This window comes from Aquarana catesbeiana, linkage group LG13 (assembly GCF_042186555.1).
Source record: "Aquarana catesbeiana isolate 2022-GZ linkage group LG13, ASM4218655v1, whole genome shotgun sequence".
Taxonomy (NCBI): Eukaryota; Metazoa; Chordata; class Amphibia; order Anura; family Ranidae; genus Aquarana; species Aquarana catesbeiana.
Genome location: NC_133336.1, coordinates 219,054,190 through 219,126,278, shown reverse-complemented (window position 1 = coordinate 219,126,278; position 72,089 = coordinate 219,054,190). Strand labels below are relative to the sequence as shown.

At 47.3% G+C, this 72,089-nt stretch overlaps 2 protein-coding genes across 2 annotated transcripts; both read right to left on the bottom strand.

Annotated features, from left to right (window-relative positions):
- Positions 1-14,732: 14,732 nt before the first annotated feature.
- Positions 14,733-56,934, bottom strand: ARHGAP30 (Rho GTPase activating protein 30). The gene is made up of 12 exons (XM_073608876.1): positions 56,582-56,934; positions 43,509-43,611; positions 43,284-43,428; positions 42,075-42,157; positions 41,469-41,576; positions 41,101-41,228; positions 40,742-40,892; positions 29,699-29,799; positions 27,611-27,688; positions 26,867-27,382; positions 17,916-18,247; positions 14,733-17,412 (listed from the first exon to the last, which is right to left on the bottom strand). Exons 1-12 carry the CDS (start codon positions 56,685-56,687, stop codon positions 15,142-15,144), a joined length of 4,122 nt encoding a protein of 1,373 aa, XP_073464977.1. The 5' UTR covers positions 56,688-56,934; the 3' UTR covers positions 14,733-15,141.
- Positions 56,935-57,144: 210 nt separating this feature from the next.
- Positions 57,145-63,012, bottom strand: LOC141116671 (uncharacterized). The gene is made up of 2 exons (XM_073609063.1): positions 62,381-63,012; positions 57,145-57,295 (listed from the first exon to the last, which is right to left on the bottom strand). Exons 1-2 carry the CDS (start codon positions 63,010-63,012, stop codon positions 57,145-57,147), a joined length of 783 nt encoding a protein of 260 aa, XP_073465164.1.
- Positions 63,013-72,089: the final 9,077 nt, after the last annotated feature.

Genomic DNA, 72,089 nt, shown 5'->3' with positions numbered 1-72,089 from the left:
CTCTATATATAGTATACACATATAGGGTACACAGGGGGTACAAGGTGTATGTATCACCCCTCTATACGATGGATGGGGGTCCTCTCATGTACAGACAAGGATCGGACAGACAGGTGTCTCTATATATAGTATACACATATAGGGTACACAGGGGGTACAAGGTGTATATATCACCCCTCTATACGGTAGATGGGGGGTCCTCTCATGTAAAGACAAGGATCGGACAGACAGGTGTCTCTATATATAGTATACACATATAGGGTACACAGGAGGTACAAGGTGTATATATCACCCCTCTATACGATGGATGGGGGGTCCTCTCATGTACAGACAAGGATCGGACAGACAGGTGTCTCTATATATAGTATACACATATAGGGTACACAGGGGGTACAAGGTGTATGTATCACCCCTCTATACGATGGATGGGGGGTCCTCTCATGTACAGACAAGGATCGGACAGACAGGTGTCTCTATATATAGTATACACATATAGGGTACACAGGGGGTACAAGGTGTATGTATCACCCCTCTATACGGTAGATGGGGGGTCCTCTCATGTACAGACAAGGATCGGACAGACAGGTGTCTCTATATATAGTATACACATATAGGGTACACAGGGGGTACAAGGTGTATATATCACCCCTCTATACTGTAGATGGGGGGTCCTCTCATGTACAGACAAGGATCGGACAGACAGGTGTCTCTATATATAGTATACACATATAGGGTACACAGGGGGTACAAGGTGTATATATCACCCCTCTATACGATGGATGGGGGGTCCTCTCATGTACAGACAAGGCTCGGACAGACAGGTGTCTCTATATATAGTATACACATATAGGGTACACAGGGGGTACAAGGTGTATATATCACCCCTCTATACGATGGATGGGGGGTCCTCTCATGTACAGACAAGGATCGGACAGACAGGTGTCTCTATATATAGTATACACATATAGGGTACAAGGGGGTACAAGGTGTATATATCACCCCTCTATACGATGGATGGGGGGTCCTCTCATGTACAGACAAGGCTCGGACAGACAGGTGTCTCTATATATAGTATACACATATAGGGTACACAGGGGGTACAAGGTGTATATATCACCCCTCTATACTGTAGATGGGGGGTCCTCTCATGTACAGACAAGGATCGGACAGACAGGTGTCTCTATATATAGTATACACATATAGGGTACACAGGGGGTACAAGGTGTATATATCACCCCTCTATACGGTAGATGGGGGTCCTCTCATGTACAGACAAGGATCGGACAGACAGGTGTCTCTATATATAGTATACACATATAGGGTACACAGGGGGTACAAGGTGTATGTATCACCCCTCTATACGATGGATGGGGGGTCCTCTCATGTACAGACAAGGATCGGACAGACAGGTGTCTCTATATATAGTATACACATATAGGGTACACAGGGGGTACAAGGTGTATATATCACCCCTCTATACGGTAGATGGGGGGTCCTCTCATGTACAGACAAGGATCGGACAGACAGGTGTCTCTATATATAGTATACACATATAGGGTACACAGGGGGTACAAGGTGTATATATCACCCCTCTATACGATGGATGGGGGGTCCTCTCATGTACAGACAAGGATCGGACAGACAGGTGTCTCTATATATAGTATACACATATAGGGTACACAGGGGGTACAAGGTGTATGTATCACCCCTCTATACTGTAGATGGGGGGTCCTCTCATGTACAGACAAGGATCGGACAGACAGGTGTCTCTATATATAGTATACACATATAGGGTACACAGGGGGTACAAGGTGTATATATCACCCCTCTATACGATGGATGGGGGGTCCTCTCATGTACAGACAAGGATCGGACAGACAGGTGTCTCTATATATAGTATACACATATAGGGTACACAGGGGGTACAAGGTGTATGTATCACCCCTCTATACGATGGATGGGGGGTCCTCTCATGTACAGACAAGGATCGGACAGACAGGTGTCTCTATATATAGTATACACATATAGGGTACACAGGGGGTACAAGGTGTATATATCACCCCTCTATACGATGGATGGGGGGTCCTCTCATGTACAGACAAGGCTCGGACAGACAGGTGTCTCTATATATAGTATACACATATAGGGTACACAGGGGGTACAAGGTGTATGTATCACCCCTCTATACTGTAGATGGGGGGTCCTCTCATGTACAGACAAGGATCGGACAGACAGGTGTCTCTATATATAGTATACACATATAGGGTACACAGGGGGTACAAGGTGTATGTATCACCCCTCTATACGATGGATGGGGGGTCCTCTCATGTACAGACAAGGATCGGACAGACAGGTGTCTCTATATATAGTATACACATATAGGGTACACAGGAGGTACAAGGTGTATGTATCACCCCTCTATACTGTAGATGGGGGGTCCTCTCATGTACAGACAAGGATCGGACAGACAGGTGTCTCTATATATAGCATACACATATAGGGTACACAGGGGGTACAAGGTGTATGTATCACCCCTCTATACGATGGATGGGGGGGTCCTCTTATGTACAGACAAGGATCGGACAGACAGGTGTCTCTATATATAGTATACACATATAGGGTACACAGGGGGTACAAGGTGTATATATCACCCCTCTATACGGTAGATGGGGGGTCCTCTCATGTACAGACAAGGATCGGACAGACAGGTGTCTCTATATATAGTATACACATATAGGGTACACAGGGGGTACAAGGTGTATGTATCACCCCTCTATACGATGGATGGGGGGTCCTCTCATGTACAGACAAGGCTCGGACAGAGAGTGTCTCTATATATAGTATACACATATAGGGTACACAGGGGGTACAAGGTGTATATATCACCCCTCTATACAGTGGATGGGGGGTCCTCTCATGTACAGACAAGGATCGGACAGACAGGTGTCTCTATATATAGTATACACATATAGGGTACACAGGGGGTACAAGGTGTATATATCACCCCTCTATACGATGGATGGGGGGTCCTCTCATGTACAGACAAGGATCGGACAGACAGGTGTCTCTATATATAGTATACACATATAGGGTACACAGGAGGTACAAGGTGTATGTATCACCCCTCTATACGATGGATGGGGGGTCCTCTCATGTACAGACAAGGATCGGACAGACAGGTGTCTCTATATATAGTATACACATATAGGGTACACAGGGGGTACAAGGTGTATATATCACCCCTCTATACGATGGATGGGGGGTCCTCTCATGTACAGACAAGGATCGGACAGACAGGTGTCTCTATATATAGTATACACATATAGGGTACACAGGGGGTACAAGGTGTATGTATCACCCCTCTATACTGTAGATGGGGGGTCCTCTCATGTACAGACAAGGATCGGACAGAGAGTGTCTCTATATATAGTATACACATATAGGGTACACAGGGGGTACAAGGTGTATGTATCACCCCTCTATACAGTGGATGGGGGGTCCTCTCATGTACAGACAAGGATCGGACAGAGAGTGTCTCTATATATAGTATACACATATAGGGTACACAGGGGGTACAAGGTGTATATATCACCCCTCTATACTGTAGATGGGGGGTCCTCTCATGTACAGACAAGGATCGGACAGACAGGTGTCTCTATATATAGTATACACATATAGGGTACACAGGGGGTACAAGGTGTATATATCACCCCTCTATACGGTAGATGGGGGGTCCTCTCATGTACAGACAAGGATCGGACAGACAGGTGTCTCTATATATAGTATACACATATAGGGTACACAGGGGGTACAAGGTGTATGTATCACCCCTCTATACGGTAGATGGGGGGTCCTCTCATGTACAGACAAGGATCGGACAGAGAGTGTCTCTATATATAGTATACACATATAGGGTACACAGGGGGTACAAGGTGTATGTATCACCCCTCTATACGATGGATGGGGGTCCTCTCATGTACAGACAAGGATCGGACAGACAGGTGTCTCTATATATAGTATACACATATAGGGTACACAGGGGGTACAAGGTGTATATATCACCCCTCTATACGGTAGATGGGGGGTCCTCTCATGTACAGACAAGGATCGGACAGACAGGTGTCTCTATATATAGTATACACATATAGGGTACACAGGAGGTACAAGGTGTATATATCACCCCTCTATACGATGGATGGGGGGTCCTCTCATGTACAGACAAGGATCGGACAGACAGGTGTCTCTATATATAGTATACACATATAGGGTACACAGGGGGTACAAGGTGTATGTATCACCCCTCTATACGATGGATGGGGGGTCCTCTCATGTACAGACAAGGATCGGACAGACAGGTGTCTCTATATATAGTATACACATATAGGGTACACAGGGGGTACAAGGTGTATGTATCACCCCTCTATACTGTAGATGGGGGGTCCTCTCATGTACAGACAAGGATCGGACAGACAGGTGTCTCTATATATAGTATACACATATAGGGTACACAGGGGGTACAAGGTGTATATATCACCCCTCTATACGATGGATGGGGGGTCCTCTCATGTACAGACAAGGATCGGACAGACAGGTGTCTCTATATATAGTATACACATATAGGGTACACAGGGGGTACAAGGTGTATGTATCACCCCTCTATACGATGGATGGGGGGTCCTCTCATGTACAGACAAGGATCGGACAGACAGGTGTCTCTATATATAGTATACACATATAGGGTACACAGGGGGTACAAGGTGTATGTATCACCCCTCTATACGATGGATGGGGGGTCCTCTCATGTACAGACAAGGATCGGACAGACAGGTGTCTCTATATATAGTATACACATATAGGGTACACAGGGGGTACAAGGTGTATGTATCACCCCTCTATACGATGGATGGGGGGTCCTCTTATGTACAGACAAGGATCGGACAGACAGGTGTCTCTATATATAGTATACACATATAGGGTACACAGGGGGTACAAGGTGTATATATCACCCCTCTATACAGTGGATGGGGGGTCCTCTCATGTACAGACAAGGATCGGACAGACAGGTGTCTCTATATATAGTATACACATATAGGGTACACAGGGGGTACAAGGTGTATATATCACCCCTCTATACGGTAGATGGGGGTCCTCTCATGTACAGACAAGGATCGGACAGACAGGTGTCTCTATATATAGTATACACATATAGGGTACACAGGGGGTACAAGGTGTATGTATCACCCCTCTATACGATGGATGGGGGGTCCTCTCATGTACAGACAAGGCTCGGACAGACAGGTGTCTCTATATATAGTATACACATATAGGGTACACAGGGGGTACAAGGTGTATATATCACCCCTCTATACGATGGATGGGGGGTCCTCTCATGTACAGACAAGGATCGGACAGACAGGTGTCTCTATATATAGTATACACATATAGGGTACACAGGGGGTACAAGGTGTATATATCACCCCTCTATACAGTGGATGGGGGGGTCCTCTCATGTACAGACAAGGATCGGACAGACAGGTGTCTCTATATATAGTATACACATATAGGGTACACAGGGGGTACATGGTGTATATATCACCCCTCTATACTGTAGATGGGGGGTCCTCTCATGTACAGACAAGGATCGGACAGACAGGTGTCTCTATATATTATACACATATAGGGTACACAGGGGGTACAAGGTGTATATATCACCCCTCTATACTGTAGATGGGGGGTCCTCTCATGTACAGACAAGGCTCGGACAGACAGGTGTCTCTATATATAGTATACACATATAGGGTACACAGGGGGTACAAGGTGTATGTATCACCCCTCTATACGGTAGATGGGGGTCCTCTCATGTACAGACAAGGATCGGACAGACAGGTGTCTCTATATATAGTATACACATATAGGGTACACAGGGGGTACAAGGTGTATATATCACCCCTCTATACAGTGGATGGGGGGTCCTCTCATGTACAGACAAGGATCGGACAGACAGGTGTCTCTATATATAGTATACACATATAGGGTACACAGGGGGTACAAGGTGTATATATCACCCCTCTATACGGTAGATGGGGGTCCTCTCATGTACAGACAAGGATCGGACAGACAGGTGTCTCTATATATAGTATACACATATAGGGTACACAGGGGGTACAAGGTGTATATATCACCCCTCTATACGGTAGATGGGGGTCCTCTCATGTACAGACAAGGATCGGACAGACAGGTGTCTCTATATATAGTATACACATATAGGGTACACAGGGGGTACAAGGTGTATATATCACCCCTCTATACTGTAGATGGGGGGTCCTCTCATGTACAGACAAGGATCGGACAGACAGGTGTCTCTATATATAGTATACACATATAGGGTACACAGGGGGTACAAGGTGTATATATCACCCCTCTATACGATGGATGGGGGGTCCTCTCATGTACAGACAAGGCTCGGACAGACAGGTGTCTCTATATATAGTATACACATATAGGGTACACAGGGGGTACAAGGTGTATGTATCACCCCTCTATACGATGGATGGGGGGTCCTCTCATGTACAGACAAGGCTCGGACAGACAGGTGTCTCTATATATAGTATACACATATAGGGTACACAGGGGGTACAAGGTGTATATATCACCCCTCTATACGATGGATGGGGTGTCCTCTCATGTACAGACAAGGATCGGACAGACAGGTGTCTCTATATATAGTATACACATATAGGGTACACAGGGGGTACAAGGTGTATGTATCACCCCTCTATACGATGGATGGGGGGTCCTCTCATGTACAGACAAGGATCGGACAGACAGGTGTCTCTATATATAGTATACACATATAGGGTACACAGGGGGTACAAGGTGTATATATCACCCCTCTATACAGTGGATGGGGGGGTCCTCTCATGTACAGACAAGGATCGGACAGACAGGTGTCTCTATATATAGTATACACATATAGAGTACACAGGGGGTACAAGGTGTATATATCACCCCTCTATACGATGGATGGGGTGTCCTCTCATGTACAGACAAGGATCGGACAGACAGGTGTCTCTATATATAGTATACACATATAGGGTACACAGGGGGTACAAGGTGTATATATCACCCCTCTATACGGTAGATGGGGGTCCTCTCATGTACAGACAAGGATCGGACAGAGAGTGTCTCTATATATAGCATACACATATAGGGTACACAGGGGGTACAAGGTGTATATATCACCCCTCTATACGATGGATGGGGGTCCTCTCATGTACAGACAAGGATCGGACAGACAGGTGTCTCTATATATAGTATACACATATAGGGTACACAGGGGGTACAAGGTGTATATATCACCCCTCTATACGGTAGATGGGGGGTCCTCTCATGTACAGACAAGGCTCGGACAGACAGGTGTCTCTATATATAGTATACACATATAGGGTACACAGGGGGTACAAGGTGTATATATCACCCCTCTATACGATGGATGGGGGGTCCTCTCATGTACAGACAAGGATCGGACAGACAGGTGTCTCTATATATAGTATACACATATAGGGTACACAGGGGGTACAAGGTGTATGTATCACCCCTCTATACTGTAGATGGGGGGTCCTCTCATGTACAGACAAGGATCGGACAGACAGGTGTCTCTATATATAGTATACACATATAAGGTACACAGGGGGTACAAGGTGTATGTATCACCCCTCTATACGATGGATGGGGGGTCCTCTCATGTACAGACAAGGCTCGGACAGACAGGTGTCTCTATATATAGTATACACATATAGGGTACACAGGGGGTACAAGGTGTATATATCACCCCTCTATACGATGGATGGGGGGTCCTCTCATGTACAGACAAGGATCGGACAGACAGGTGTCTCTATATATAGTATACACATATAGGGTACACAGGGGGTACAAGGTGTATATATCACCCCTCTATACGATGGATGGGGGTCCTCTCATGTACAGACAAGGATCGGACAGACAGGTGTCTCTATATATAGTATACACATATAGGGTACACAGGGGGTACAAGGTGTATGTATCACCCCTCTATACGATGGATGGGGGGTCCTCTCATGTACAGACAAGGATCGGACAGACAGGTGTCTCTATATATAGTATACACATATAGGGTACACAGGGGGTACAAGGTGTATGTATCACCCCTCTATACGGTAGATGGGGGGTCCTCTCATGTACAGACAAGGCTCGGACAGACAGGTGTCTCTATATATAGTATACACATATAGGGTACACAGGGGGTACAAGGTGTATGTATCACCCCTCTATACTGTAGATGGGGGGTCCTCTCATGTACAGACAAGGATCGGACAGACAGGTGTCTCTATATATAGTATACACATATAGGGTACACAGGGGGTACAAGGTGTATATATCACCCCTCTATACGGTAGATGGGGGGTCCTCTCATGTACAGACAAGGATCGGACAGACAGGTGTCTCTATATATAGTATACACATATAGGGTACACAGGGGGTACAAGGTGTATATATCACCCCTCTATACGGTAGATGGGGGGTCCTCTCATGTACAGACAAGGCTCGGACAGACAGGTGTCTCTATATATAGTATACACATATAGGGTACACAGGGGGTACAAGGTGTATATATCACCCCTCTATACGATGGATGGGGGGTCCTCTCATGTACAGACAAGGCTCGGACAGACAGGTGTCTCTATATATAGTATACACATATAGGGTACACAGGGGGTACAAGGTGTATATATCACCCCTCTATACGGTAGATGGGGGGTCCTCTCATGTACAGACAAGGATCGGACAGACAGGTGTCTCTATATATAGTATACACATATAGGGTACACAGGAGGTACAAGGTGTATATATCACCCCTCTATACGATGGATGGGGGGTCCTCTCATGTACAGACAAGGATCGGACAGACAGGTGTCTCTATATATAGTATACACATATAGGGTACACAGGGGGTACAAGGTGTATGTATCACCCCTCTATACGATGGATGGGGGGTCCTCTCATGTACAGACAAGGATCGGACAGACAGGTGTCTCTATATATAGTATACACATATAGGGTACACAGGGGGTACAAGGTGTATATATCACCCCTCTATACGGTAGATGGGGGGTCCTCTCATGTACAGACAAGGATCGGACAGACAGGTGTCTCTATATATAGTATACACATATAGGGTACACAGGGGGTACAAGGTGTATATATCACCCCTCTATACGATGGATGGGGGGTCCTCTCATGTACAGACAAGGATCGGACAGACAGGTGTCTCTATATATAGTATACACATATAGGGTACACAGGGGGTAGAAGGTGTATGTATCACCCCTCTATACGATGGATGGGGTGTCCTCTCATGTACAGACAAGGCTCGGACAGACAGGTGTCTCTATATATAGTATACACATATAGGGTACACAGGGGGTACAAGGTGTATATATCACCCCTCTATACGGTAGATGGGGGGTCCTCTCATGTACAGACAAGGATCGGACAGACAGGTGTCTCTATATATAGTATACACATATAGGGTACACAGGGGGTACAAGGTGTATATATCACCCCTCTATACGATGGATGGGGGGTCCTCTCATGTACAGACAAGGATCGGACAGACAGGTGTCTCTATATATAGTATACACATATAGGGTACACAGGGGGTACAAGGTGTATATATCACCCCTCTATACAGTAGATGGGGGGTCCTCTCATGTACAGACAAGGATCGGACAGACAGGTGTCTCTATATATAGTATACACATATAGGGTACACAGGGGGTACAAGGTGTATATATCACCCCTCTATACGGTAGATGGGGGGTCCTCTCATGTACAGACAAGGATCGGACAGACAGGTGTCTCTATATATAGTATACACATATAGGGTACACAGGAGGTACAAGGTGTATATATCACCCCTCTATACTGTAGATGGGGGGTCCTCTCATGTACAGACAAGGCTCGGACAGACAGGTGTCTCTATATATAGTATACACATATAGGGTACACAGGGGGTACAAGGTGTATATATCACCCCTCTATACTGTAGATGGGGGGTCCTCTCATGTACAGACAAGGATCGGACAGACAGGTGTCTCTATATATAGTATACACATATAGGGTACACAGGAGGTACAAGGTGTATATATCACCCCTCTATACGATGGATGGGGGGTCCTCTCATGTACAGACAAGGATCGGACAGACAGGTGTCTCTATATATAGTATACACATATAGGGTACACAGGGGGTACAAGGTGTATGTATCACCCCTCTATACGGTAGATGGGGGGTCCTCTCATGTACAGACAAGGCTCGGACAGACAGGTGTCTCTATATATAGTATACACATATAGGGTACACAGGGGGTACAAGGTGTATATATCACCCCTCTATACAGTAGATGGGGGGTCCTCTCATGTACAGACAAGGATCGGACAGACAGGTGTCTCTATATATAGTATACACATATAGGGTACACAGGGGGTACAAGGTGTATATATCACCCCTCTATACTGTAGATGGGGGGTCCTCTCATGTACAGACAAGGCTCGGACAGACAGGTGTCTCTATATATAGTATACACATATAGGGTACACAGGGGGTACAAGGTGTATGTATCACCCCTCTATACGATGGATGGGGGGTCCTCTCATGTACAGACAAGGATCGGACAGACAGGTGTCTCTATATATAGTATACACATATAGGGTACACAGGGGGTACAAGGTGTATATATCACCCCTCTATACAGTGGATGGGGGGGTCCTCTCATGTACAGACAAGGATCGGACAGACAGGTGTCTCTATATATAGTATACACATATAGGGTACACAGGGGGTACAAGGTGTATATATCACCCCTCTATACGGTAGATGGGGGTCCTCTCATGTACAGACAAGGATCGGACAGACAGGTGTCTCTATATATAGTATACACATATAGGGTACACAGGGGGTACAAGGTGTATATATCACCCCTCTATACAGTGGATGGGGGGGTCCTCTCATGTACAGACAAGGATCGGACAGACAGGTGTCTCTATATATAGTATACACATATAGGGTACACAGGGGGTACAAGGTGTATATATCACCCCTCTATACAGTGGATGGGGGGGTCCTCTCATGTACAGACAAGGCTCGGACAGACAGGTGTCTCTATATATAGTATACACATATAGGGTACACAGGGGGTACAAGGTGTATATATCACCCCTCTATACGATGGATGGGGGGTCCTCTCATGTACAGACAAGGATCGGACAGACAGGTGTCTCTATATATAGTATACACATATAGGGTACACAGGGGGTACAAGGTGTATATATCACCCCTCTATACGATGGATGGGGGGTCCTCTCATGTACAGACAAGGATCGGACAGACAGGTGTCTCTATATATAGTATACACATATAGGGTACACAGGGGGTACAAGGTGTATATATCACCCCTCTATACGATGGATGGGGGGTCCTCTCATGTACAGACAAGGATCGGACAGACAGGTGTCTCTATATATAGTATACACATATAGGGTACACAGGAGGTACAAGGTGTATATATCACCCCTCTATACGATGGATGGGGTGTCCTCTCATGTACAGACAAGGATCGGACAGACAGGTGTCTCTATATATAGTATACACATATAGGGTACACAGGGGGTACAAGGTGTATATATCACCCCTCTATACTGTAGATGGGGGGTCCTCTCATGTACAGACAAGGATCGGACAGACAGGTGTCTCTATATATAGTATACACATATAGGGTACAAGGGGGTACAAGGTGTATATATCACCCCTCTATACGATGGATGGGGGGTCCTCTCATGTACAGACAAGGCTCGGACAGACAGGTGTCTCTATATATAGTATACACATATAGGGTACACAGGGGGTACAAGGTGTATATATCACCCCTCTATACTGTAGATGGGGGGTCCTCTCATGTACAGACAAGGCTCGGACAGACAGGTGTCTCTATATATAGTATACACATATAGGGTACACAGGGGGTACAAGGTGTATATATCACCCCTCTATACGATGGATGGGGGGTCCTCTCATGTACAGACAAGGATCGGACAGACAGGTGTCTCTATATATAGTATACACATATAGGGTACACAGGGGGTACAAGGTGTATATATCACCCCTCTATACGATGGATGGGGGGTCCTCTCATGTACAGACAAGGCTAGGACAGACAGGTGTCTCTATATATAGTATACACATATAGGGTACACAGGGGGTACAAGGTGTATGTATCACCCCTCTATACAGTGGATGGGGGGTCCTCTCATGTACAGACAAGGATCGGACAGACAGGTGTCTCTATATATAGTATACACATATAGGGTACACAGGGGGTACAAGGTGTATATATCACCCCTCTATACGATGGATGGGGGGTCCTCTCATGTACAGACAAGGATCGGACAGACAGGTGTCTCTATATATAGTATACACATATAGGGTACACAGGGGGTACAAGGTGTATATATCACCCCTCTATACTGTAGATGGGGGGTCCTCTCATGTACAGACAAGGCTCGGACAGACAGGTGTCTCTATATATAGTATACACATATAGGGTACACAGGGGGTACAAGGTGTATGTATCACCCCTCTATACAGTGGATGGGGGGTCCTCTCATGTACAGACAAGGATCGGACAGACAGGTGTCTCTATATATAGTATACACATATAGGGTACACAGGGGGTACAAGGTGTATGTATCACCCCTCTATACGATGGATGGGGGGTCCTCTCATGTACAGACAAGGATCGGACAGACAGGTGTCTCTATATATAGTATACACATATAGGGTACACAGGGGGTACAAGGTGTATGTATCACCCCTCTATACGATGGATGGGGGGTCCTCTCATGTACAGACAAGGCTCGGACAGACAGGTGTCTCTATATATAGTATACACATATAGGGTACACAGGGGGTACAAGGTGTATGTATCACCCCTCTATACGGTAGATGGGGGGTCCTCTCATGTACAGACAAGGATCGGACAGACAGGTGTCTCTATATATAGTATACACATATAGGGTACACAGGGGGTACAAGGTGTATGTATCACCCCTCTATACAGTGGATGGGGGGTCCTCTCATGTACAGACAAGGATCGGACAGACAGGTGTCTCTATATATAGTATACACATATAGGGTACACAGGAGGTACAAGGTGTATGTATCACCCCTCTATACGATGGATGGGGGGTCCTCTCATGTACAGACAAGGATCGGACAGACAGGTGTCTCTATATATAGTATACACATATAGGGTACACAGGAGGTACAAGGTGTATGTATCACCCCTCTATACGATGGATGGGGGGTCCTCTTATGTACAGACAAGGATCGGACAGACAGGTGTCTCTATATATAGTATACACATATAGGGTACACAGGGGGTACAAGGTGTATATATCACCCCTCTATACGATGGATGGGGGGTCCTCTCATGTACAGACAAGGATCGGACAGACAGGTGTCTCTATATATAGTATACACATATAGGGTACACAGGGGGTACAAGGTGTATGTATCACCCCTCTATACGGTAGATGGGGGGTCCTCTCATGTACAGACAAGGATCGGACAGACAGGTGTCTCTATATATAGTATACACATATAGGGTACACAGGGGGTACAAGGTGTATATATCACCCCTCTATACTGTAGATGGGGGGTCCTCTCATGTACAGACAAGGCTCGGACAGACAGGTGTCTCTATATATAGTATACACATATAGGGTACACAGGAGGTACAAGGTGTATGTATCACCCCTCTATACGATGGATGGGGGGTCCTCTCATGTACAGACAAGGATCGGACAGACAGGTGTCTCTATATATAGTATACACATATAGGGTACACAGGGGGTACAAGGTGTATATATCACCCCTCTATACGATGGATGGGGGGGTCCTCTCATGTACAGACAAGGATCGGACAGACAGGTGTCTCTATATATAGTATACACATATAGGGTACACAGGGGGTACAAGGTGTATGTATCACCCCTCTATACGATGGATGGGGGGTCCTCTCATGTACAGACAAGGATCGGACAGACAGGTGTCTCTATATATAGTATACACATATAGGGTACACAGGGGGTACAAGGTGTATATATCACCCCTCTATACTGTAGATGGGGGGTCCTCTCATGTACAGACAAGGATCGGACAGACAGGTGTCTCTATATATAGTATACACATATAGGGTACACAGGGGGTACAAGGTGTATATATCACCCCTCTATACAGTGGATGGGGGGTCCTCTCATGTACAGACAAGGATCGGACAGACAGGTGTCTCTATATATAGTATACACATATAGGGTACACAGGGGGTACAAGGTGTATATATCACCCCTCTATACAGTGGATGGGGGGTCCTCTCATGTACAGACAAGGATCGGACAGACAGGTGTCTCTATATATAGTATACACATATAGGGTACACAGGGGGTACAAGGTGTATATATCACCCCTCTATACGATGGATGGGGGGTCCTCTCATGTACAGACAAGGCTCGGACAGACAGGTGTCTCTATATATAGTATACACATATAGGGTACACAGGGGGTACAAGGTGTATATATCACCCCTCTATACTGTAGATGGGGGGTCCTCTCATGTACAGACAAGGATCGGACAGACAGGTGTCTCACACGTTTATTATTGTACAGATCGGTAGATTTACATACATTGACATTCCATTACTTTCTGACCTGATAATGGATAGTTGGCGTTCTGTGTTCAGGCTCCGCCCACTTCCAGATTGTTCTATAAGCCGTGCTCATCCATACATGTGTTCTGCATGGTATTCCATATTATAAAGGTGACGTTCCTTTACAGAATGTACATTTATGGTTAAGTTATAGAATGATGGAAGTTATATACAGTCCAGGGTCATAAAATATAAGGAAAAATTATTAAGGAACATCCAGGCTCGGTCACCATTTGCACAACACGACCCTCATATTACACGACCCTCATATTACACGACCCTCATATTCCTCAATGAATTGCAGTAAATGGCTCATTGGATGGGAGCAGTCACATGATATTCAGAGCAGGGACCGGCGTTGGTGACAAGCTGCATGTATGTGGACATCGTCGGTGGACTGTTGGCCTATCCTTGGCATGCTAAGGCGGTTCCTCTGGGGAAATTCCTTGGTGTAGACTTCCTGCTGGAACTGAGATTGGGCTCCATGTATGGACAGAGTGTTCAGATCTTCCTGTATAAAGTTATTTCCTCTATATTCGGCCTCGGCAGAAGACATACAGCTAAGTGGCCTGTGTGTCCTGCTGCTGGCTGCCTTTATAGTAAATTTGGGAAAGTTGGGTGAGTTTTCCATCTTAGAGTCCATGACATCAAAAGAATCTCCAATGCAATATGTTTGCATGCGCCTAACTGGGTTTTGGGACTGCTGACGATCTTTGGCTAGAGCCATTGCCGTATCAAAAGACACACTGGTGGCGTTCCTCCAGCTGGCTCTCCTTTTTGGGGTGCAGTCAATTCCTGATTCTGCAGGCTCTAAGCCAACAGCTTTGTCTGACTTCGGTGTATCTCTGGTTGTGGATATAAAGGAACTAGCATGCAATTTACTCTTAAGAGCTGGGGGCAGCTTGGCAAACTGGGGTTTTGGTGGTACCACTGGCACAGATTTGACATGCTGAACTTTATTTGGGCTGAAAGCCAGTTTCATGGTGACACTTCCATCTGGGTTCATGCTGGAAGCTCCTGAGCTTTCTGATCTGGCTGGAGACTTGGTGGAGTTTGATGGTTGCTGCTCTTTGAAAGAAGAGATTTGGCTGTTTAGTAGTTGGGGTTCACTTGATCTATAGTGGGGAGTACCTGAACCCGGATTATCTATCTGGAGGGTCATAGTTACTGTATCAGACAAACCATCTTTTTGTATCATCTCATGGGGTGAGTCAAGGTCACATAGTGAGCTTTCACTGTCCTGCAATTGGTTTCCAATAGTGGATCTATCTTCTTCCCAAGAACTTGCTTCATTTTCCTGATGTTGATCTTCAGCTGTGTCAGGAGATACTATTTCCGGCAAACAAATATTTTCAGTCATGTTTATTGTATTATCAGCTGTTGGCTGAGGATTATCATGTACGGGGGTGTCTGATGGGCAGCATGGAGGTTCTTCTTTATTCTCAGTAGTCTTTGGAGTCATATTATCCTCTACAATATTCAAATCTTCATCACATTCTAAGCCAAGCCGTACTGTCTCGGAGTGGGATTCCATGTCTTTTTCCAGCAAAATGTCATCTTTGTCATGATGTTTAGGAGAGTCCAAGTTCTTCAATGTAAGCTGATGTGCCAGAGGGACATTACCACCATGATATTGAGGATCCTGTACCAGAGGGACATCACTGTCATGATATTGAGGATCCTGTACTAGAGGGACATCACTGTCATGATATTGGGGATCCTGTATTAGAGGGACATCTCCGTCATGATATTGAGGATCTCGTACATCTGCCAGATCCAGGTTAATTACGGTTGGTTGGTTCATCAGTAGCACTTCCTGGTTGTATAGATCAAGCTCCTGCTGTTCTGGGCAATCCAAGTCTTTATCTTTAAACTCAACCACCGGTGGAATGTCCTTGCTGTAATATTCAGGGAGAAGTAAATCTGGAGAACATAAATCTAATAACATTGCTTCTAACTCCAGCATATCATCCTTTTTGCCAATGGCACCATCTTGTAGTTTGAGAAGGACGGAGATTTCCTCCTGGCCCTTCTCCTCCACACTGTCTTTGTCCTCCAGATTGGGGCCTGGAGTTACATCTCCAGAATTGGAGCTCTCCTCTGTCTCTTTGCCTGGATTGTCTTCATGAACACAAGTTATATCATCTCTCTCTGTACAGTAGCCGGGTTCTTCAATAGAACTGATGACCTCTGATGTGGTTCCATCTATTTCATTACATTGTGGACTGCACTGATTCTCCTTACCTCTCTGGGTATTGTTTGATCCATCAACCATGTCTGGCTGACTAATAGGCTTTTGAAAATCACACAGAGCTTCTTCCTGTCCATCTGTGGTTGTGTCAGGAGGTCCATGAGACGTCTTCTCCTCCATCCTTTCCTTCTCCTTGGGCCTCTTGTTTTTTTTTTCCTCCAGCTCATAAAGATCATTCGATTTCTCAGATAAGGGGCTCAGGTCATCGTAAGCACTTAGATAAACATCTTCCAAGCTGTCATGCCAGGTCCTCAGTGGGTCCTCATTGTCCAAGCAGCCTGCCGGAGTGAAGTACATCTGATCCGACTCATCTTCTGTACAGGGATCATCCTGGGGTGGCTCCACAGAAAACTCCTCCATCTGAATGATAAGAAAGGATATATATTAGATTTAGCCCATCCTCCAGGGAATAGAAGGCGTGGTCACATAACATGAATTATTAATTGTCTTCTTAGCCCCTATGGTCTAACTAGAGTGACAGTGATCTATGCGACCACAGGTTAGGTGTATGGCAGGGGGATGGTGAGATTGTGTTCCAGTGGGGAAAGGTGGTGGAAATGAGGGTGGGCCCTATAAAGGACATGTCATGTCACAAGTCAAGGTCTTTGTGATAAATGATCCATAAATATAGATAATAATATGGATAGACGCACAGTGTAGAGAGACTATGGCAACATGGACCCTAACCCAAATGTCATTATTATTTATTCTGTATACAACTGTTCCTTGTCTGCCTCTGAGAGGCAGAGAGATACGCTATGAGGGAAATATTCCTAGATGTAAGCTAGGACACTTCTCGGAGTCCAGGACTTATGGTCTGAACTGCAGAGCTAGCACTTCTTCTGGCTATGGACAACACTTGCCTGAATGTTGTGTTGAAGATCATATTGCAGCATTTCGCTGTCCGCAGAGTATTCTACTATTGGTTCTGTGGGGTTCTCCTCTGCAGAGTATTCCTCTGTTCTCTCTGTGGGTTTCTCCTCCGCAGAGTATTCCTCTGTTCTCTCTGTGGGTTTCTCCTCTGCAGAGTATTCCTCTGTTCTCTCTATGGGTTTCTCCTCCGCAGCTTTACAGACAGATCTTGTCTCATCAAGACTTGTGTCTTGGCTGTCCAGGAAAGAGAAGGTGTCTTGGACCTCCAGTGAGATTCGATGTGTCTCAGTTTTCTGCTCACTCTCTTCTTTAATTGTGGATTCTGCATAGGAAACAATGAAAATGACATCATCATTTTCCTTTCTAAAACTTCTTCCCTATCCCTAAACCTATCGTTATCATACCCCTAACCTTATCCCTCCCCTTACCTTAACCCTCAAACCTAACCTTATCCCTCGCCTTATCTTCCTAACCCTCAAACCCGACCTTATCCCTCGCCTTATCTTCTTAACCCTCAAACCTAACCTTATCCCTCGCCTTATCTTCTTAACCCTCAAACCTAACCTTATCCCTCGCCTTATCTTCTTAACCCTCAAACCTAACCTTATCCCTCGCCTTATCTTCTTAACCCTCAAACCTAACCTTATCCCTCGCCTTATCTTCCTAACCCTCAAACCCGACCTTATCCCTCAAACCTAACTTTATCCCTCCCCTTACCTTAACCCTCAAACCTAACCTTATTCCTCGCCTTATCTTCCTAACCCTCAAACCCGACCTTATCCCTCGCCTTATCTTCTTAACCCTCAAACCTAACCTTATCCCTCCCCTTACCTTAACCCTCAAACCTAACCTTATCCCTCGCCTTATCTTCTTAACCCTCAAACCTAACCTTATCCCTCGCCTTATCTTCTTAACCCTCAAACCTAACCTTATCCCTCGCCTTATCTTCCTAACCCTCAAACCCGACCTTATCCCTCAAACCTAACTTTATCCCTCCCCTTACCTTAACCCTCAAACCTAACCTTATCCCTCGCCTTATCTTCCTAACCCTCAAACCCGACCTTATCCCTCGCCTTATCTTCTTAACCCTCAAACCTAACCTTATCCCTCCCCTTACCTTAACCCTCAAACCTAACCTTATCCCTCGCCTTATCTTCCTAACCCTCAAACCCGACCTTATCCCTCGCCTTATCTTCCTAACCCTCAAACCCGACCTTATCCCTCAAACCTAACCTTATCCCTCTCCTTACTTTTACCCTCCCCTTATCTTAACCCTCAAACTTAACCTTATCCTTCCACTTACCTTGACCCTTAAGCCTAACGAAATTATTCCCCTTACCTTTACCCTCAAACCTAACCTTATCCCTCCCCTTACCTTAACCCTAAAACCTAGGCTTATCCCTTCCCTTACCTTAACCCCCAAGCCTAACCTGCTCCTTTCCTGCTCCTTATCTCCTCTCCTTACCTTGACCCCTAGACCTAACCTTATCCCTCGCCTTACCTTTACCCTCAAACCTAGGCTTATATCTTCCCTTACCTTAATCCCCAAACCTAACCTTATCCTTCCCCTTACCTTGACCCTTAAAACTAACTTTATTCCTCCCATTACCTTAACTCTCAAACCTAAGCTTATCCCTCCCCTTACCCTAACCCTCAAACCTAACCTTATTTCTCCTCTTACCTTAACCCTCAAACTTAAGCCTATCCCTCCCCTTATCTTAACCCACAAACCTAGGCTTTTATCTTCCCTTACCTTAATCCCCAAAGCTAACCTTATCCTTCCCCTTACCTTGACCCTTAAAACTAACTTTATTCCTCCCATTACCTTAACTCTCAAACCTAAGCTTATCCCTCCCCTTACCCTAATTCTCAGACCTAACCTTATCCCTCCTCTTACCTTAACCCTCAAACCTAACCTGCTCCTTTCCCTTACCTTAACCATCAAACCTAAATTTAACCCCTAAACTCCTCTCTTATCCCTCCCCTTAGGTTATGAGAGATGATATATTATTCCATGAAGTGACATTTATTCTTGGATTCAATAAGAAATAATCCTTTAACAAGAAACTACCTGTAGTCACTTCCCGTGACCATCAATATATTGTATATAAAGCCCCCACCCCTCCGGAATATGATTTATGGGGGTCACTGCTCTGTACGGCTCCTTCCTCTGCTTCAGCTGCCATTTTCGGTTAAAGAAGTCTAATAGATATCGGTATTATTTTTTTAGATTTGGAAAAAGGAAGTCAACGTTGACCATTCCGCCATCTTTTGTATATAGATTTTTTGTGAAAATGTTACCTAAAGGAATGCACTGTTTAATATATAAATGAAATTATATAAATGAATATTTTGTGTTATTTAAATAAAGCTTGTTCTTGGTTATAATGAGTCATTGAATTTGTACACAGGGGCAGCCATTTGTACTCATGACATACTCTGGTTCTGCTTTACTCTTTGCAGCACTACTCATAGGTTCACTGCCCCTTCTCTCAATGCAACCCACTGAAAACAATACACTTCCTGTATAACTGATATATCCTATCCTCGTTTTTGCCCCCCATCCTTGCTGAAGCACCCAAGGCGGACATCTCTTCTGCCTACCCCTCAGCCTAGCCCTGACTCTGGAGTCTTGTTGGACACAATAACATAGCTATGAGTCTGTATTAATAAGTAGGGATGAGCCGAACACCCCCCGGTTCGGTTCGCACCAGAACCCGCGAACGGACCGAAAGTTCGCACGAACGTTAGAACCCCATTGACGTCTATGGGACTCGAACGTTCGAAATCAAAAGTGCTCATTTTAAAGGCTAATTTGCATGGTATTGTCCTAAAAAGGGTTTGGGGACCCGGGTCCTACCCCAGGGGACATGTATCAATGCAAAAAAAACTTTTAAAAACGGCCGTTTTTTCGGGAGCAGTGATTTTATTGATGCTTAAAGTAAAAAAAAAAAGTGAAATATTCCTTTAAATATTGTACCTGGGGGGTGTCTATAGTATGCCTGTAAAGTGACGCGTGTTTCCCATGTTTAGAACAGTCCCTGCACCAAATGTCATTTTTAAAGGAAAAAATCTCATTTAAAACTGCTTGCGGGTTTAATGTCATGTCGGGTCATGGCAATATGGATGAAAATCAGTGAGACAAACGGCATGGGTACCCCCCAGTCCATTACCAGGCCCTTTGGGTCTTGTATGGATATTAAGGGGAACCCCGCACCCAAATTAAAATAAGGAAAGGTGTGGGGCCCCCAGGCCCTATATACTCTGAACAGCAGTATACAGGCGGTGCAAACAAGACAGGGACTGTAGGTTTGTTGTTAAGTAGAATCTGTTTGTAATTTTGAACATTTTTAACGTGTTTAGCTCCAGCCAAAAAATCTTTTCTAAGCTTTTTGGAAAACATAGGGAAGGGTTATCACCCCTGTGACATTTGTTTTGCTGTCTTTCCTCCTCTTCAGAAGATTTCACCTCACTTTTTTGTCCCAATGAAAAATGTTTTTTGAAAATTTGGGTTTTTTTGTGGAACAAGGATTGGAAAGCATCAGTGGAAAGGAGAAATTGTTTTCCCATATTAACTCTTACAGGAGAGAATTTCCCTTCCTAGGGGTAGATTTCATCTCACTTCCTGTTGTCTCCTTCCGTTTGCAAGTAGGAGTCGTTTGTAAGTTAGTTGTTTGAAAGTAGGGTCCTGCCCTATATACTCAGCAGAAATTTGGGCTTTAGGTGTTGCTGTGGCCACAACACTGTAAGCCCTCACAGGGCCCTGCTGTGAAATATTAGATCAAGAATTGTAATTACATGCCCCTGTTGAACAGGAGCTGAAAAATTAGGCCTTAGGCACTGGTGCTGGTGCCACAACACTGCAACCCCTCACAGACACTCTAGTTGGAACGCAGGAACGAGCCCTGCTGCAAATTATTGCTTCAAAAATTGTAATTACACGCCCCTGTTAGACAGGGGCAGAAAAATTAGGCCTTAGGCACTGGTGCTGGTGCCACAACACTGCAACCCCTCACAGACACTCTAGTTGGAACGCAGGAACGAGCCCTGCTGCAAAGTATTGCATCAAAAATTGTAATTACACGCCCCTGTTAGACAGGGGCAGAAAAATTGGGCCTTAGGCACTGGTGCTGGTGCCACAACACTGCAACCCCTCACAGACACTCTAGTTGGAATGCAGGAACGAGCCCTGCTGCAAAGTATTACATCAAAAATTGTAATTACACGCCCTTGTTAAACAGGGGCTGAAAAATTGTGCCTTAGGCACTGGTGGTGACGCCCAGAACCAAAAATGCTCTTACAAGCTATCAGCGTGATGATTGAGGAGGAAGAGGATAATTACTCAGGGATAGTCACTCAGCATCAGCATAGGCAGTCTTTGAAGGGATCTGAGATTTCAAAAAAAATTATTCGGTTACATCAGCATCAGGTGCTTGGTAGCTGGTGGTGATCCAAGACTCATTCATTTTTATGAAGGTCAGCCGATCGACCGAGTCGGTGGACAGACGCACCCTGTGATCGGTTACCACGCCTCCAGCAGCACTGAATGTGCGTTCCGAAAGAACGCTGGATGCAGAACAGGCCATAGCTCAATTGCATACTGTGCAAGCTCTGGCCAGTGATCCATCCTCAAGACCCAGTAACCCAGAGGATTTTCGGTGGGAAAGGTGTCCAAGTCAGATCTTGCCCCTAGGTATTCCTGCACCATGTAAAACAGACGCTGGCGATGGTTGCTGGAACCGATCATACCTTGGGGCTGCGGACCAAAAAATTGTCTGAACGCATCGGTCAGACAGCCACCTTCTCCACCGCTCCTTCTTTGACTGACTGAAGCCTCAGCAACACGTTGTCCAGAAACAGGAGTTTGTAACCTCCCAGTCTCTGGGAACGCATTGCACAGACCTTTCTGCAAGGCCTCCCGAAGATGTTTCATCCTCTGCTCCCTCTGCGATGGCAAGATAAGGTCCGCAACCTTACCCTTGTAACGTGGATCAAGGAGGGTTGCCAGCCAGTATTGGTCCTTCTCCTTGATACCACGAGTACGAGGATCCTTACGCAGGCTTTGCAGGATCAGGGAGGCCATGCAGCGTAGGTTTGCTGAGGCATTCGGTCCGGAGTCCTCTGGGTCACTAAGAACGACATGGTCCGCAGCCACCTCCTCCCAGCCACGTACAAGTCCATGTGTTTCTTGGGACTGATCCCTTAAAGACTGCTGCTGATGCTGAGTGCCAGGCTCCACCTCCATACTGACACAATCTTCCTCCTCCTCCTCTTCCTCCTCGTCCTCTTCCTGTGTGATCGGCGGGCACGCAGGAACACTGTCTGGATAAAGGGGGCCTTGAGAGCTAAGGAAGTCCTCCTCTTCCTGCCTCTGTTCTGCCTCAAGTGCCCTGTCCATTATTCCACGCAGCGTGTGCTCCAACAGGTGGACAAGGGGGACAGTGTCACTGATGCATGCACTGTCACTGCTCACCATCCTCGTGGCCTCCTCGAATGGTGACAGGACAGTGCATGCATCCCTGATCATGGCCCACTGGTGTGGGGAAAAAAAAACAAGCTCCCCTGACCCTGTCCTGGTGCCATAGTCGCACAGGTACTTATTGATGGCCCTCTGCTGCGTGTGCAGCCGCTGCAGCATGGCCAACGTTGAGTTCCACCTGGTGGGCATGTCACAGATTAGGCGGTTCTTGGGCAGGTTAAACTCCTTTTGGAGGTCCGTCAGCCGAGCACTGGCATTATATGACCGGCGGAAATGCACACAGACTTTCCTGGCCTGCCTCAGGACATCCTGTAAGCCCAGGTACCTGCCCAAGAACCGCTGCACCACCAAGTTAAGGACGTGAGCCAAACAGGGCACATGGGTCATTTGTCCCTGTCGGAGGGCAGAGAGGAGGTTGGTGCCATTGTCGCAAACCACCATTCCTGCCTTAAGTTGGCGTGGCGTCAACCACCTCTGAACCTGCCCCTGCAGAGCTGACAGAACCTCTGCCCCAGTGTGGCTCCTGTCCCCCAAGCACACCAGCTCAAGCACCGCATGGCATCTTTTGGCCTGCGTACTTGCGTAGCCCCTTGAACGCCTACGGAGCACCGCTGGTTCCGAGGAAGAGGCCATGGAGGAAGAAGAAGAGGAGGGGGTGGAGGAGAGAGGTGTGTCACAATCAGCATTTTGGAGGCGTGGTGGCGGAACAACCTCCAACACTACTGCACCTTGTCCTGCATCCTTCCCAGCTGCCAGCAGAGTCACCCAATGCGCCGTGAAACTTAGGTAACGTCCCTGTCCATGCCTGCTGGACCATGAGTCAGCGGTAATATGCACCTTACCGCTGACCGCCCTGTCCAGCGAGGCATGGACATTGCCTTCCACATGCTGGTAGAGAGCCGGAATCGCCTTCCGTGAGAAAAAGTGGCGTTTGGGTACCTGCCACTGAGGAACCGCACATTCCACAAACTCACGGAAGGGGGCAGAGTCTACCAACTGAAAAGGCAGCAGTTGAAGTGCTAGCAATTTTGCCAAGCTAGCATTCAACCGCTGGGCATGTGGATGGCTGGGAGCAAACTTCTTTCGGCGGTGCAGCAGCTGGGGCAGGGAAATTTGCCTGGTACAATCTGACGTTGGTGTACCAAAAGCAGATTGCCCACAAGTACTTGGCTGTGACACACCTAATTCTACACCTTCATTCCTCTCACTGCAGGTCTCAGAGAGGACTGAAGGCCTAGTGGGGTTGGAAATCTCAGCTGATGAGGAGCAAGGAGAGATCCTCTTTGTTCTTTGGTGTGGGTCTTTTAGATACGCTTGCCAACGAACTGCATGGCAGGTCAACATATGTCTGGTCAAGCATGTGGTACCCAAGCGGGAGATGTTTTGGCCACGCGAGATACGCTTGAGACATATGTTGCAAATAGCAGCGGTGCGATCTGATGCACTCGTCTCAAAAAAGGCCCACACCAAAGAACTTTTTGAATAACGCGCAGAGACTGCAGCGCTCTGCACATGTGGAGCTTTGGGGGGTGATGCAGTCAATGTGCTGCCCTTAGGCTGGCCCCTGGAGGGCATCCTGCCTTGTTGGTGATGTGCCGCCGCCTCCTCCTCCTCCTCCTCCTCCTCCTCCTCTCTCCTATCAGGCACCCACGTTGAGTCAGTGACCTTATCATCCCCTCCCTCCTCATCACTGGAGCAAACCTGGCAGTATGCTGCAGCAGGGGGAGCATGACTGCCAGATTGCTGTCCTTCTTGGGCACCCCCTCTGTCCGTGCTCATGTTACTGCCTTCATCTGGCTCAGTATCGTCATCAGAGCCTTCCAAACGCTGGGCATCCTCCTGGAGCATGTACCCAACACTGTGGTCAAACAGTTCGAGGGAATCCTCATGAGGACATGGTGGAGCTAGGGAAGGAGTCACTGATGACATTGAGCTGAGGGAAGAGGCCGCTGCTTTGCCAGACAAAGTACCCTGGGCATGGGTGAGAGAGGATGAGGAGGATGAGGACGGCTTGGTCATCCACTCGACCAAGTCTTCCGCATGTTGCGGCTCAACACGGCCAGCTGACGAAAAAAAGGCCAAGCGTGTCCCATGGCCACGTGCTGATGAGGATGCACCGTCTCCACGACCAGCACTAGACACAGAGCCTGCTTGCCCTCTCTTATTGGCTTGTGACTGTCTGCCTCTCCTTCTTGGCCTTCCAGACATACTAATGGCCTGTAGCTGCACTAAGCTGGGATAGAACACCTGTAATTTTCTTCAGGTAGCTTTATATACTGTAACCAGACAAGCCTGCCTGTCAGTAGGAAGATAACAGGAACGGATCTAGCTGAACACTGTGAGCAGGACGCACTGTACTAAATGTAAATAGTCTAGAAGATAACAGGAACGGATCTAGCTGAACACTGTGAGCAGGACGCACTGCACTAAATGTAAATAACAGGAACGGATCTAGCTGAACACTGTGAGCAGGACGCACTGCACTAAATGTAAATAGCAGGAACGGATCTAGCTGAACACTGTGAGCAGGACGCACTGCACTAAATGTAAATAGCAGGAACGGATCTAGCTGAACACTGTGAGCAGGACGCACTGCACTAAATGTAAATAGTCTAGAAGATAACAGGAACGGATCTAGCTGAACACTGTGAGCAGGACGCACTGCACTAAATGTAAATAACAGGAACGGATCTAGCTGAACACTGTGAGCAGGACGCACTGCACTAAATGTAAATAACAGGAACGGATCTAGCTGAACACTGTGAGCAGGACGCACTGCACTAAATGTAAATAGCAGGAACGGATCTAGCTGAACACTGTGAGCAGGACGCACTGCACTAAATGTAAATAGCAGGAACGGATCTAGCTGAACACTGTGAGCAGGACGCACTGCATTAAATGTAAATAGTCTAGATAGAAGATAACAGGAACGGATCTAGCTAAACTGAATACAGTGTATATATATATATGCAACACCTGGGATGCATATATATACACAATACACTGTAAGTGCAGCTAACTGACTGACTGTTCTGCCTAATCTATCTAACTCAAATCAAATGACACTGTCTCTCTCTCTATCTCTCAGCACACCGGAACACACACTACACAGGGCCGCCGTGCAGGCGGCCTTATATAGTGTGGGGTGTGTACTAAATCCCCTGAGCCATAATTGGCCAAAGCCACCCTGGCTTTGGCCAATTACAGCTCTCTCTACTGACGGCGCTGTGATTGGCCAAGCATGCGGGTCATAGTGCATGCTTGGCCAATCATCAGCCAGCAATGCACTGCGATGCCGCAGTGAATTATGGGCCGTGACGCGCCACACGAATTTAGCGCGAACGGCCCATATCATTCGCAATTCGGCGAACGGGCGAACAGCCGATGTTCGAGTCGAACATGGGTTCGACTCGAACACGAAGCTCATCCCTATTAATAAGGTATCAGAGAAGTGACGGTCACCTTTTGGTTCGCTGTTCTCCTTGTCAATGTGAGACATCATAGTGAGTCTGACTTTGTCAGTGTCACTGCTGCCCATGTAGAGGTTTCCTTCTAGGGAGAAGAGCCTCTCGGAGCTCCTGTGGAGGGAGGAGTAGCTGAGACTTGGGCACTCCATCCCTCTGGTCAGCCGAGAAAGGTTGGATGTGATGTGGAAGGGCAGTGTTACGGAGAAGGGTCCGGAGATGTGGACTCCCACACATTTCTCTGCTCGGTTGCGATTGTTCTTGGGTGATCGGCCCTGTGGAGTTGTCACCATGGAAGCCCTTCCTGATTTTGGTGTTGTTGGTTCTGATTTTGCCTGGCCTTCTTCCTCGTAGTCTCCAAAGTTGGCTTCTCCCAGCTGAGCCTGCTCGCCGGCACCGGAAAATTCGTAACCAGCTTCGTCATTTTTGGACTCGGCCCCAAAGCTTTCACGTCGAAGAGGAACTTGATGTTTGGCCGACCTTCTTGTCAGGCCTCGCTGCTCCAAATCATTAGCTGTGAGGAGAAGAAGAAGAAACATTCAATGAAAGGATCAGTAAATATTTGCTGAGACGTAGTAACATGCAGCTGACGTCTGTGTTGGGTCAGTCCAACCAAAACTCAGATTTCAGTTATTGGGGTTTCTGAGGAGCTGAAGAACCTTTTAGAAGGATATATGAATACAGCGGGAAACGTATCCCACCAGACCCCAACTATAGCTGAAACATTCCTTTCTTTACTCACCATCTGCCGTGTATGGGACAGAGCTGAGGGAATCCATGCTTTTTGCTGGCCGCAGGTTCATTTTATCCGACTTTTCATCTAGAAGAAACATTTTACACTATCATTTATAGAGGAACAAATGACCTGAAAAACATCTGTTAGTGTAGGAGACACTCTACTAATTCCAGTTACGGGCTTCCAGCACTAATCTGTTTGCTTGGAAGTTACTGAAGAGCAGAAGTAATGCTGAGAGTCCACAGGAGTTCACTGCTGTATCCAAACATTGTAGAGGGTCTATGGGGGAAGGGGGGATCTACAGTATCCAAAGGTCGAAGGGGGTCCATAGAGGGGTTCTGCAGTCGTCAAACTTTGTAAGAGGGTCCACAGGGGCCCTGTGGTAACCAAGGCTGTAGTTGGTTTGCAGGGAGGTACTATAGTATCCAAGGTTGTAGTGGGTCCACAAGAGGGCGCTACAGTATCCAAAATTCTGTAGAGGGTCCACAGGAGGACTCTGTAGTAGGTTTCGTGGATCAGGGGTTCAGACTGGTGGGGTAGGTGTTTTGGATAGTGTCTTGGGGATCCATGCTGGTGGAATATGTGTTAGGTTTGGTGGCACAGGGGTCCAGACTGGTGGGAGAGGTGTTAGGTTTGGTGGCACAGGGTCCATGCTGGTGGGATAGGTGTTAGGTTTGGTGGCACAGGGGTCAAGACTGGTGGGATAGGTGTTAGGTTTGATGACACAGGGGTCCAGACTTGTGGGATAGGTGTTAGGTTTGGTGGCACAGGGGTCAAGACTGGTGGGAGAGGTGTTAGGTTTGGTGGCACAGGGGTCCAGACTGGTGGGATAGGTGTTAGGTTTGGTGGCACAGGGGTCAAGACTGGTGGGAGAGGTGTTAGGTTTGGTGGCACAAGGGTCCAGACTGGTGGGAGAGGTGTTAGGTTTGGTGGCACAGGGGTCAAGACTGGTGGGATAGGTGTTAGGTTTGGTGGCACAGGGGTCCAGACTGGTGGGATAGGTGTTAGGTTTGGTGGCACAAGGGTCCAGACTGGTGGGAGAGGTGTTAGGTTTGGTGGCACAGGGGTCAAGACTGGTGGGATAGGTGTTAGGTTTGGTGGCACAGGGGTCAAGACTGGTGGGAGAGGTGTTAGGTTTGGTGGCACAGGGGTCAAGACTGGTGGGATAGGTGTTATGTTTGGTGGCACAGGGGTCAAGACTGGTGGGATAGGTGTTAGGTTTGGTGGCACAGGGGTCAAGACTGGTGGGAGAGGTGTTAGGTTTGGTGGCACAGGGGTCAAGACTGGTGGGAGAGGTGTTAGGTTTGGTGGCACAGGGGTCAAGACTGGTGGGATAGGTGTTAGGTTTGGTGGCACAGGGGTCAAGACTGGTGGGAGAGGTGTTAGGTTTGGTGGCACAGGGGTCAAGACTGGTGGGATAGGTGTTAGGTTTGGTGGCACAGGGGTCAAGACTGGTGGGAGAGGTGTTAGGTTTGGTGGCACAGGGGTCAAGACTGGTGGGAGAGGTGTTAGGTTTGGTGGCACAGGGGTCAAGAGTGGTGGGAGAGGTGTTAGGTTTGGTGGCACAGGGGTCCAGACTGGTGGGATAGGTGTTATGTTTGGTGGCACAGGGGTCAAGACTGGTGGATAGGTGTTATGTTTGGTGGCACAGGGGTCCAGACTGGTGGGATAGGTGTTATGTTTGGTGGCACAGGTGTCCAAACTGGTGGGATAGGTGTTAAGCCATAGGACAGGAGTTTGGATGAAATATATTCGGCAACAGCACCAACCTCAATTATTGTCCAAATGTTTCTTAATGAGGAAATACATCTAGAGGTGACCCAGTTGCAGGACTGTACTGTAGAAATGTCCCATTGCTCTTTGTAATAAGATTTCCTGGTGGGAGGGCGCCTTCTGTGCAATCTAAGAATGAAGAGTCGATATCTGGGGGACATAGGCCTGTGCTTGTATATTAATACACTATGGGTTCCGGTATTTGACTGGAGGTCATAAATCATATATTCATCAAATCAGAGCATTTCCTACAAATCTTCATCATTACCTCATTTAGAAAGTAAATATATGATAAATAAGGCAAAGAAGGAGGGGCCAAACCTTTCTCATCCTGCTTTGTTGTCTTGCGCTTGGAGTCGTTATTTGATCGGCCGAGGTTGAAGATGGATTTCCATTTCTTGGCTTTTAAAGAGCCTTTTCTCCTGCAAACAGTTGAAATAAGTCATTATGATTATATCATTATTGTTGTGGTAAATGTAGTGGTCAGAGTGAGTGGTTGGTGGTACTATGGACACCTTTCAGATGGAATAAGTAGGCAGTTTAGAGAATTATCACTCCAAAAGTGGCGCTGTGATTTAACCTTATTATAGGTTTTCACCCACAGTAACAAAAAAGTCCACAAAATAAAGTCCACCAAAGTTGTGCAAATGAAAGTGTTGAGATCTTCTCCCGTTGAGATAAATAGCAACCACACACCACCTCACGTGCTCTGGGGATCCCTCTCCCCAGCATGGTGTAAACTCAACCGCAATGCCCCCCACTCTCATGGTTGGCATAAAACACTTATGTGAATATCGGGTATAGAATGTCACCAAATATCCCCCCAGCACCCCCTGTGACAAAGTCGGAAGTGACGAAACGCATCCGGCGAGGTTATGCAGCGATTGCGGGTGACATCAGAACAGGAACCGGAAGTAGTGAGCTAGTGGTGGGACCAACATATGTCTATCACACAGAGAGACAGAGCCTGATGTCAGCTTTGATTTACATGTGATCTGATTGTTTTTAATATGTGAGTGGCTTTCTACTTGTCAGTAAATTTTAGTCTATTTGGTTACTGTACCATTGGAGGATATCCCTGCTTTTATCACATGATAATGGCCATTTATGGGGAGATACTTGGTGACATTCCATACCCGAACAGCTGGACATTCACATAAGTGTGCCAACTATAAGAGTGGAAGGCATTGCTATTTGGTGAGTTTACACCATGCTGGGGAGAGGGATCACCAGGGCATCCAAGGTGGTGTGTGATTGATATTTATCTCAACCAGAGAAGATCTTTATTCACTTTATTTTGCACAACTTTGGTGGACTTTATTTTATGGACTATTTTGTTACTATGGGTGGAAAACTATAATAAGGTTAAATCACAGCGCCACTTTTGGAGTGATAATTCTCTACACTTTGAGTATTGTTGTTTGTATATTTGCATGGTGGCAGCAGTGAGAGACAACACATATGCACCAATATTATTGAATTGCACGATTTTGCTTTGTAGATAGATATTAAATAGGATTTTTTTGGATTATCTTATTTGATCCTCCAAAGCGCAGAGACTATTTTGCACAAGTAGGTAGTTTGCTTGACATCCTATATGCAAAGTGATGATTTCCAATGAAAACCCTGTACATGTGAGAGGACCATGTGTGTGATTGTCTATGATGGAGGCCTCAGGAAGATAATGGAAGCCCTGTACATGTGAGAGGACCATGTGTGTGATTGTTTATGATGGAGGCCTCAGGAAGATATGGAAGCCCTGTACATGTGAGAGGACCAAGTGTGTGATTGTCTATGATGGAGGCCTCAGGAAGATAATGGAAGCCCTGTACATGTGAGAGGACCATGTGTGTGATTGTCTATGATGGAGGCCTCAGGAAGATAATGGAAGCCCTGTACATGTGAGAGGACCATGTGTGTGATTGTTTATGATGGAGGCCTCAGGAAGATATGGAAGCCCTGTACATGTGAGAGGACCAAGTGTGTGATTGTCTATGATGGAGGCCTCAGGAAGATAATGGAAGCCCTGTACATGTGAGAAGACCATGTGTGTGATTGTCTATGATGGAGGCCTCAGGAAGATAATGGAAGCCCTGTACATGTGAGAAGACCATGTGTGTGATTGTCTATGATGGAGGCCTCAGGAAGATAATGGAAGCCCTGTACATGTGAGAGGACCATGTGTGTGATTGTTTATGATGGAGGCCTCAGGAAGATATGGAAGCCCTGTACATGTGAGAGGACCATGTGTGTGATTGTCTATGATGGAGGCCTCAGGAAGATAATGGAAGCCCTGTGCATGTGAGAGGACCATGTGTGTGATTGTTTATGATGGAGGCCTCAGGAAGATAATGGAAGCCCTGTGCGTGTGAGAGGACCATGTGTGTGATTGTTTATGATGGAGGCCTCAGGAAGATAATGGAAGCCCTGTACGTGTGAGAGGACCATGTGTGTGATTGTCTATGATGGAGGCCTCAGGAAGATAATGAAAACCCTGTACATGTGAGAAGACCATGTGTGTGATTGTCTATGATGGAGGCCTCAGGAAGATAATGAAAACCCTGTACATGTGAGAGGACCATGTGTGTGATTGTCTATGATGGAGGCCTCAGGAAGATAATGAAAACCCTGTACATGTGAGAGGACCATGTGTGTGATTGTCTATGATGGAGGCCTCAGGAAGATAATGGAAGCCCTGTACATGTGAGAGGACCATGTGTGTGATTGTCTATGATGGAGGCCTCAGGAAGATAATGAAAACCCTGTACATGTGAGAAGACCATGTGTGTGATTGTCTATGATGGAGGCCTCAGGAAGATAATGGAAACCCTGTACATGTGAGAGGACCATGTGTGTGATTGTCTATGATGGAGGCCTCAGGAAGATAATGGAAGCCCTGTACACGTGAGAGGACCATGTGTGTGATTGTTTATGATGGAGGCCTCAGGAAGATAATGGAAGCCCTGTACATGTGAGAGGACCATGTGTGTGATTGTCTATGATGGAGGCCTCAGGAAGATAATGGAAGCCCTGTACATGTGAGAAGACCATGTGTGTGATTGTCTATGATGGAGGCCTCAGGAAGATAATGGAAGCCCTGTACATGTGAGAGGACCATGTGTGTGATTGTCTATGATGGAGGCCTCAGGAAGATAATGGAAGCCCTGTACATGTGAGAGGACCATGTGTGTGATTGTTTATGATGGAGGCCTCAGGAAGATATGGAAGCCCTGTACATGTGAGAGGACCAAGTGTGTGATTGTCTATGATGGAGGCCTCAGGAAGATAATGGAAGCCCTGTACATGTGAGAGGACCATGTGTGTGATTGTCTATGATGGAGGCCTCAGGAAGATAATGGAAGCCCTGTACATGTGAGAGGACCATGTGTGTGATTGTTTATGATGGAGGCCTCAGGAAGATATGGAAGCCCTGTACATGTGAGAGGACCAAGTGTGTGATTGTCTATGATGGAGGCCTCAGGAAGATAATGGAAGCCCTGTACATGTGAGAAGACCATGTGTGTGATTGTCTATGATGGAGGCCTCAGGAAGATAATGGAAGCCCTGTACATGTGAGAAGACCATGTGTGTGATTGTCTATGATGGAGGCCTCAGGAAGATAATGGAAGCCCTGTACATGTGAGAGGACCATGTGTGTGATTGTTTATGATGGAGGCCTCAGGAAGATATGGAAGCCCTGTACATGTGAGAGGACCATGTGTGTGATTGTTTATGATGGAGGCCTCAGGAAGATAATGGAAGCCCTGTGCATGTGAGAGGACCATGTGTGTGATTGTCTATGATGGAGGCCTCAGGAAGATAATGGAAGCCCTGTGCATGCGAGAGGACCATGTGTGTGATTGTCTATGATGGAGGCCTCAGGAAGATAATGGAAGCCCTGTGCATGCGAGAGGACCATGTGTGTGATTGTTTATGATGGAGGCCTCAGGAAGATAATGGAAGCCCTGTGCATGTGAGAGGACCATGTGTGTGATTGTTTATGATGGAGGCCTCAGGAAGATAATGGAAGCCCTGTACATGTGAGAGGACCATGTGTGTGATTGTCTATGATGGAGGCCTCAGGAAGATAATGAAAACCCTGTACATGTGAGAAGACCATGTGTGTGATTGTCTATGATGGAGGCCTCAGGAAGATAATGAAAACCCTGTACATGTGAGAGGACCATGTGTGTGATTGTCTATGATGGAGGCCTCAGGAAGATAATGAAAACCCTGTACATGTGAGAGGACCATGTGTGTGATTGTCTATGATGGAGGCCTCAGGAAGATAATGGAAGCCCTGTACATGTGAGAGGACCATGTGTGTGATTGTCTATGATGGAGGCCTCAGGAAGATAATGGAAGCCCTGTACATGTGAGAGGACCATGTGTGTGATTGTCTATGATGGAGGCCTCAGGAAGATAATGAAAACCCTGTACATGTGAGAAGACCATGTGTGTGATTGTCTATGATGGAGGCCTCAGGAAGATAATGGAAACCCTGTACATGTGAGAGGACCATGTGTGTGATTGTCTATGATGGAGGCCTCAGGAAGAAAATGGAAGCCCTGTACACGTGAGAGGACCATGTGTGTGATTGTTTATGATGGAGGCCTCAGGAAGATAATGGAAGCCCTGTACATGTGAGAGGACCATGTGTGTGATTGTTTATGATGGAGGCCTCAGGAAGATAATGGAAGCCCTGTACATGTGAGAGGACCATGTGTGTGATTGTCTATGATGGAGGCCTCAGGAAGATAATGGAAGCCCTGTACATGTGAGAAGACCATGTGTGTGATTGTCTATGATGGAGGCCTCAGGAAGATAATGGAAGCCCTGTACATGTGAGAGGACCATGTGTGTGATTGTCTATGATGGAGGCCTCAGGAAGATAATGGAAGCCCTGTACATGTGAGAGGACCATGTGTGTGATTGTCTATGATGGAGGCCTCAGGAAGATAATGGAAGCCCTGTACATGTGAGAGGACCATGTATGTGATTGTCTATGATGGAGGCCTCAGGAAGATAATGAAAACCCTGTACATGTGAGAAGACCATGTGTGTGATTGTCTATGATGGAGGCCTCAGGAAGATAATGGAAGCCCTGTGCATGTGAGAGGACCATGTGTGTGATTGTTTATGATGGAGGCCTCAGGAAGATAATGGAAGCCCTGTGCGTGTGAGAGGACCATGTGTGTGATTGTTTATGATGGAGGCCTCAGGAAGATAATGGAAGCCCTGTACGTGTGAGAGGACCATGTGTGTGATTGTCTATGATGGAGGCCTCAGGAAGATAATGAAAACCCTGTACATGTGAGAAGACCATGTGTGTGATTGTCTATGATGGAGGCCTCAGGAAGATAATGAAAACCCTGTACATGTGAGAGGACCATGTGTGTGATTGTCTATGATGGAGGCCTCAGGAAGATAATGAAAACCCTGTACATGTGAGAGGACCATGTGTGTGATTGTCTATGATGAAGGTCTCAGGAAGATAATGGAAGCCCTGTACATGTGAGAGGACCATGTGTGTGATTGTCTATGATGGAGGCCTCAGGAAGATAATGAAAACCCTGTACATGTGAGAAGACCATGTGTGTGATTGTCTATGATGGAGGCCTCAGGAAGATAATGGAAACCCTGTACATGTGAGAGGACCATGTGTGTGATTGTCTATGATGGAGGCCTCAGGAAGATAATGGAAGCCCTGTACACGTGAGAGGACCATGTGTGTGATTGTTTATGATGGAGGCCTCAGGAAGATAATGGAAGCCCTGTACATGTGAGAGGACCATGTGTGTGATTGTTTATGATGGAGGCCTCAGGAAGATAATGGAAGCCCTGTACATGTGAGAGGACCATGTGTGTGATTGTCTATGATGGAGGCCTCAGGAAGATAATGGAAGCCCTGTACATGTGAGAAGACCATGTGTGTGATTGTCTATGATGGAGGCCTCAGGAAGATAATGGAAGCCCTGTACATGTGAGAGGACCATGTGTGTGATTGTCTATGATGGAGGCCTCAGGAAGATAATGGAAGCCCTGTACATGTGAGAGGACCATGTGTGTGATTGTCTATGATGGAGGCCTCAGGAAGATAATGAAAACCCTGTACATGTGAGAAGACCATGTGTGTGATTGTCTATGATGGAGGCCTCAGGAAGATAATGGAAACCCTGTACATGTGAGAGGACCATGTGTGTGATTGTCTATGATGGAGGCCTCAGGAAGAAAATGGAAGCCCTGTACACGTGAGAGGACCATGTGTGTGATTGTTTATGATGGAGGCCTCAGGAAGATAATGGAAGCCCTGTACATGTGAGAGGACCATGTGTGTGATTGTTTATGATGGAGGCCTCAGGAAGATAATGGAAGCCCTGTACATGTGAGAGGACCATGTGTGTGATTGTCTATGATGGAGGCCTCAGGAAGATAATGGAAGCCCTGTACATGTGAGAAGACCATGTGTGTGATTGTCTATGATGGAGGCCTCAGGAAGATAATGGAAGCCCTGTACATGTGAGAGGACCATGTGTGTGATTGTCTATGATGGAGGCCTCAGGAAGATAATGGAAGCCCTGTACATGTGAGAGGACCATGTGTGTGATTGTCTATGATGGAGGCCTCAGGAAGATAATGGAAGCCCTGTACATGTGAGAGGACCATGTATGTGATTGTCTATGATGGAGGCCTCAGGAAGATAATGAAAACCCTGTACATGTGAGAAGACCATGTGTGTGATTGTCTATGATGGAGGCCTCAGGAAGATAATGGAAGCCCTGTGCATGTGAGAGGACCATGTGTGTGATTGTTTATGATGGAGGCCTCAGGAAGATAATGGAAGCCCTGTGCGTGTGAGAGGACCATGTGTGTGATTGTTTATGATGGAGGCCTCAGGAAGATAATGGAAGCCCTGTACGTGTGAGAGGACCATGTGTGTGATTGTCTATGATGGAGGCCTCAGGAAGATAATGAAAACCCTGTACATGTGAGAAGACCATGTGTGTGATTGTCTATGATGGAGGCCTCAGGAAGATAATGAAAACCCTGTACATGTGAGAGGACCATGTGTGTGATTGTCTATGATGGAGGCCTCAGGAAGATAATGAAAACCCTGTACATGTGAGAGGACCATGTGTGTGATTGTCTATGATGAAGGTCTCAGGAAGATAATGGAAGCCCTGTACATGTGAGAGGACCATGTGTGTGATTGTCTATGATGGAGGCCTCAGGAAGATAATGAAAACCCTGTACATGTGAGAAGACCATGTGTGTGATTGTCTATGATGGAGGCCTCAGGAAGATAATGGAAACCCTGTACATGTGAGAGGACCATGTGTGTGATTGTCTATGATGGAGGCCTCAGGAAGATAATGGAAGCCCTGTACACGTGAGAGGACCATGTGTGTGATTGTTTATGATGGAGGCCTCAGGAAGATAATGGAAGCCCTGTACATGTGAGAGGACCATGTGTGTGATTGTTTATGATGGAGGCCTCAGGAAGATAATGGAAGCCCTGTACATGTGAGAGGACCATGTGTGTGATTGTCTATGATGGAGGCCTCAGGAAGATAATGGAAGCCCTGTACATGTGAGAAGACCATGTGTGTGATTGTCTATGATGGAGGCCTCAAGAAGATAATGGAAGCCCTGTACATGTGAGAGGACCATGTGTGTGATTGTCTATGATGGAGGCCTCAGGAAGATAATGGAAGCCCTGTACATGTGAGAGGACCATGTGTGTGATTGTTTATGATGGAGGCCTCAGGAAGATATGGAAGCCCTGTACATGTGAGAGGACCAAGTGTGTGATTGTCTATGATGGAGGCCTCAGGAAGATAATGGAAGCCCTGTACATGTGAGAGGACCATGTGTGTGATTGTCTATGATGGAGGCCTCAGGAAGATAATGGAAGCCCTGTACATGTGAGAGGACCATGTGTGTGATTGTTTATGATGGAGGCCTCAGGAAGATATGGAAGCCCTGTACATGTGAGAGGACCAAGTGTGTGATTGTCTATGATGGAGGCCTCAGGAAGATAATGGAAGCCCTGTACATGTGAGAAGACCATGTGTGTGATTGTCTATGATGGAGGCCTCAGGAAGATAATGGAAGCCCTGTACATGTGAGAAGACCATGTGTGTGATTGTCTATGATGGAGGCCTCAGGAAGATAATGGAAGCCCTGTACATGTGAGAGGACCATGTGTGTGATTGTTTATGATGGAGGCCTCAGGAAGATATGGAAGCCCTGTACATGTGAGAGGACCATGTGTGTGATTGTTTATGATGGAGGCCTCAGGAAGATAATGGAAGCCCTGTGCATGTGAGAGGACCATGTGTGTGATTGTCTATGATGGAGGCCTCAGGAAGATAATGGAAGCCCTGTGCATGCGAGAGGACCATGTGTGTGATTGTCTATGATGGAGGCCTCAGGAAGATAATGGAAGCCCTGTGCATGCGAGAGGACCATGTGTGTGATTGTTTATGATGGAGGCCTCAGGAAGATAATGGAAGCCCTGTGCATGTGAGAGGACCATGTGTGTGATTGTTTATGATGGAGGCCTCAGGAAGATAATGGAAGCCCTGTACATGTGAGAGGACCATGTGTGTGATTGTCTATGATGGAGGCCTCAGGAAGATAATGAAAACCCTGTACATGTGAGAAGACCATGTGTGTGATTGTCTATGATGGAGGCCTCAGGAAGATAATGAAAACCCTGTACATGTGAGAGGACCATGTGTGTGATTGTCTATGATGGAGGCCTCAGGAAGATAATGAAAACCCTGTACATGTGAGAGGACCATGTGTGTGATTGTCTATGATGGAGGCCTCAGGAAGATAATGGAAGCCCTGTACATGTGAGAGGACCATGTGTGTGATTGTCTATGATGGAGGCCTCAGGAAGATAATGGAAGCCCTGTACATGTGAGAGGACCATGTGTGTGATTGTCTATGATGGAGGCCTCAGGAAGATAATGAAAACCCTGTACATGTGAGAAGACCATGTGTGTGATTGTCTATGATGGAGGCCTCAGGAAGATAATGAAAACCCTGTACATGTGAGAGGACCATGTGTGTGATTGTCTATGATGGAGGCCTCAGGAAGAAAATGGAAGCCCTGTACACGTGAGAGGACCATGTGTGTGATTGTTTATGATGGAGGCCTCAGGAAGATAATGGAAGCCCTGTACATGTGAGAGGACCATGTGTGTGATTGTTTATGATGGAGGCCTCAGGAAGATAATGGAAGCCCTGTACATGTGAGAGGACCATGTGTGTGATTGTCTATGATGGAGGCCTCAGGAAGATAATGGAAGCCCTGTACATGTGAGAAGACCATGTGTGTGATTGTCTATGATGGAGGCCTCAGGAAGATAATGGAAGCCCTGTACATGTGAGAGGACCATGTGTGTGATTGTCTATGATGGAGGCCTCAGGAAGATAATGGAAGCCCTGTACATGTGAGAGGACCATGTGTGTGATTGTCTATGATGGAGGCCTCAGGAAGATAATGGAAGCCCTGTACATGTCAGAAGACCATGTGTGTGATTGTCTATGATGGAGGCCTCAGGAAGATAATGGAAGCCCTGTACATGTGAGAGGACCATGTGTGTGATTGTCTATGATGGAGGCCTCAGGAAGATAATGGAAGCCCTGTACATGTGAGAGGACCATGTGTGTGATTGTCTATGATGGAGGCCTCAGGAAGATAATGGAAGCCCTGTACATGTGAGAGGACCATGTGTGTGATTGTCTATGATGGAGGCCTCAGGAAGATAATGGAAGCCCTGTACATGTGAGAGGACCATGTGTGTGATTGTCTATGATGGAGGCCTCAGGAAGATAATGGAAGCCCTGTACATGTGAGAGGACCATGTGTGTGATTGTCTATGATGGAGGCCTCAGGAAGATAATGGAAGCCCTGTACATGTGAGAGGACCATGTGTGTGATTGTCTATGATGGAGGCCTCAGGAAGATAATGAAAACCCTGTACATGTGAGAAGACCATGTGTGTGATTGTCTATGATGGAGGCCTCAGGAAGATAATGGAAGCCCTGTACATGTGAGAGGACCATGTGTGTGATTGTTTATGATGGAGGCCTCAGGAAGATAATGGAAGCCCTGTACATGTGAGAGGACCATGTGTGTGATTGTCTATGATGGAGGCCTCAGGAAGATAATGGAAGCCCTGTACATGTGAGAGGACCATGTGTGTGATTGTCTATGATGGAGGCCTCAGGAAGATAATGGAAGCCCTGTACATGTGAGAGGACCATGCGTGTGATTGTTTATGATGGAGGCCTCAGGAAGATAATGAAAACCCTGTACATGTGAGAAGACCATGTGTGCGGAAACCCTCTGTGATTGTTTATGATGGGGGCCTCAGGAAGATAATGGAAGCCCTGTACATGTGAGAGGACCATGTGTGTGATTGTCTATGATGGAGGCCTCAGGAAGATAATGGAAGCCCTGTACATGTGAGAGGACCATGCGTGTGATTGTTTATGATGGAGGCCTCAGGAAGATAATGAAAACCCTGTACATGTGAGAAGACCATGTGTGCGGAAACCCTCTGTGATTGTCTATGATGGGGGCCTCAGGAAGATAATAGAAGCCCTGTACATGTGAGAGGACCATGTGCGTGATTGTCTATGATGGAGGCCTCAGGAAGATAATGGAAGCCCTGATGGTGTGAGCAGTAATGTTTGTTGAGGGGGAGTCAGGCAGGTTATATGTATTATTACAGTGTGTTCAGATCCTTGGCAGAGGGACGTAAGGCACCCTGGTACTTCCCAAAATACAGACATGTACCAGGAATTTTACCAGCACTCTCTACATCATTGCTATTGGCCTTATTGACCAGGAGATCTACAGGGTGAGCACACCTAAGTAGGGCAGTTCTGATTGTTAAGTGTCATGTTGTAGCTGGTTACTCAGATTTGTGGCTTCTGCCAACTTACTTTGATTAGATGTTTATTATACGGTTTGATACACAAGCATGATATCTCGGACCTTCCTTTAGATGTCAAGCATGGAAGCACAGAGCACCATAGACATGCAGTTCACACAACATTTCATCAACAGAATTACCATCCATATACTGTACGTGTATTGGAGTAACACCTATACCATAGAGTCGTTTACATCTCATAGATATCATTGGGAAGGAATGCCTCACATGGGTGGTGTTCATCACACCCACATGGGGTGGAAAAGCTGGGCGCCAGTAGGACTGTATGTTAAAGAAATATAATGAGGAACGTTGAGCGTAAGGCAGCTGGTACAGCTCACATTGTAATTTAAAGGGGCTGGATTATACTTAGAGAGACCTTGGTCAGAGATTTGGAATGGTGACTTACTTATGATCTGAGAACTCTATGATTGTGTGGTACGGTCGTATCTGTGGAGGCCCATCACCGTGGTTCAACATGCTTGGTAGGTTGTATGATAAAGAGCGATAATAGTCCTCAGGAACACAGTTCATCGTGGCTGAGGTGCTGTTCAGGTTTCCTGAAACACAAAAGTTTATCATTTCACATAATAGTGCAGAGCGTGGGCCGAGGGGACGGGAGGGAGACAAAACAAGGTGTGCGGTGCTGATCTCAGGGACTTCATCATCTAGAGGCTTCTGAATGAATGATATTTATGTCCTAATATTCTCACATCACTAGCAAATAATCCAAAAACTGAATAATGACATCACCATCTATATACCCACCATCAGCTGAGACAAATCCAAATAACTGCTCCACGTGGGTCAGAATAAATTCCACCACAATAGACTGGACTCGGACCTCCATGAATGCTGCCGTGCCATTAAACCCGGATGACTCGATGTCCTTGGACCTGCACAGTAATGCCAATTATTAGATGAATCATTCAGTTCTATATGACTTTGCCTGAGGAATAACATTGTCTACGTTAGATAGCTAAATACAGCCGATTCGATCTATGGCTGTTTTGATCTTTGTTTCCATTTCATGTTCCATTAATTCCCGGGTGTAGACCTGGAGTAGGAACAAGCTCTATGGATAGGGGGCTTGATTATGAAAGATGATCCACACATCTGGTCCTGGTCCTTCTTACCTCAGAAGATTTGGTGCCCACACAATGGCCAGGTTCCTGGTATGCATGTTGGTTTGTACGCTGAATGAAGCCACATGGATCAGGTGTTTCATGAGATACTCCAGAGTCCTGTTAGATACACATAATAATGTATTTAATAGGAGGAGGGTGAAGGAAGGGATCACATGGAGAAGAACTCAGTACCCACAAGTCCCATCATGCTTTGTCACTGAAAAGTTAATCAAAAAAAAAATATTCAGTACTGATCCCTCCTAGATGAGGGTTTATGGATATATTGGAGCTGGAGATGATGGCTCTTAGTGGACATTTTAGTGGAAGACTTTCTTGGTTCAGCCAATTAAGTGGGTTCCTCTGAAAACATTAATAATCGTGGGGTAACCCAACCCAAGCAGGCTAGGCAGATGCCATCCCTGGACAATGTACTCTCATGGTAATAGATTCGGCCAGCAGTTGCTTCTTTTAATCATTAATGCATACATTGCAGCACACTGGAGGCACCAATCAGATTGTTGTAGATATAGACTAACCCATCTTAGTAGTGGAACGTTTTCATTGATTTAAGATGGATGTCAGGGAGACAGCGTGCTGGTAAGATTGGTACTGTACCTGAAATGGGGAAGAGGAAGCTCCTTCAACACATCTCTGATCTTTATTAAACGTTGTTCTTCCAGTTGTATGGCCACCGCATCCTTCAGTAGGAAGAAAAAGGTTGCTGTTAATCCACAGGCATAGGAGTTTCTCTAGATTATCCTTTCTCAGCCCCCTTACCCTAGAGGAACCGTTGAAGTCATTTTCAGGTCCCAGGGAGTCCTGCTAAAATCTCAGAGGTCAGTGGGAGGAAGCACCCTTTAAGCTGGGTACATATGGGTCAAATTCAGCCGGTTCAGCAGGAACTTGACAAATTTTCATCTGGGTGTAGTCCTCTCTGTTCAACAGAAGTTGAGACAACTCCTATCGAACAGTCCTACTGGAAAACCAGCATTCGATCAGCAGCTACCGCCAATGGCTGCAGTGCTGATCAATGTGTTCTGACAGGAGAGAAGTCCCCGCTGTCAGAATATAATAGTACAGCGGGGAGGATTCCTGCATCCACCTCGCTTGTTTGGATGCAGGAATCTGTGAGGTTTTTTTGGTCACTGGCGTCATGCCTCTGGTTCCACCAAGTGGTATCGGCTCTGGAACTATGTCAGCAACATCAGATTTGAGATCAGCCAAAATTTAAGAAACCCCAGAAAACCCTGGAGGAGCACTGGCTGAGAATGGATGTTCTAGACCAGGGGTCTCCAAACTTCTCAGTACAAGGGAGGCATCATATTCACTGGCTGAAAAAAAAAAATCAGTTTTTATAAATGAATGGTTTCCCCTTAGATACGAGTCCCCATCCCTATGAATGACAACAGGGGAACCAGTGCTGGAGACTGCAGGTGGTTGGGGGATAGAAGCAGAGACCATAATGAAGCTCTGCTGACCTGAATCCTCAATCTTTGCACATTGAAGATATGCGGAAATGCTGTAGTTGTGCTACTCATAAAGTCCATTCAATGACTTTCACTTAAAGGTTATGTCATTCAGGATGGCCAGATTTAGGGCTTTGAGGCTTCAGACTCATGTTACATGATTCTGTGCTCCAGGGACTATGAAAAGCTCATATAAGGTGGAGCTAAACCCTGAGAACCCTGCCGGGGCAGTCCTACAGACTGGGGGGCTAGAAGGTGAGGACCCTGGAAGACATAGGGATTGTGGAGCTGAGTATTGCTCGGGGGTCCTGATGATTGAACAATGTAGGGATGGTAGAAGATCGAGGGGGATACTCACAGCAAACTTGTCATAGAGTTGATAGGTGAGCAGAGGGTTGGGCAGTTCCCGGAAGTAGGCCTTACACAGGGAGCTGACACAGTGGACATCTTGTAGATAAGGACTCTTATTTAGATCTGGAAGTCGCTCTAAGTCAAACTCTTGTCTGTAGGAAAAGACATGATGTCATGTGATATAAAACCCAAAACACAAGTCACATGACCAGCGTCCATCCCCACAACTCACCGTAATTTCTGAACATTGGAGGAAATGCCACACAAGCGATAAATGCCGTCCACAATGCCGTGTTCTTCTACGAATTCCGTGCAACTTTTCAGAACCTGAGGAACTGATCAGCACCACGTCAGTACCAGAGAAATCTCCACCGAAATCTGCCAAAATCTCCACCGAAATCTGCCCCTTCCAGGCACCAGGACCAGAGAGGCAAACCCAACACTTATCTTTATAGTATAAACTATACACTCCACAGAGTCCCCCTTTATATCAGAGTCCACAGAGTCCCCCTTTATATCAGAGTCCACAGAGTCCCCACTTTACATCAGAGTCCACAGAGTCCCCCTTTACATCAGAGTCCACAGAGTCCCCCTTTACATCAGAGTCCACAGAGATCCCCTTTACATCAGAGTCCACAGAGTTCCCCTTTACATCAGAGTCCACAGAGTTCCCCTTTACATCAGAGTCCACAGAGTCCCCCTTTACATCAGAGTCCACACAGTTCCCCCTTTATATCAGAGTCCACAGAGTTCCCCTTTACATCAGAGTCCACAGAGTTCCCCCTTTACATCAGAGTCCCCCCTTTACATCAGAGTCCACAGAGTCCCCCTTTACATCAGAGTCCACAGAGTTCCCCCTTTACATCAGAGTCCACAGAGTCCCCCCTTTACATCAGAGTCCACAGAGTTCCCCTTTACATCAGAGTCCACAGAGTCCCCCTTTACATCAGAGTCCACAGAGTCCCCCCTTTACATCAGAGTCCACAGAGTCCCCCCTTTACATCAGAGTCCACAGAGTTCCCCTTTACATCAGAGTCCACAGAGTCCCCCTTTACATCAGAGTCCACAGAGTCCCCCCTTTACATCAGAGTCCACAGAGTCCCCCTTTACATCAGAGTCCACAGAGATCCCCTTTACATCAGAGTCCACAGAGTTCCCCTTTACATCAGAGTCCACAGAGTTCCCCTTTACATCAGAGTCCACAGAGTCCCCCTTTACATCAGAGTCCACACAGTTCCCCCTTTATATCAGAGTCCACAGAGTTCCCCTTTACATCAGAGTCCACAGAGTTCCCCCTTTACATCAGAGTCCCCCCTTTACATCAGAGTCCACACAGTTCCCCCTTTATATCAGAGTCCACAGAGTCCCCCTTTATATCAGAGTCCACAGAGTCCCCCTTTACATCAGAGTCCACAGAGTCCCCCTTTACATCAGAGTCCACAGAGTCCCCCTTTACATCAGAGTCCACAGAGATCCCCTTTACATCAGAGTCCACAGAGTTCCCCTTTACATCAGAGTCCACAGAGTTCCCCTTTACATCAGAGTCCACAGAGTCCCCCTTTACATCAGAGTCCACACAGTTCCCCCTTTATATCAGAGTCCACAGAGTTCCCCTTTACATCAGAGTCCACAGAGTTCCCCTTTACATCAGAGTCCACAGAGTCCCACTTTACATCAGAGTCCACAGAGATCCCCTTTACATCAGAGTCCACAGAGTTCCCCCTTTACATCAGAGTCCCCCCTTTACATCAGAGTCCACAGAGTCCCCCCTTTACATCAGAGTCCACAGAGTCCCCCCTTTACATCAGAGTCCACAGAGTCCCCCCTTTACATCAGAGTCCACACAGTTCCCCTTTACATCAGAGTCCACAGAGTCCCCCTTTACATCAGAGTCCACAGAGTTCCCCTTTACATCAGAGTCCACAGAGTCCCCCTTTACATCAGAGTCCACAGAGTTCCCCTTTACATCAGAGTCCACAGAGTCCCCCTTTACATCAGAGTCCACAGAGTTCCCCTTTACATTAGAGTCCACAGAGTCCCCCTTTACATCAGAGTCCACAGAGTCCCCCCTTTACATCAGAGTCCACAGAGTCCCCCCTTTACATCAGAGTCCCCCCTTTACATCAGAGTCCACAGAGTCCCCCTTTACATCAAAGTCCACAGAGTCCCCCTTTACATCAGAGTCCACAGAGTCCCCCCTTTACATCAGAGTCACCCCTTTACATCAGAGTCCACAGAGTCCCCCTTTACATCAGAGTCCCCCTTTATATCAGAGTCCACAGAGTCCCCCTTTACATCAGAGTCCACAGAGTCCCCCCTTTACATCAGAGTCCCCCCTTTACATCAGAGTCCACAGAGTCCCCCTTTACATCAGAGTCCACAGAGTCCCCCCTTTACATCAGAGTCCCCCCTTTACATCAGAGTCCACAGAGTCCCCCTTTACATCAGAGTCCCCCTTTATATCAGGGTCCACAGAGTCCCCCCTTTATATCAGAGTCCACAGAGTCCCCCTTTACATCAGAGTCCACAGAGTCCCCCCTTTACATCAGAGTCCACAGAGTCCCCCTTTACATCAGAGTCCACAGAGTCCCCCCTTTACATCAGAGTCCACAGAGTCCCCCCTTTACACCAGAGTCCACAGAGTCCCCCCTTTACACCAGAGTCCACAGAGTCCCCCCTTTACATCAGAGTCCACAAAGTTCCCCTTTATATCAGAGTCCACAGAGTTCCCCTTTACATCAGAGTCCACAGAGTCCCCCTTTACATCAGAGTCCACAGAGTCCCCCCTTTACATCAGAGTCCACAAAGTTCCCCTTTATATCAGAGTCCACACAGTTCCCCCTTTACATCAGAGTCCACAGAGTTCCCCCTTTACATCAGAATCCACACAGTTCCCCTTTACATCAGAGTCCACAGAGTCCCCCTTTACATCAGAGTCCACAGAGTTCCCCCTTTACATCAGAGTCCACAGAGTTCCCCTTTACATCAGAGTCCACAGAGTTCCCCTTTACATCAGAGTCCACAGAGTTCCCCTTTACATCAGAGTCCACAGAGTTCAGCTTTACATCAGAGTCCACAGAGTCCCCCTTTACATCAGAGTCCACAGAGTCCCCCCTTTACATCAGAGTCCACAAAGTTCCCCTTTATATCAGAGTCCACACAGTTCCCCCTTTACATCAGAGTCCACAGAGTTCCCCCTTTACATCAGAGTCCACAGAGTTCCCCTTTACATCAGAGTCCACAGAGATCCCCTTTACATCAGAGTCCACAGAGTCCCCCCTTTACATCAGAGTCCACAGAGTTCCCCCTTTACATCAGAGTCCACAGAGTTCCCCTTTACATCAGAGTCCACAGAGTCCCCCTTTACATCAGAGTCCACAGAGTCCCCCCTTTACATCAGAGTCCACAAAGTTCCTCTTTATATCAGAGTCCACACAGTTCCCCCTTTACATCAGAGTCCACAGAGTTCCCCCTTTACATCAGAGTCCACACAGTTCCCCTTTACATCAGAGTCCACACAGTTCCCCTTTACATCAGAGTCCACACAGTTCCCCCTTTACATCAGAGTCCACACAGTTCCCCCTTTACATCAGAGTCCACACAGTTCCCCCTTTACATCAGAGTCCACAGAGTCCCCCTTTACATCAGAGTCCACACAGTTCCCCCTTTACATCAGAGTCCACAGAGTCCCCCTTTACATCAGAGTCCACACAGTTCCCCCTTTACATCAGAGTCCACAGAGTCCCCCTTTACATCAGAGTCCACACAGTTCCCCCTTTACATCAGAGTCCACAGAGTCCCCCTTTACATCAGAGTCCACACAGTTCCCCCTTTACATCAGAGTCCACAGAGTCCCCCTTTACATCAGAGTCCACACAGTTCCCCCTTTACATCAGAGTCCACAGAGTCCCCCTTTACATCAGAGTCCACACAGTTCCCCCTTTACATCAGAGTCCACACAGTTCCCATTTACATCAGAGTCCACACAGTTCCCCCTTTACATCAGAGTCCACACAGTTCCCCTTTACATCAGAGTCTACAGAGTTCCCCCTTTACATCAGAGTCCACACAGTTCCCCTTTACATCAGAGTCCACACAGTTCCCCCTTTACATCAGAGTCCACACAGTTCCCCTTTACATCAGAGTCTACAGAGTTCCCCCTTTACATCAGAGTCCACAGAGTCCCCCTTTACATCAGAGTCCACACAGTTCCCCCTTTACATCAGAGTCCACACAGTTCCCCTTTACATCATAGTCTACAGAGTTCCCCCTTTACATCAGAGTCCACAGAGTCCCCCTTTACATCAGAGTCCACACAGTTCCCCCTTTACATCAGAGTCCACACAGTTCCCCCTTTACATCAGAGTCCACACAGTTCCCCCTTTACATCAGAGTCCACACAGTTCCCCCTTTACATCAGAGTCCACACAGTTCCCCCTTTACATCAGAGTCCACACAGTTCCCCTTTACATCAGAGTCCACACAGTTCCCCTTTACATCAGAGTCCACACAGTTCCCCCTTTACATCAGAGTCTACAGAGTTCCCCTCTACATCAGAGTCCACTAAGTTCCCCCTTTACATCAGAGTCCACACAGTTCCCATTTACATCAGAGTCCACACAGTTCCCCTTTACATCAGAGTCCACACAGTTCCCCCTTTACATCAGAGTCTACAGAGTTCCCCCTTTACATCAGAGTCCACAGAGTTCCCCTTTACACCAGAGTCCACAGAGTCCCCCCTTTACATCAGAGTCCACACAGTTTCCCTTTACATCAGAGTCCACACAGTTCCCCTTTACATCAGAGTCCACACAGTTCCCCTTTACATCAGAGTCTACAGAGTTCCCCCTTTACATCAGAGTCCACACAGTTCCCCCTTTACATCAGAGTCCACACAGTTCCCCTTTACATCAGAGTCTACAGAGTTCCCCCTTTACATCTAAATCCACAGAGTTTCCTTACACTGTAAGGAAAGAACTGATGTAAGGGAGAACTCTGGGGTCTCTAACATAAGGGATGCTCTGGGAACCCTAATGTAAGGGGGGACACTGAGTACTCTGATGCACAGTGAGTACTCTGGTGTAAGGGGGAGCTCTGATGTAAGGGGTGCTCTGAGGACCCTGATTTCCCTCAGTGTACTCACTCAGAGGCAGGAGATAGAAGGGGAGAGACTCCAGTCACAGACAGGGATGGATGGTGAGCTCACGCACCCCTTGGCACCTCTCACCCAGATGTATCTGAGGCTGCTGGACTTCAAATTTCCAGCCCCTTATTTCCTTTTCTGAGGCCCAGTACCGGGGATTGGGGTGTGGGCAGACACAGAGGGGGAGGGGCTGGAGGAAGAGGAGCAGATCGATCCCTCTCTCCTCTCCCATCTGTATGTGGGGGGATTGGAGTGTGGGGGAGGGGGGATTGTTAGTGTTGGCTTTGGGAAGTGTGAAAGAGAATGTAATAGACACTCTCAGTTTAGACAACTGCAGCCAGCAACCCTGCTGGGAGGCCACAGTCCAGTCTGAATAACGTGTCCGGGTTTCAGGCAGTTTGAAACCTGGACACATGATTCCAAACCCGGACTGTCCGGGTGAATCCCGAACAGGTGGCGACCCTACCTGTGACCCCACCACTGGCTCTTCAAGGTGTCTGCAGTCCCATAATCTACAGTTCCGGGTGTCTGTCACCCCATGGTATACAGTCCCAACTGTCTGTCATCACATGGTCTACAGTCCCAACTGTCTGTCATCCCATGGTCTACAGTCCCAACTGTCTGTCATCCCATGGTCTACAGTCCCAACTGTCTGTCATCACATGGTCTACAGTCCCAACTGTCTGTCATCCCATGGTCTACAGTCCCAACTGTCTGTCATCCCATGGTCTACAGTCCCAACTGTCTGTCATCCCATGGTCTACAGTCCCAACTGTCTGTCATCCCATGGTCTACAGTCCTAGGAGTCTGTCATCCCATGGTGTCTGTCATACCATGGTCTACAGTCCCAGGAGTCTGTCATCCCATGGTGTCTGTCATACCATGGTCTACAGTTCCAGGTGTCTGTCATCCCATGGTGTCTGTCATACCATGGTCTACAGTTCCAGGCGTCTGTCATACCATGGTCTACAGTTCCATGTGTCTGTCATCCCATGGTCTACAGTTCCAGGCGTCTGTCATCCCATGGTCTACAGTTCCAGGCGTCTGTCATCCCATGGTCTACAGTTCCAGGTTTCTGTCATCCCAAGGTCTACAGTTCCAGGTGTCTGTCATCCCATGGTCTACAGTTCCAGGTGTCTGTCATCCCATGGTCTACAATTGCAGGTGTCTGTCATCCCATGGTGTCTGTCATACCATGGTCTACAGTTCCAGGTGTCTGTCATACCATGGTTTCTGTCATCCCAAGGTCTACAGTTCCAGGTGTCTGTCATCCCATGGTCTACAGTTCCAGGTGTCTGTCATCCCATGGTCTACAGTTCCAGGTGTCTGTCATCCCATGGTCTACAGTTCCAGGTGTTTGTCATCCCATGGTCTACAGTTCCATCTGTCTGTCATCCCATGGTCTACAGTTCCAGGTTTCTGTCATCCCATGGTCTACAGTTCCAGGTGTCTGTCATCCAATGGTCTACAGTTCCAGGTTTCTGTCATCCCATGTTCTACAGTTCCAGGTGTCTGTATTCACATGGTGCCTGTCATCCCATGCTCTACAGTTCCAGGTGTCTATCATCCCATGCTCTACAGTTCCAGGTGTCTATCATCCCATGGTCTACAGTTCCAACAGCCTGTTATCCCATGGCCTACAATTCCAAGTGTATATCATCCCAAGGACTACAGTTCCAGATGTCTGTCATGCCATGGTTTCTGTCATCCCATAGTCTGCATTTCCAGGTGTCTGTCATCCCAAGGTCTACGGTTCCAGGTGTCTGTCATCCCAAGGTCTACAGTTCCAGGTGTCTGTCATCCCACGGTGTCTGTCTACAGTTCCAGGTGTCTGTCATCCCATGGGCTACAGTTCCTGGTGTCTGTCATCCGATGGTGCTTGTCATCCCATGGTCAACAGTTCCAGGTGTCTGTCATCCCATGGTCTACAGTTCCAAGAGCCTGTTATCCTATGGTCTACAGTTCTGTTATCCCATGGTCTACAATTCAAGGTGTTTGTCATCCCAAGGACTACAGTAGCAGGTGTCTGTCATCCCATGGTGTCTGTCATCCCATAGTCTGCAGTTCCAGGTGTCTGTCATCCCATGGTCTACAGTTCCAGATGCCTGTCATCCCATGGTCTACAGTTCCAAATGCCTGTCATCCCATGGTCTACAGTTCCAGGTGTCTATCACCCCATGGTCTACAGTTCCAGGTGTCTGTCATCCCATGGTCTACAGTTCCAGGTGTCTGTCATCCCATTGTCTACAGTTCCAGGTGTTTTTCATCCCAAAGACTACAGTTCCAGGCATCTGTCATCCCATGGTGTCTGTCAAACGATGGTCTACAGTTCCAGGTGTCTGTCATTCCATGGTCTACAGTTCCAGGTGTCTGTCATCCCATGGTCTACAGTTCCAGGTTTCTGTCATCCCATGGTCTACAGTTCCAGGTGTCTGTCATCCCATGGTCTACAGTTCCAGGTTTCTGTCATCCCATGGTCTACAGTTCCAGGTGTCTGTCATCCCATGGTCTACAGTTCCAGGTGTCTGTCATCCCATGGTCTACCGTTCCAGGAGCCGGTCATCCCATGGTCTACAGTTCCAGGTGTCTGTAATCACATGGTGCCTGTCATCCCATGCTCTACAGTTTCAGGTGTCTATCATCCCATGGTCTACAGTTCCAACAGCCTGTTATCCCATGGTCTACAATTCCAAGTGTATATCATCCCAAGGACTACAGTTCCAGATGTCTGTCATCCCATGGTGTCTGTCTACAGTTCCAGGTGTCTGTCATCCCAAGGTCTATAGTTCCAGATGTCTGTCATCCCATGGTGTCTGTCTACAGTTCCAGGTGTCTGTCATCCCATGGGCTACAGTTCCTGGTGTCTGTCATCCGATGGTGCTTGTCATCCCATGGTCAACAGTTCCAGGTGTCTGTCATCCCATGGTCTACAGTTCCAAGAGCCTGTTATCCTATGGTCTACAGTTCTGTTATCCCATAGTCTACAATTCAAGGTGTTTGTCATCCCAAGGACTACAGTTCCAGGTGGTTGTCATCCCATAGTCTGCAGTTCCAGGTCTCTGTCATCCCATGGTATACAGTTCCAGATGCCTGTCATCCCATGATCTACAGTTCCAAATGCCTGTCATCCCATGGTCTACAGTTCCAGGTGTCTGTCATCCCATTGTCTACAGTTCCAGGTGTTTTTCATCCCAAAGACTACAGTTCCAGGCATCTATCATCCCATGGTGTCTGTCAAACTATGGTCTACAGTTCCAGGTGTCTGTCATTCCATGGTGTCTGTCATCCCATGGTCTACAGTTCCAGATGTCTGTTATCCCATGGTGCCTGTCATCCCAGTTCCAGGAGCCTGTTATCTCATGGTCTACAGTTCCAGGTATCTGTCATCCCATGGTTTACAGTTCCACATACCTGTCATCCCATGGACTACAGTTCCAGGTCTACAGATCCAGGAGCCTGTTATCCTATAGTCTACAGTTCCAGGTTTCTGTCATCCCATGGTCTACAGTTCCAGGTGTCTGTCATTCCAAGGACTACAGTTCTAGGTGTCTGTCACCCAAAGGTCTACAGGCCTAGGTGTCTGCAATCCCATGGTCTACAGTTCCAGGTGTCTGTCATCCCAAGGACTACAGTTCCAGGTGTCTGTCATCCCATGCTCTACAGTCCCAGATGTCTGTCATCCCATGGTGCCTGTCATCCAATGGACTACAGTTCCAGGTGTCTGTCATCCCATGGGCTACAGTTCCTGGTGTCTGTCATCCCATGCTCTACAGTCACAGATGTCTGTCATCCCATGGTGCCTGTCATCCAATGGACTACAGTTCCAGGTGTCTGTCATCCCATGGGCTACAGTTCCTGGTGTCTGTCATCCAATGGTGCTTGTCATCCCATGGTCTACAGTTCCAGGTGTCTGTCATCCCATGGGCTACAGTTCCAGGTGTCTGTCATCCCATGGTCTACAGTTCCAGGTGTCTGTCATTCCCATGATCTACAGTTCTAGGTGTCTGTCATCCCATGATCTACAGTTCCAAGAGCCTGTTACCCTATGGTCTACAGTTCTTTTATCCCATGGTCTACAATTCCAGGTGTTTGTCATCCCAAGGACTACAGTTCCAGGTGTCTGTCATCCCATGGTCTACAGTTCCAGATGCCTGTCACCCCATGGCGTACAGTTTCAGGTGTCTGTCATCCAATGGCCCACAGTTCCAGGTGTCTGTAATCCCCTGGTCTACATTTCCAGGTGTCTGCAATCCCATGGTCTACAGTTCCAGGTGTCTGTCACCCCATGGTCTGCAGGTCTAGGTGTCTGCAATACCTTGATCTATAGTTCTAGGTGTCTGCAATCCCATGATCCCATAGTCTGCAGTTCCAGATGCCTGTCATCCCATGGTCTACAGTTCCAGATGCCTGTCACCCCATGGCGTACAGTTTCAGGTGTCTGTCATCCAATGGCCTACAGTTCCAGGTGTCTGTAATCCCCTGGTCTACATTTCCAGGTGTCTGCAATCCCATGGTCTACAGTTCCAGGTGTCTGTCACCCCATGGTCTGCAGGTCTAGGTGTCTGCAATACCTTGATCTATAGTTCTAGGTGTCTGCAATCCCATGATCTACAGTCCCAAGTGTCTGTTATCCCATGGTCTACAGTTCCAGGTGTCTGTCATCCCATGGTCTACAGTTCCAGGTGTCTGTCATCACATGGTCTACAGTTCCAGGTGTCTGTCATCCCATGGTCCACATGTCCAGGTGTCTCCAATCCCATGATTTACAGTTCCAGGTGTCTGCAATCCCATGATCTACAGTCCCAAGTGTCTGTTATCCCGTGGTCTACAGTTCCAGGTGTCTGTCATCCCATTGTCTACAGTTCCAGGTGTCTGTCATCCCATGGTCTACAGTTCCAGGTGTCTGTCATCCCATGGTTTACAGTTCCAGGTGTCTGTCATACCATGGTCTACTGTTCCAGGTGTCTGTCATCCCAAGGACTATAGTTCCAGGTGTCTGTCATTCCATGGTGCCTGTCATCCCATGGTCTACAGTTCTAGGTGTCTGTCATCCCATTGTCTACAGTTCCAGGTGTCTGTCATCCCATGGTCTACAGTTCTAGGTGTCGCTCGTCCCATGGTGCCTGTCATCCCATTGTCTACAGTTCCAAGTGTCTGTCATCCCATGGTCTACAGTTCCAGGTGTCTGTCATCCCATGGTCTACAGTTCCAGGTGTCTGCAATCCCATGGTCTACAGTTCCAGGTGTCTGTCATCCCATGGTCTACAGTTCCAGGTGTCTGTCATCCCATGGTCTACAGTTCCAGGTGTCTGTCATCCCATGGTCTACAGTTCCAGGTTTCTGTCATTCCATGGTCTACAGTTCCAGGTGTCTGTCACCCTGTCTGGGTGTTCGGGTCCTTATCTGCTCACAGTGATTGGGGCCTGCGTTGTCTGGGTGTTCGGGTCCTTATCTGCTCACAGTGATTGGGGCCTGCATTGTCTGGGTGTTCAGGTCCTTGTCTGCTCACATTTATTGGGGCCTGCATTGTCTGGGTGTTCATGTCCTCGTCTGCTCACAGTGATTGGGGCCTGCATTGTCTGGGTGTTCAGGTCCTTGTCTGCTCACATTTATTGGGGCCTGCATTGTCTGTGTGTTCAGGTCCTTGTCTGCTCACAGTGATTGGGGCCTGCATTGTCTGTGTGTTCGGGTCCTTGTCTGCTCACACTGGTTGGGGCCTGCATTGTCTGGGTGTTCAGGTCCTTGTCTGCTCACTGTGATTGGGGCCTGCGTTGTCTGGGTGTTCAGGTCCTTGTCTGCTCACAGTGATTGGGGCCTGCGTTGTCTGGGTGTTCAGGTCATTGTCTGCTCACATTTATTGGGGCCTGCATTGTCTGGGTGTTCAGGTCCTTGTCTGCTCACAGTGATTGGGGCCTGCGTTGTCTGGGTGTTCAGGTCCTTGTCTACTCACAATGATTGGGGCCTGCATTGTCTGTGTGTTCGGGTCCTTGTCTGCTCACACTGGTTGGGGCCTGCATTGTCTGGGTGTTCAGGTCCTTGTCTGCTCACAGTGATTGGGGCCTGCGTTGTCTGGGTGTTCAGGTCCTTGTCTACTCACAATGATTGGGGCCTGCATTGTCTGTGTGTTCGGGTCCTTGTCTGCTCACACTGGTTGGGGCCTGCATTGTCTGGGTGTTCAGGTCCTTGTCTGCTCACAATGATTGGGGTCTGCGTTGTCTGGGTGTTCAGGTCCTTGTCTGCTCACAATGATTGGGGCCTGCATTGTCTGGGTGTTCAGGTCCTTGTCTGCTCACAGTGATTGGGGCCTGCGTTGTCTGGGTGTTCAGGTCCTTGTCTGCTCACAATGATTGGGGCCTGCATTGTCTGGGTGTTCAGGTCCTTGTCTGCTCACTGTGATTGGGGCCTGCGTTGTCTGGGTGTTCAGGTCCTTGTCTGCTCACAGTGATTGGGGCCTGCGTTGTCTGGGTGTTCAGGTCCTTGTCTGCTCACAGTGATTGGGGCCTGCATTGTCTGGGTGTTCAGGTCCTTGTCTGCTCACAATGATTGGGGCCTGCGTTGTCTGGGTGTTCAGGTCCTTGTCTGCTCACAGTGATTGGGGCCTGCGTTGTCTGGGTGTTCAGGTCCTTGTCTGCTCACAAAGATTGGGGCCTGCATTGTCTGGGTGTTCAGGTCCTTGTCTGCTCACAGTGATTGGGGCCTGCGTTGTCTGTGTGTTCAGGTCCTTGTCTGCTCACAGTGATTGGGGCCTGCGTTGTCTGTGTGTTCAGGTCCTTGTCTGCTCACAGTGATTGGGGCCTGCATTGTCTGGGTGTTCAGGTCCTTGTCTGCTCACAGTGATTGGGGCCTGCGTTGTCTATGTGTTCAGGTCCTTGTCTGCTCACTGTGATTGGGGCCTGCATTGTCTGGGTGTTTAGGTCCTTGTCTGCTCACATTTATTGGGGCCTGCATTGTCTGTGTGTTCGGGTCCTTGTCTGCTCACACTGGTTGGGGCCTGCATTGTCTGGGTGTTCAGGTCCTTGTCTGCTCACAGTGATTGGGGCCTGCATTGTCTGGGTGTTCAGGTCCTTGTCTGCTCACAGTGATTGGGGCCTGCGTTGTCTGGGTGTTCAGGTCCTTGTCTGCTCACAATGATTGGGGCCTGCGTTGTCTGGGTGTTCAGGTCCTTGTCTGCTCACAGTGATTGGGGCCTGCATTGTCTGGGTGTTCAGGTCCTTGTCTGCTCACAGTGATTGGGGCCTGCGTTGTCTATGTGTTCAGGTCCTTGTCTGCTCACAGTGATTGGGGCCTGCGTTGTCTATGTGTTCAGGTCCTTGTCTGCTCACTGTGATTGGGCCTGCATTGTCTGGGTGTTCAGGTCCTTGTCTGCTCACAATGATTGGGGCCTGCATTGTCTGGGTGTTCAGGTCCTTGTCTGCTCACAATGATTGGGGCCTGCGTTGTCTGGGTGTTCAGGTCCTTGTCTGCTCACAGTGATTGGGGCCTGCGTTGTCTGGGTGTTCAGGTCCTTGTCTGCTCACTGTGATTGGGGCCTGCATTGTCTGGGTGTTCAAGTCCTTGTCTGCTCACTGTGATTGGGGCCTGCGTTGTCTGGGTGTTCAGGTCCTTGTCTGCTCACAGTGATTGGGGCCTGCATTGTCTGGGTGTTCAGGTCCTTGTCTGCTCACAGTGATTGGGGCCTGCGTTGTCTGTGTGTTCAGGTCCTTGTCTGCTCACTGTGATTGGGGCCTGCGTTGTCTGGGTGTTCAGGTCCTTGTCTGCTCACATTTATTGGGGCCTGCATTGTCTGGGTGTTCAGGTCCTTGTCTGCTCACACTGGTTGGGGCCTGCGTTGTCTGGGTACTCGGGTCATGTCTGCTCACACTGGTTGGGGCCTGCGTTGTCTGGGTGTTCAGGTCCTTGTCTGCTCACACTGGTTGGGGCCTGCGTTGTCTGGGTACTCGGGTCATGTCTGCTCACACTGGTTGGGGCCTGCGTTGTCTGGGTACTCGGGTTTCTGGTGGATGTGTTTCTCCATCCAGTAGATAGTAAACAGCCTTCCACTTTCTTTCCATTTTCTATACTCCCCTTCTATCCTCATCCCGAGTCTTCCTCATCCTAAATCTTCCTCATCCCGAGTCTTCCTCATCCCGAGTCTTCCTCATCCTTACATATGAGTGACTTACCTTCTTGGCCTGAGAGTTGGAGATGCTCCACCAAATCACACCCAAAGACTTTGTCCTTCACTATCTTCTTCTTCACCTTCTGCTTGGCCTTCATGGCTCGTGACATGGCGGCAGACTTCAGTCTTCAGGCCTGTTGAGGTTGGCTGATGGAGTCACCAAGCCCACCGGGAGTGGCCCATACCTTCCAGCGATGACACGGCGCTCCCCACCGACGTTGTGCAGATTAGAAGAGAAATTCGATGTGTAAAGGAAGTGGTTGGGTAGAGGAAGCAGTTGTGTTACAGAAATGATTACCAGCCTTGACGTGAAGAGCGTTGCACTAACTCCTCCTGCACCATTTCTGCTCTGAATGTTCTGATCGAAGGTTTAGAGGAAGCTCAAGCTAGTGTCGCGAAAACCACATCCTGTTTAGAGCATCACCCAAACCGCAGAACATGTTCACAGATCGAGCAGAGCCACTCCTAGCCTCAGCACCTGTCATTGTGGAAGAGAACACTCGACATGGCCAATCACGGCCTACAACTGCCAAATAAAGATATGAAGTTTTAGGCAATGTCTATTGGCTACGTACACAACTGGAGGACCTTCATGCCGACCGACGTGTCATAACTCTGTGCAGCCAGTCTGGTGGTGCCGACACCCTGCCACGCTTTGTAGCCAGTGGGTGCCGACACCTCAGCAGCTTCCTGTGTCACCTCCAGGTCCCTCATTGACCTATGGATGAGCGTTGTCATACTAGTGAGGTCTTTAATGTGCCCATAGAGTAAGCAACTCCATCCCCTCAATTCTACAGTCTCTAAACACCTCCCCCTTCATCTCTCAGTAACTGAAACATGTTAGAAACCCATCACTATGAACCAGGAAGCCTGACTGGCTTCAATTGCCCGAATCTTCTTCTGCAGGGAGTTATGGGACCTTTCATTTCCAATAATTATAGTTTATCAATGAATTTACAATAATCTCCAAGGTCCCTCTATGTGATTAAAGTGGTGCTCCACCTATTGAGGTCCTCACTCTCCAAGAGAATCCCCAGAGCTTAGTGAAGATGGTGAAGCTCTGCTGACTTCCATCATCCAATCATGTTCAAACAAAACTGCTTTTATTTTAATTTTCCTCACATCTGATTGGATATTCCTTGTAGACCTCATTCACTCAGCTCTGGGGAAGAACCTCATACCAAGTCCAATTTCCCTTGCAGATCGAACGGCCTGTTTGCCTTTAGTAGATGGGCCTCATTATGTCTCCAGCCCCGCCCCCTCAAAGTATTCGGTACATTGTCTTCTTGTCTTCTTGGATCTCTCGCAGGATCGGAAGTACGGCTTCCATCTGGTAAACGCCGGGAGCCGGACAAATGAAGACTTTTCACTGACAACATTCGGGATAAACCTGCAAAGTTTGGCCTCCTTGGTGTCAGTGGGCAGATTTCTGGTGGTTTTTATGGACTTTACACGTCTCCTGAGGCTCCTTTAATAAACGACTAATGCCGCGGACACACCACCGGACTTTCCGGCAGAATAAACTCCGACGGAGTTTCCGATGGAATTCCGCTGAAACGGATTTGCCTACACACGATCACACCAAAGTCCGATCGTTTAGAACGCGATGACCTACGACGGGACTAGAAAAAGGAAGTTCAATAGCCAATAGCTGCCCTTGTGTCGTTTTTGGTCCGTCGGACCGGCGTACAGACCAGCGGATTCCCCGATAGGAACTGATTCCGTCAGAAAGATTTGAAACTTGTTCTTTTTCGAAGGTCCGTCAGAATTTTCGAAAGAAAAAGTCCGATGAAGCCCACGAACGATCGGAACGTCCGATGGACCTTTTCTGCGGACAGTCCGCCCGTGTGTACGCGGCATAAGCCTATTTCTGACCATTGCTGTTTATAAGTTAAAGTCCAGATTTTTTGCTAGAAAATTACTTGGAGCCCCCAAACATTATATATATATTTTTAGCAGAGAATCTAGAGAATAAAATGGCGATTGTTGCAATATTTTATATCACACGGTATTTGTGCAGAGGTGTTTTAAACGCAGCTTTTTGGGAAAAGGGACACTTTCATGAATTTTAATAAATACATTTTAGTAATAGGAGGTGACAGGTCCTCTTTATGGAGGGATTGGGGGTCTAAAAGACCCCCAACCCCTTCTTTGCACTTCAAAATATTCAGATTGCCGAAAACAGTGATTCTGAATACTGTGTATTTTTTTAAATCTGGCGCCATTGGCAGCCGAGTAAACAGGAAGTGACATCACTTCAGTGTTTACAATCAGGAGACTGGCCGTTTCCGGCTTCCTGCCAGTCTGACTCTAGGCGCCGGAGGTGGCGGATTGGTGATCGGGCCTCCTGGTGGGACCCGGTCAGAGCGTTGGGAGGCGGCAGGGGGTGGGGTTGTCCCCTCCCCCGGGATAACAATCAAGCAACTTTTAGCTGCATCGGTTGTTATCCCTGGAAAGCCGATCGCTCTAAAAAATGGTATAACCCCCGAAAGTGGAGGCCGCGGATCTGCGTACCTTCGGCGGGAAGGGGTTCATTGGGGACATTTCTTTGAACTTTTTTTTAAAACCTTATTTTATATTTTTATTTTCTACTTTTATTAAAGTTTTTTTTTAAATTTAATTTCACTTATTTATTTAGTATAAATCCTTTACAATAGTGAGAATTATAGTGACGGCTTTGCTGGGCCTGTCATGGTCATCCATGGCTTTGTTAGGAAAGTCAGTGTAAGGTTAGGATTAGGGATAGAGTTAGGATTAGGGATAGAGTTAGGATTAGGGATAGAGTTAGGATTAGGGATAGAGTTATGATTAGGGATAGAGTTAGGATTAGGGATAGAGTTAGGATTAAGGATAGAGTTAGGATTAAGGATAGAGTTAGGATTAAGGATAGAGTTAGGATTAGGGATAGAGTTAGGATTAGGGATAGAGTTAGGATTAAGGATAGAGTTAGGATTAGGGATAGAGTTATGATTAGGGATAGAGTTAGGATTAGGGATAGAGTTAGGATTAGGGATAGAGTTAGGATTAGGGATAGAGTTAGGATTAAGGATAGAGTTAGGATTAGGGATAGAGTTAGGATTAGGGATAGAGTTAGCATTAGGGTTAGGATTAGGGATAGAGTTAGGGTTAGGGATAGAGTTAGGATTAGGGATAGAGTTAGCATTAGGGTTAGGATTAGGGATAGAGTTAGGATTAGGGATAGAGTTAGGATTAGGGATAGAGTTAGGATTAGGGATAGAGTTAGGATTAGGGTTAGGATTAGGGATAGAGTTAGGATTGGGGTAGAGTTAGGGTTAGGGATAGAGTTAGGATTAGGGTTGGCATTAGGGTTAGGATTAGGATTAGAGTTAGGATTAGGGATAGAGTTAGAATTAGGGTTGGCATTAGGGTTAGGATTAGGGATAGAGTTAGGATTAGGGATAGAGTTAGGATTAGGGGTAGAGTTAGGGTTAGGGATAGAGTTAGGATTAGGGTTGGCATTAGGGTTAGGATTAGGGATAGAGTTAGGGTTAGGGATAGAGTTAGGATTAGGGATAGAGTTAGGATTAGAGTTAGGATTAGGGTTGGCATTAGGGTTAGGATTAGGGATAGAGTTAGGGTTAGGGATAGAGTTAGGATTAGGGATAGAGTTAGGATTAGAGTTAGGATTAGGGTTGGCATTAGGGTTAGGATTAGGGATAGAGTTAGGGTTAGGGATAGAGTTAGGATTAGGGATAGAGTTAGGATTAGAGTTAGGATTAGGGTTGGCATTAGGATTAGGATTAAGGATAGAGTTAGGATTAGGGTTGTCATTAGGGTTAGGTTTAGGGATAGAGTTAGGGTTAGGAATAGGGATAGAGTTAGGATTAGGGATAGAGTTAGGATTAGGGTTGGCATTAGGGCTAGCATTAGGGATAGAGTTAGGATTAGGGTTGGCATTAGGGTTAGGATTAGGGATAGAGTTAGGATTAGGGATAGAGTTAGGATTAGGGATAGAGTTAGGATTAGGGATAGAGTTAGGATTAGGTTTGGCATTAGGGTTAGGATTAGGATTAGAGTTAGGATTAGGGATAGAGTTAGGATTAGGGTTGGCATTAGGGTTAGGATTAGGATTAGAGTTAGGATTAGGGATAGAGTTAGGATTAGGGTTGGCATTAGGGATAGAGTTAGAATTAGGGTTGGCATTAGGGTTAGGATTAGAGTTAGGATTAGGGATAGAGTTAGGGTTAGGATTGGGGTTAGGATTAGGGATAGAGTTAGGATTAGGGATAGAGTTAGGATTAGGGGTAGAGTTATGATTAGGGATAGAGTTAGGGTTAGGATTAGGGATAGAGTTAGGATTAGGGTTGGCATTAGGGTTAGGATTAGGGTTAGGATTAGGGATAGAGTTAGGATTAGGGATAGAGTTAGGATTAGGGTTGGCATTAGGGTTAGGATTAGGATTAGAGTTAGGATTAGGGATAGAGCGTTGGGAGAAGGCAGGGGGTGGGGTTGTCCCCTCCCCCGGGATAACAATCAAGCAACTTTTAGCTGCATCGGTTGTTATCCCTGGAAAGCCGATCGCTCTAAAAAATGGTATAACCCCCGAAAGTGGAGGCCGCGGATCTGCGTACCCTCGGCGGGAAGGGGTTCATTGGGGACATTTCTTTGAACTTTTTTTTAAAACCTTATTTTATATTTTTATTTTCTACTTTTATTAAAGTTTTTTTTTAAATTTAATTTCACTTATTTATTTAGTATAAATCCTTTACAATAGTGAGAATTATAGTGACGGCTTTGCTGGGCCTGTCATGGTCATCCATGGCTTTGTTAGGAAAGTCAGTGTAAGGTTAGGATTAGGGATAGAGTTAGGATTAGGGATAGAGTTAGGATTAGGGATAGAGTTAGGATTAGGGATAGAGTTAGGATTAAGGATAGAGTTAGGATTAGGGATAGAGTTAGGATTAGGGATAGAGTTAGAATTAGGGTTAGGATTAGGGATAGAGTTAGGATTAGGGATAGAGTTAGAATTAGGGTTAGGATTAGGGATAGAGTTAGGATTAGGGGTAGAGTTAGGGTTAGGGATAGAGTTAGGATTAGGGTTGGCATTAGGGTTAGGATTAGGGATAGAGTTAGAATTAGGGTTGGCATTAGGGTTAGGATTAGGATTAGAGTTAGGATTAGGGATAGAGTTAGAATTAGGGTTGGCATTAGGGTTAGGATTAGGGATAGAGTTAGGATTAGGGATAGAGTTAGGATTAGGGGTAGAGTTAGGGTTAGGGATAGAGTTAGGATTAGGGTTGGCATTAGGGTTAGGATTAGGGATAGAGTTAGGGTTAGGGATAGAGTTAGGATTAGGGATAGAGTTAGGATTAGAGTTAGGATTAGGGTTGGCATTAGGGTTAGGATTAGGGATAGAGTTAGGGTTAGGGATAGAGTTAGGATTAGGGATAGAGTTAGGATTAGAGTTAGGATTAGGGTTGGCATTAGGGTTAGGATTAGGGATAGAGTTAGGGTTAGGGATAGAGTTAGGATTAGGGATAGAGTTAGGATTAGAGTTAGGATTAGGGTTGGCATTAGGATTAGGATTAAGGATAGAGTTAGGATTAGGGTTGTCATTAGGGTTAGGTTTAGGGATAGAGTTAGGGTTAGGAATAGGGATAGAGTTAGGATTAGGGTTGGCATTAGGGTTAGGATTAGGGATAGAGTTAGGATTAGGGATAGAGTTAGGATTAGGGTTGGCATTAGGGTTAGGATTAGGATTAGAGTTAGGATTAGGGATAGAGTTAGAATTAGGGTTGGCATTAGGGTTAGCATTAGGGATAGAGTTAGGATTAGGGTTGGCATTAGGGTTAGGATTAGGATTAGAGTTAGGATTAGGGATAGAGTTAGAATTAGGGTTGGCATTAGGGTTAGGATTAGGATTAGAGTTAGGATTAGGGATAGAGTTAGGATTAGGGTTGGCATTAGGGTTAGGATTAGGATTAGAGTTAGGATTAGGGATAGAGTTAGGATTAGGGTTGGCATTAGGGATAGAGTTAGAATTAGGGTTGGCATTAGGGTTAGGATTAGAGTTAGGATTAGGGATAGAGTTAGGGTTGGGATTGGGGTTAGGATTAGGGATAGAGTTAGGATTAGGGATAGAGTTAGGATTAGGGGTAGAGTTATGATTAGGGATAGAGTTAGGGTTAGGATTAGGGATAGAGTTAGGATTAGGGTTGGCATTAGGGTTAGGATTAGGGTTAGGATTAGGGATAGAGTTAGCATTAGGGATAGAGTTAGGATTAGGGTTGGCATTAGGGTTAGGATTAGGATTAGAGTTAGGATTAGGGATAGAGTTAGAATTAGGGTTGGCATTAGGGTTAGGATTAGGATTAGAGTTAGGATTAGGGATAGAGTTAGGATTAGGGTTGGCATTAGGGTTAGGATTAGGATTAGAGTTAGGATTAGGGATAGAGTTAGGATTAGGGTTGGCATTAGGGATAGAGTTAGAATTAGGGTTGGCATTAGGGTTAGGATTAGAGTTAGGATTAGGGATAGAGTTAGGGTTAGGATTGGGGTTAGGATTAGGGATAGAGTTAGGATTAGGGATAGAGTTAGTATTAGGGGTAGAGTTATGATTAGGGATAGAGTTAGGGTTAGGATTAGGGATAGAGTTAGGATTAGGGTTGGCATTAGGGTTAGAATTAGGGTTAGGATTAGGGATAGAGTTAGGATTAGGGTTGGCATTAGGGTTAGGATTAGGATTAGAGTTAGGATTAGGGATAGAGTTAGGATTAGGGTTGGCATTAGGGTTAGGATTAGGATTGGGATTAGAGTTAGGATTAGGGATAGAGTTAGGATTAGGGTTGGCATTAGGGTTAGGATTAGGATTGGGATTAGAGTTAGGATTAGGGATAGAGTTAGGATTAGGGTTGGCATTAGGGTTAGGATTAGGGATAGAGTTAGGATTAGGGATAGAGTTAGGATTAGGGATAGAGTTAGGATTAGGGTTGGCATTAGGGTTAGGATTAGAGTTAGGATTAGGGCTAGAGTTAGGATTAGGGTTGGCATTAGGGTTAGGATTAGGATTGGGATTAGAGTTAGGATTAGGGATAGAGTTAGGATTAGGGTTGGCATTAGGGTTAGGATTAGGATTAGAGTTAGGATTAGGGATAGAGTTAGAATTAGGGTTGGCATTAGGGTTAGGATTAGGATTAGAGTTAGGATTAGGGATAGAGTTAGGATTAGGGTTGGCATTAGGGTTAGGATTAGGATTAGAGTTAGGATTAGGGATAGAGTTAGGATTAGGGTTGGCATTAGGGATAGAGTTAGAATTAGGGTTGGCATTAGGGTTAGGATTAGAGTTAGGATTAGGGATAGAGTTAGGGTTAGGATTGGGGTTAGGATTAGGGATAGAGTTAGGATTAGGGATAGAGTTAGTATTAGGGGTAGAGTTATGATTAGGGATAGAGTTAGGGTTAGGATTAGGGATAGAGTTAGGATTAGGGTTGGCATTAGGGTTAGGATTAGGGTTAGGATTAGGGATAGAGTTAGGATTAGGGTTGGCATTAGGGTTAGGATTAGGATTAGAGTTAGGATTAGGGATAGAGTTAGGATTAGGGTTGGCATTAGGGTTAGGATTAGGATTGGGATTAGAGTTAGGATTAGGGATAGAGTTAGGATTAGGGTTGGCATTAGGGTTAGGATTAGGATTGGGATTAGAGTTAGGATTAGGGATAGAGTTAGGATTAGGGTTGGCATTAGGGTTAGGATTAGGGATAGAGTTAGGATTAGGGATAGAGTTAGGATTAGGGTTGGCATTAGGGTTAGGATTAGGATTAGAGTTAGGATTAGGGCTAGAGTTAGGATTAGGGTTGGCATTAGGGTTAGGATTAGGATTGGGATTAGAGTTAGGATTAGGGATAGAGTTAGGATTAGGGTTGGCATTAGGGTTAGGATTAGGGATAGAGTTAGGGTTAGGGATAGAGTTAGGATTAGGGTTGGCATTAGGGTTAGGATTAGGGATAGAGTTAGGATTAGGGATAGAGTTAGGATTAGGGTTGGCATTAGGGTTAGGATTAGGGATAGAGTTAGGATTAGGGTTGGCATTAGGGTTAGGATTAGGGATAGAGTTAGGATTAGGGTTGGCATTAGGGTTAGAGATATAGTTAGAGTTGGAATTAGATTTGGCATTAGGGTTTGCAGTAGGCATAAAGTTAGGATTAGGGTTGGCATTAGGGTTAGAATAAGAATTAGAGGGCGTGGCTTCGGCATGCACGAGTGAGGACATGCGCCCGCGCCTACATCAGCCTGAACGACAGCTTCCCGGGGGGGGGGATACACACCCCAAAAGATGCCACCGAAGCAGAGGACATCCCCGCAGCCTCAGTGGACACAGCGGCACCGGGCCGACAACTTTTTGGGTGCTAGCAGAGACACAGCAAGTACAGCCAAGATGGCGCCCGGCGCCCACGCTGCCAGGGCTGTCTCCCCCATCAGCTCCCCTCACACGCCTGTGCTGACCCTCCCTCCCCCTCCTCTCCCTCCAGCTCGGACAGCATGGACAGGCCCACTAATGGATCCCTAGGAGGATAAGGACATCAGATCCCACATTCTGTCTCTTCCCACCAAGGCTGATCTGGAGCTCATAGAGTGGAGAAGGCCCTGAGACAGGACAGATTTACAGACAGACACAGAACATCTGGGGGGTAGAGTGGAGGCTCTAGAGACACAGTGGGATGATCTCCACCTTGTAGGCTCTTACTGACCATTGCAAAACGCAGGATCGCAGGATTGAGGCTCTGCTGGATCAAATGGACGATTTTGAAAATAGGAGCCGCTGGGTTAATATCCACATTAGAGGCCTCCCTGAAGACCCCAGAGATATCGTTCCCACCCTGCAAGGGTCTTTAAGCAAATACTAGGCCGCCAAGCACATTGAAATAGACCGGGGCCCACAGAGCTCCGCAGCCTCCCTCAGAGGACCAAATAAGCCCAGAGACATTATCTGCAAGTTACATAAATACTCGCTCAAAGAGCCCATTATCAATCAAATCAGAGGAGTTAGATATGTGGACTTTGATGGCGCCAAATTATCCTTCTTCCCGGATCTCTCCAGACGCACATTGATGCAGCGCCGCGCTCTTAAGCCATTGTTGGTGGCCTTACAAGATTGCCCTACAGGTGGGGCTTCCCGTTCAGTCTTTCTGCAACTAGAGATGGGAAACAATCTACCCTGCGAAATAAAGCTGACCTACCCCACTTCCTGGAGTCACTTGGACTTCCTCAGGTGGACATCCCAGACTGGAGGACATCACTAGACATACCTCTCCCCACATGCCCCGAACCGTGGCAACCAGGCCACCGCAGATCCAGGAGAGGCCCCCCTGGACATACGCCGTCATCTCATTCTTCACAGGAGGAGGCCTGAACAGAGGTTTTCTCTACCGATGGCTACTGAAATGTCTACAGTAGTTACCTGACCCCCCCTTAGCTGCCGTATCATCATCTTTATACCCATGTTTAGGGATATATTAAGCTTTTTATACCCAGCGGACTCCCTCGTAGTGCCTTACCACTTTCCCCCAATAGGACAACTCCCTGGAGTTATGTTCCCTTTTTGGGGACCGCCTCTGCTCGCTGGCCTTCACTATGGGGGGGGTGGATGCTCCCGAACAGTGGTGAATGTTGTGCCCTTTGGGCCTTCTGTTTTTTTCTATGTTTTTGTTCTCAGTGTTCTTTATGTGTTTTTTACACCTGCTATAAGTATGTGTTATTTTTAGGCTCCTGCTCAATGTGGTCTCTGTGCTCCTTGCTGTGGGCATGGATGTGATGTTGGTCTCATCTCCCTCCTACTACCGGTCTAGTGATTCCGCTGTGCAGGGGCGGACTGACAACTCATGGGGCCCCCGGGCAATAGGAGATTATGGGGCCCCCGGGCCATAGGAGAAGATTATGGGGCCCCCGGGCAATAGGAGATTATGGGGCCCCCGGGCAATAGGAGATTATGGGGCCCCCGGGCTATAGGAGATTATGGGTCCCCCGGGCAATAGGAGATTATGGGGCCACAAAATATACACACACATAATACACACACTGGAAAGGTACTGGAGAGGCGGGGCAGTTATAATCTTGGGATTTTTTTAAAAAACACAGATTTTTACATACTGTCCCTGGTTTTATTGAGGCTGATGGGGCCCCTTAGTGGCATGGGGCCCTCGGGCAGTGCCCAAGTGCCCGAATGGTCAGTCTGCCCCTTCCGCTGTGTGACCTCATATCATGGCTGCCCTGAAAATCTTATCCTACAACGCACGTGGCCTAGGATCCCCGTCAAAACGCAGTAAGTTATGGCTTGAGATGAAACGCATGGGGGTACACGTAATTATTTTGCAGGAAACACACTTTCGATCTGACCTGACCGGTCCCCTGCCTCCCTACCCATCTATATACATCGCGGTACCTCAGCAACTCCCCCCGCCCCAAATCCGGGGGGGGGTAGCTATAGCGGTCCACAAACACTGTCCCTTTGTTATGACGGATCAAATGCTTGACCCAGAGGGCCGAAGGCTCCATTTATAACTTTTGCAGCTGTGTACACCCTGAATAGCAAACAGCTTACTTTCCTAGACTCTACTATAGAATCCCTGACTGCCTTCCGGGAGGGTCAGCTCATCCTGGGGGGGAGATTTTAACGTTAGCCCTGCCTTACAGACAGCTCATCGGGCTTCTCCATGTATTTTAGGAAGTTACTGCAAGTGCATCATTTAGTCGACTGCTGGAGACTACTCTACCCGACAAACAGGGACTATAGCTATTTTCCGGCCACTCACAACGTCTATAGCCGTATAGACCTTTTGATGATGGACCAGTACTCCCTCGACTCCCTAGCTGGAGCTTCCATAGGTTCCATTACCATTTCTGTCCATGCGTCCCCTGTTTATGGAGACACGGATATGGAGCTGGCGTTTGAACGACAACATCTTGGATGATGCGGTCGCTCTGAAACAAGTATCGGACACCATTTCTCTGTACTTTGCAGAGAATAAACCAGGCAAGGTAAGCATGGGTTCCGTCTGGGAGAGCCATAAAGCAGCGGTTCGGGGAGAGCTGATACCCCAAGGGGCGAGACTGAAGAAAGCCAGGGAGGGGGAGTTACAGACCCTCTTAGCCAAAATACGCACGGCGGAACTTACACACAAGAAAAATGTCACCTCTACTGTGGCGTCGGAGTTACATACCCTTCGACAGGAATTAGCGACTCTACTAGACACTAAAAATAAGGCACGTATACGCCATTTGGCACACAAATTCTATGAATTTGGTAATAAATGTGGGAGATTGTTGGCATGAGCCCTCAAATGCCAACGTGCCACAGGACATGTACATAAACTCACCTCCGCGACGGGTGCGTCAGCTATCCACTCCTCAAAGATAGCAAGTACGTTTAGGGAATATTATGCACAGTTGTACCATCCCCCAGATACCTTGCCCGGCTCTACGGAACCCCAACGGGTCGACCGTATTCTCCAATATCTCACAGAGGCCCAATCCACACAGCTGGAGGCCTCAGTTGGCAAACAGCTGGATACTCCCATTTCCATATCGGAGATTCAGGCGGTGGTGAAAGACCTCCCGAATGGGAAAAGCCCCGGTCCAGATGCCTATTCCAATGCCTACTACAAGAAATACTCGGAGGTGCTTTCTAGTTCCATGTGTGCCTACTTCACGGCCTTGGCCTCCGGTACGGCAATGCCCTCTGATGAGTTGATGGCGCACACCACAGTACTCACAAAAGAGGGGAAATACCACACCCTACCAGGAAACTATAGGCCTATATCACTTTTGAACACGGACATTAAGATCTTTACCAAAATATTGGCCAACAGACTCAAGCCGATCCTCCTGACGGTGATTCACCCCGACCATCATCCATTATCATGGGTAGAGAGGCCAGGGACAACTCAAATAGGGCACTCCAACTGATACACTGGGTTGAGTCTCGGGGGGCGACACACCCCTGTCTCTTTCTTTCCACTGATGCCAAGAAGGCATTTGACAGGGTGGACTGGACCTACATGAAAACAGTACGGACCAGACTCGGATTGGGCCCCAATATGCTGGCTTGGATATCCTCCCTGTATAGCTCCCCGACTGCCAGAGTGAAGGTAAATGGGCTATTGTCCGATGCCTTCCCGATTAGTAATGGGACACACCAGGGATGTCCGCTGTCCCCTTTTATTTTTGCTCTAGCCCTCGAACCGCTGCTTAATAGGATCCGCCTCAATAACGATATCAGGGGCTTCAAGGTGGGTCCGATAGAACATAAAATATCCGCATACGCAGATGACGTCTTGTTTTATGTCTCTGACCCCCTGATATCGTTGCCTAACATTATGGCTGAGTTGAAAGAATTGAACCTACTGTCTAATTTTAAGATAAATTACAAGAAGTCTGAAATCCTGTCACTGAATGTTCCTTCGGGTTTACGTACACAGCTGCAATCTGCTTTTTCATTTACATGGTGCCCAACAGCCCTGAAGTACTTAGGGGTCAATTTGCCCACCAGCTGTTCCCTGCTTTATGAATGTAACTACAAACCACTCCTCTCCACCATTAGAGTGGACCTGAAAAGATGGGACAGGGTTGCCTTTTCATGGATGGGCCAAGTCAGTGTCCTCAAAATGAACGTCCTACCTCGTATATTGTTTTTCCTGCAGATGGTGCCGATCACCTTACCTAAGACTTTCTTCTCAACCCTCAATAGTCTGTTCATCAAATATATATGGGGTGGGAAATGCCCTCGGCTGGCTCTCCGTATGTTACAGCGCCCTAAGACGAAGGGAGGTTTGGGGGTGCCCGTGGTTCGCAGATACTATGAGGCTGTAGCTTTGCAACGCATTTTAGATTGGTACCATAATACCCCTTACAAACCCTGGGTACCCCTGGACAATTTTTGGCAGGTTGTAACCTATCACATGCCCTCTGGGTCCCCCGGGAGCATAGAGGCCTCTCGATGCTGGTCTCTTCACTGGCCACCCACGCCTTGGCGACTTGGGACGCCCTGAACAGAAGAGGGAGGCTCGCGCTACCGACTTCCCCCTTGGCGCCCCTATGCTGCTTCCCCTGGTTTGCCCCTGAGGAGCACCTTTCCTTTTTTCGAACCTGGGCGGCCGATGGAGAGTCCAGATGTGGCAGATTTGTCCAGGACCAAGGCCTAATAACGCTGGCCACGCTGAGGGAGCAATTCGGCCCCTTCCCTATGGATGAATGGCACTACAGAGAACTTTTGCACGTTCTCACTAGCCTACCCCAAGGAGTTCGGTCACCTACTCTAGCCTCGCCGTTTGAACGCTTATGTATGTCGACCACGGCTATCCCCCATGCCATCTCAGTGCTGTATGACCTATTGCCGGCCACAGTGCCATCTTAAGAGCATTATAGGCCCCCCGGGCAATACAGTGCACTGGGGCCCTGTCTACACAATCGCGCACGATTGCCCATCAAATGCAGCCTCACTGTGCCCATGAATGCAGCCTCACTGTGCCCACCAATGCAGCCTCACTGTGCCCACCAATGCAGCCTCACTGTGCCCACCAATGTAGCCTCACTGTGCCCACGAAAGCAGCCTCACTGTGCCCACGAAAGCAGCCTCACTGTGCCCGTGAATGCAGCCTCACTGTGCCCACCAATGCAGCTTCACTGTGCCCACCATTGCAGCCTCACCGTGCCCATGAATGCAGCCTCACTGTGCCCACCAATGCAGCCTCACTGTGCCCACCAATGCAGCCTCACTGTGCCCACGAAAGCAGCCTCACTGTGCCCACGAAAGCAGCCTCACTGTGCCCACGAAAGCAGCCTCACTGTGCCCACGAAAGCAGCCTCACTGTGCCCATGAATGCAGCCTCACTGTGCCCACGAATGCAGCTTCACTGTGCCCACCATTACAGTCTCACTGTGCCCACAATTGCACCCTCACTATGCCCATGAATGCAGCATCCCTGTGCCAATTAATACAGACTCACCATCGCCTGGTAACACACACACAGCGGGCATCTCCTCCTGTGTATCACGGAGCTGGCTGGGTCTGTGTTCGGCAGCCACGCTGTAACAAGGTCCCGCCCCCCTAGACCAGCTTGTGTGATAGGCGGAACACTGATTCAATCTACTATTACACGAGCCGGTCTAGGGGGGGTGGGACCTTGTTACAGTGCGGCCGCCGAACACAGACCCAGCCAGCTCCGTGATACACAGGAGGAGGAGGATAGAGGGAAAGAGCAGAGCACTGCAGGCGCAACTCAAAGTGGCCCCAGGGCAGGCGGCCTACCAGGAAATTTCTCAGTATCTCAGTAGGCCAATCTGGCCCTGGCTGGGGTCGCTGGGCAGGTGGGGCCCCCCAGGAAAGTGGGGCCCCCTGGCAACTGCCCAGTGTGCCCATGCGAAAAGACAGCCCTGGCAGGCCATGCATACTGAAGAGAAGCCAGGGTTCATTAGGGAATGGGAGAGAGACCTTCAGCGCGTCTTCACCGAGCCTCAGCTGGACCATCTATTTAGACTTACACATTCGAGCACGGTAGATACGAAAATGCAGGAGAATAGTTATAAAATTCTGACCAGGTGGTATAGGGTTCCCTCCAATCTCACTAAAATATACCCTTCCCTTTCAGATGCATGCTGGAGAGAATGTGGCCTCAGAGGCTCATTCCTTCACATCTGGTGGCAATGCCCCAAACTACGGCCCTTCTGGCTGGATATCCATGCTCAGATCCAGATTATTCTGGACTTGGAGCTCCCAGATTCCCCATTGGAATCCTTGCTGCACTTCCCCACCACTCCTCTTCACCACTACCGCAAATCCGTACTACCCTATCTGCTTAATTCAGCACGGCGGCTAATCCCAATCCACCGGAAAACACCCCGAATACCTACCGGCACCGAATGGGTGACTTTAGTCAATCATATTATGGTGGCTGAGGAGTGGATGGCAAGCTATAAAGATAGGTATAAAGAGAAGTTCTATTCCACGTGGGCTTCCTGGATAAATGACACAAATCCAGCTGGACTACCTGTCCGGAGACCCTTGACGGCTGTGACCCCCTTTGTCTGCGGGGTCGGGCCGGAAGGAGCTTCGGGCACCAAGGATTTGAATATTTATATATATATATATATATATATATATATATATATATATATATATATAGGGGAAGCTGAACTTTGATAGGATTGCCACAGATGACTTCAGCCTAATATGCTAGCAGATGTTCTTTCTGTTTTTACCTTTTTATTGTCAGTTTATTGTCACTGTATTACTTTACTTTCATCTTAGTTTCTTCCTCTTTATTTTAGTTTTTTCCTCCTTAGTTTAATTTATTTCCCATACCCCATTTATTTTCTATTTTGATGGGCCTATGGTCTAGATGTGCGGTCTGAATTTACCTTTGAATGGAGACCTACATCCTCTACAGAGATGTACCAGATAGAGACCAAAGGGGTGACCCATTGCTGTTTGAACTCATATCATGGTGGTAAGATGTTGATAACCCATCCCCCGGGGCGATCCCCCAAAAATGTCTACA

Coding starts and splice junctions, on each gene's coding strand:
- LOC141116671 (XM_073609063.1), bottom strand. CDS start 63,012: ATGCCAACCCTAATCCTAACTCTATCCCTAATCCTAACTCTAATCCTA. Junction 57,296..62,380: donor ATCCTAATCCTAACCCTAAT/GCCAACCCTAAT, acceptor GCTCATCCATAG/GTCAATGAGGGACCTGGAGG.
- ARHGAP30 (XM_073608876.1), bottom strand. CDS start 56,687: ATGTCACGAGCCATGAAGGCCAAGCAGAAGGTGAAGAAGAAGATAGTG. Junction 43,612..56,581: donor CCAACTCTCAGGCCAAGAAG/GTAAGTCACTCA, acceptor GGTGCTGATCAG/TTCCTCAGGTTCTGAAAAGT. Junction 27,689..29,698: donor AACAAAGCAGGATGAGAAAG/GTTTGGCCCCTC, acceptor TGTTTCTTCTAG/ATGAAAAGTCGGATAAAATG.